Below are 62777 nucleotides of genomic sequence, written 5' to 3'. Positions count from 1 at the left end.
GAAGAAAAAAACCAGAGAAAATGTCCTCACTTTCCAAATCTGAACTCAAATCTCTCCTCACAAAGCTAAAAGTACAACACACACACACACACACACACACACACACACACACGTACACACCAGCATGCCAAACAAATGTAGGGCACTCATAATTTCCACCACAGCAAATGTTGAGTTTGGAGCATTATGGGAACTCTGCAGCGAGTGGTTGACACTCAATCGGAGCAATGCTGAGTTCACAGCTTCCCAAAACCACCAAATGGCTTCACACACACACACACACACACACACACACACACACACACACACACACACACACACACACACAGAGGCAGGTAGTGTGAGCCAACAGCATGTCCATCATTGCTGCAACACACAAACACACTCTTTGTCAGTGACTGTTAGTACTCAGCTGTGTTGCTGCTGATTCTTGTCATGTTTAAGACATAAAAAAACTCAAAGATTTCAATAATAATTTCTGTCTGATGGTTTTTTTTCCACAAAAAAAGTTTAATAATCTAGTTAGAAATTCTTAAAAGCGGACGTATTCTGCTTTTTGTGATTTTCTGTTATTTATATCCTGTTCTGATGTCGGATGTTAAACATGAGGTGAACATATGTAGAGATGCTGCCTGCAAGTCAAAATCCAGGGCTTCAACCTGAGCTCAACGCTTCGTTTGCGATGTTATTTTATTTTCCCGACAAAGTGACGTCAGGTCATCACGTGCCCATAAACGTGCGTCCGTTCTGTAGCCTTGGTTGCTAAGGTGGTTGCTAAGGTGTTGTCCACTCTCATATTTCAGATGTGAATCAGCTCCAACATGTACGGATGGATTTGAGAAGTTGATATTTGGAGTAAAGAAGGAGAAAAAGACGTGAAATCCTGCTGCTACAGTTTGTTTACGTAGTCTCCGGAGCCGGAGGAAGCTTCCTGAAAGTTGACCAATCAGAACAAACAAACAAACAGCTCCAAATATCTCCACATCTTGTTGTGTTGCCCGGTTTTTAGGGCCACTTCCTGTAAATTCTTCACAATGAATAGCTCCTGTTATTTAGTCATTTAAAGCAGCAAAGCAGGAAATGTTGGGTTTACATCAGCAGTAACTTAACACAACTCTGATACGGCTGTCTATCAGCCAGCCTGTGGAAAGCTGGCCAATCAGAACAGAGTGGGCTCATCAGGAGGGCGGGGCTTAAAGAGACAGGAGCTAAAACAGCCTGTTTCAGACAGAGGCTGAACTGAGGGGCTGCATAAAGGACCAGTAGAAGATAAATAAGGAGTTTTTAACTGCAAATCATGTAAAGATATTCCAGTAGAGCCCCAGAATATAAATATAGAGGCTGGAAATGTGCTGAATATGTGTCCTTTGCGGCTGTAACGTCGCTCCAGCGGTCGCTTCCTCCTCCGTGCTCAGACGCGCCACATCTCTGATTCCAACATCATATTACGAAACTAGTTTTTCTTCCAAATATAGAGTTTGGAGACTCTGCAGCTGGATGAAGGAGGATAATTTAATACAGGGAAGTCAGAGGAAAGTTTAATGTCATTCATACAGTTTATACGCAGGTACGTCCCACATTAGAAGCATAAAGACCGAGTTAAAAATGTTGTTTTATAGAAAAAAAGACAATTAATCAAGAGAATTATCTGCAGATTAATTGATAATTGAAATAATTGTTAGTCTTGACACATTTAGAGCGGATCTCTCGTTAATGAAATGAAAGCGTTTTGTGTTTTATTGATCATCAGACGAGCAGTTTCCTCTTCAGGAATCTAAATGAAGCTGCTGATAAACAGCGGCGGTTGTTTTTTGGGGTCTTTTGGGTCCGTCGGCCGCAGCTCAAAACACTCGTCCAAGTGACTGAATGCTGCTGGAGGGACGCCACACCCTGAGCATGATGGGTAATTTGTTACATTGAGGACTGAACCTTTTCAATGCGCTTGTCTCATTTCTGTCACCTCAGTCAGTCATTCATCCTCCTCCTCCTCCTCCTCCTCCTCCTCCTCCGGATCTTTTTCTTCCTGTTCCTCTGAAGAGTAGAGAAGAAGAGGATTTTGGGGATTAAGGGTAGATTACGAACACACACACACACACACACACACACACACACACACTGAGCTCTACCCCCTGCTGAGGCAGCCTGACTAGTGTTGAATGATGAGATTTGGCTGCTGAATGTGTGTTGATGTGACCCTGACTGAGCTGCTGTTAAAGCTGAATGGAGCTGAGTGACAGCGTGAGAGGACAAGATCTGGCTGCCGTGTGTGTGTGTGTGTGTGTGTGTGTGTGTGTGTGTGGTCTGTTATACTTTTGGGGACAAATTTCAGACTTAAGACCAGTTAATTGGGGACGACTTGTCCAACCGAGGACAAAAGCTGTTTCCCCAGTTGGGGAAAAAGCTGATTTTTGGGTCAGTGGTTAAGGTTAGGGTAAGTCTATGTAGTGTCCCCAAAAGTGACCATGATCTGATGTGTGTGTGTTAATGTGTGTGTGCGTCACTCTGCATGGTGCTAATGCTCTCCAGCAGTTTGGGGAGGAGACGCAGAGGATAAAGCTTGCAGCTTATTACCAACAAAAACTCAATTAGCATCTTCTCACAGGTGAAACATCTGACCTCGTCCACACTCAACTGGTTAAACTCGTATCTTTTTCTCTCCGTCCAGACTCGGACCACATTAAAACACCGACTGATTAAAACAGCATCTATTCTGTGACAGCATGTAGTTTATTACAGGCAGATTACAACAGTTTCAGCAGAGAGAGGTGGTAGATAGGTGCGTTTAAGAAGAATTTAGCACCTTTCTAGTCTTCTGACCACTCAAACCGCTTTACGCTACATGCCAGCATTCACACACTGAAGGCACAGCCTCTGGGAGCAATCTGGGGTTCAGTATCTTGCCCAAGCACACTTAGACATGCAGACTGGAGGAGCCAGGGATCGAACCGCTGACCTTCTGAGCCACAGCGGCCCACAGACACTAGGAGCACAACCGCAGTGCAGCGACCGGGATCCAGCTCCAGTTCTTTTGCCACTGACGGGAGTCTTCAGGAGTCTTCCTGCTCCGTTTTCCCCCCGTACGCACTACAACGCAAAGCAACACTCTGGAGGCCGCTTTGGAAAAGCTACATTTTTTGGGGGGAGAAAAATGTTGTTTTAGTCTGAGGCCAAAACAGATAGAAGAAGACGTGTTTAGGAATGTAGACATGACATGGTCTAAAACAGCATATCTCATCTGTCCTCTGCACATGCCCAGTAGGAGGAGATTAAACTATTTTGCTGTTTTAATTTGGACGCAGGTTGTTTTTGCATGAAAACAGTATTTTAGAAATTAGCCGGCTTAATGTAGACGTTGTCTTCACCTCTTTCAGACCTGTAGCTTGTTACACAATCAGACTTTAATCACCAAGTACACCTGTACAAGGAATTTGTTTTGGTTTTTTATGTTTTTGGTGCAGAACGATGCTTGTATGACTCTTTTTATACTTACTGATATTCATACTTGCCAGATTATTTCTTCCTTTTTTACCCTCTATACACAGAAAACTAAGAATTTCTTTGCACAGTTCACATGACAATAAATCTGTCAGTAGTTGTTTTTCTGTGTATTATGAGGGCAGCTAATCATTTAGTAATGAAACATATGGGATCCTGTGCTGATGAGGTGAAGAAGTCATAATGACAACAAAACAGCTTAGAGATAATTATGTTGTGATGATTTTAGCTGAGAGAGAGAATCTGTGTGACGTCGAAACAAAAAGAGAGAAGAGACACCAAAAGAGGCATAAAGGGAAAATAATAAAGACGGATGAGATGTGATTTATCTCCTTTTATCCTCCCTGACAGTCAGAGAGAGAGAGAGAGAGAGAGAGAGAGAGAGAGAGGGTGTGAATGTGTTGCTTTACCTCGCCGTCCGTCAGTCTGAGCAGCACAAAAGGCGACGACGACGATTCAACAGGCGACCTGCGGCTCTGATACTGATTAATGAACGCACACACACACTCTCGTTCCCATGCCGTCTGCCTGGTGATGAATATTAAACACATCTTTCATCCTCAGTTTGTCAGACTGACGCTGAACCTACTGCTGGTGGGAAACACCAGTTTGTGATTTGTTGGTGCCTTCGAGGATCAGTTCTGGTGGTTTCTATGCATGCTGGTAGTTCTTCTGTCCAGGTTTTAAGATATCTGGCAATGATATTTATAATTGAGGTAACTGGAGTTCAGTTTGTGCTGCTCACTGCCTTGAAAAAATAAATAAAAGACTCAAAATCTCTGAGAAATTATAACCAAGAACATAAATTCATATGAAAAGTAAAATAAAAAACTGACTTCTGAGAGGTGAAAAACACTGTGCTAGTGTAAAACTTTACAAAATGTTACTGTAAAATTACATTTTGAGTCATCTTCAGACCAGAAAATGACGTTCGCTTATTAAACTCCTTTCAACTGCAATTTTCGAATCAATCAAACTGCATTAGAGCTGCAACTAACAATTAGTTTCATTACTGATTAATCTGCTATTGTTTTCACTTAATGGACTGTTTAGTCTATGAATTGTCAAAAGCCTTCACTCAGGACTTAAATTGCTCCAAATGTACAAAAGATATCACAACACAGAATACAACTTTGAAATTTCAAAGGTTTGTGAATGTTTTAAAGTTTGAATGGGGTCTGTAGGATAAAGGATGTCCGAGCAGTTGAGTTTCAAAGTGACAAAAGTCCCGACCGAGTTGGATCGTTCCTCCAATAGACTGCCATTATAAATCTGGATGTTTAAAAATTAATACGAAATCGCTGGAATACGCTAGAAAACAGAAAAGTATTAGCACACATCTGCTGAATGAGCTGCACAGTTTGACATTTGAATGTTTTTTGTAGCACAAACAATGCAGCAGATGAAAAGGTAAAAAAAAAATGTACAGATTGTGGAACTAGAATATTTGTGTGTGTGAGTCCCAGCAAGAAGTGTTTACATCTGAAGATATCAACCAAAAATGGGTAGAAATTGAATAATGCATTCAGGAGATATGGTGGTGTTTTATTAATGGCCACTAGGTGGAGCTATTGGTGCCGTGCTTCAGTACGTCTTGCACATGCTAATATGCTAATGGTGAACTTGTGTACCAAGATTAATTTTATTAAAGACGACAGAATTATACAAATATCACGTTATATTGTTACTGTAGCGCCCCCTGTGGCTAGAATTGTTTCAAATATTAGACACTGTGCAGTGTCTTACATTCCCAAAGCTAGCTGCAATATAACTTAGCATTGAAGAATTATAGCCCATTAAGTGCATCAGGCCACGTCTTCAAACTCATAAGTCTTGTTCAGGGTCATCTAAATATGGTGTGTACCAAATTTGGTGAAGATTGGATGAAATATGTGCCAAAAGAAGCAAAACGTGTTATTACAGGCACAAATGGGCCTATATCAGTCGAATCGGCTTCATCCAAGGAGCCAACTGTACAAAAATGTTTCTTGTACACCTACACTTGTAGCAACCACACAATTATAATACAAGGACTAAGACATCATGTGCATATTTAAGATCCTTTTACAAGAATCTCATTTTAAAATGAGTCATCTCGAGACACTAAAAAAACGTTTTTAACCAATTCATGGTGCTAACGTTAGCTTAATTAGCTAGCTAAAGCTGATAGAATCCAACAGACACAAGTGTCATTTCAGGGACTAAAGTCAAAGGTCAATGAATAAAAATATTAAGCCTGCTTTTGTCTATATCTGTTAAAAATAGAGGACCCACTGATTTATCTTCCACTGTTATCATTATCAACTTCACATTAGATGTTCAAAAAGGTGTATCAAAGGAAGGCATAGACTGGCGGACAGTCAGTTCCAACATATTTCTGATTTTTGCACCACAGATTTTTAACCTCGCCTTGGAAATTGTTCAGCACTTTGATTTATTTGTGTTATTTTTAAATGTGCTTTGAAAAAAAAGCCACTTGACTTGAAATTCAGCCAATATTTTAGTTATTTGAACCTAAAGTTTGCCCTGGAACAACATGAAAACACTAACGCTTTCACTTAAACTAGAAAAAGTAAAATATTATGGTTGTAAAGAGTCATAGATATTCTAGAAAAAGTGTTATCTGCATAGAAAACTCTCCTTGAATCCACATTTAAAACAAACTGTTGTTACTGAGATCAGCGAAACAGATGTTTCTGTCTTGTTGATGCTTTGCTGTCAACACCTCTCGCTGATCTGCTTCCTGTGACAAAGGCGTGCTGGTTAACAAGGCAGAGGAGGAAATGACACATACAAACACATGCACACAATAAAATCACCAACAAAAGCTTTGGTAATAAAATATCTTTTAATCTCTTCAGTTAGTATCTACAAAATCACTTTCATACAGAAATCGTTTTACTATTTTAATGCATTTCATGTGATGTGAACATGTGAATCATCAACCCAAAAACATCTTTATGAGTATAGAAATACAGGAATCAAACTTCCATCATGAAAAAATAGAAAAGAAGGCAGAAGTGAGTTTCTTTACAACATCCTAGTTGGTTTTACTTCACATTCTGTGTCAGCTTAGGACGTTTAATTATAACATCTTTCAGATTCTTTATTAATTCAATCATCTGATTTAAAAATAGTGATGAGTTTCAAGTTTCGGAAATGGACGAAGAGAAAGAATGTGTAAGAAAACCATTAAAATAAAGTGGTGCTCCCTTTAGTAAAATCAATGCAATGATACAAAAAGCACACATCATTTCACAATAAGGCTTTATGTAGAGTACAGAGAATTAAAATGGCTTCTCCAGAGTCCTGAAAATCTGTCATGTCCTCAACAGACAATGAAACAGTTAATTAAGGTTTCTGACATTTTAAATAATGTTTTCAGTGGTTAAGTTGAGTTTAAAAACCTCTGAGCAAGGCACTTCTACTCTCAGACGCTCCAGTAGAAGACCCACAAAAACATCAAATCACAGAGTTTGACCAGTGTCCGTTCAACAACTTTAACTGGTTTTCTTCCAACTTAATGAATCTGAAGCTTGTTATTGTTTCTAGTAGTTGATTGAAGCCTGTTGAAATGAGAAATGTTCTCTGGTGTTCAACAAGGTTCAATACTTGGACCTTTGCTTTTTGGCCCGACAAGCAACATTTGAGTCCTGAGTGAAATATCTAAACTAGTGGATGGATTACCATGAACTTTGGCACAGACATTCATGTTCTTTAGCGTTAAAATAACAAAAGGAATACAAACTATTTTAGAAGAATTTCAACTGTTTTTCCTTTAACAAAAAATATGGACCATTAATGTTTCATTTTTTTTTGTTTTACATTACTAAAATGAAGAAAACATCTGCGGTGTTCCACAAGGCTCAATAGTTGGACTTTTGTGTTTTTTGCTCGACAAGCAACATTTGAGTCCTGAGTGCAACATCTCAACAACTACTGGATGGATTACCATGAACTTAGACATTCATGGTCTTTAGTGTTAAATAACATTAGGAGTACAAGCTTTTCTTGAATTTCAACTACTTTTCCTTTAACAAAAAATACGGACCATTAATGTTTTGTTTTTTGATTTACATCTGCTAAAAATTAAGAAAACATCTCTGGTGTTCCACAAGGCTCAATTCTTGTACCTTTGCTTTTTTCCCCAAAGATGAGCCTCATTTAGGTCCATGGTCCTTAGTGCTTTTCCTTCAACTTAAAAAATATGGAGCCTTAATGTTTCTGTTTTTTTTGTCATGAATTAATTAAAATGAAGGAAAAAAATCTGGTGTTCTACAAGGCTCAATTAATGGTTTCCAAATTAATCCAAGCTTTTCCCTGGATGGAAATCGCAGAGTTTGATCCGAGTTGGCTGAAGAACTTGAACTGCCTTTCCTTTGACTTAATGTTTCTGTTGTTTGTTTTAAAATCTACTAAAAATGAACAAAATCTCTGTTGTTCCACCAGGCTGAACTCTTGGACGTCTGCTTTGTCGTTAAACTTTCTTGTCGTTTCTTGTTACCCAGCATAATTTCCATCTTAATGTTTGTTTAACATTAACTGCTTATACTACTTTGAAGAAAAAACAAACAAAAAACATTTGATTAGGATGATGAAAATGTTGCAGATGAGGTCAGGAGGTTGGGACGGACATTAAACGGATGGATGAGGCTCATTAATGCTGATTCTGAAAGCTTGTTGTGTTTAGACCCAAATATTGACTGATGGAAAGTCTGATATTTAAAATGCATGCATGAGCGTCCAATATCACTAAAGCAAAAAAAAAAAATCCATTTTCATCAATATTCACTAATCAATTCATTAATTAATTTTAGATTAGATTAGATAACAGGAAATTAGATACAGGAACGGACAGAGCAGATTGTTCTTTCTGAGGAGGCTCAAGGTCCTTCAATGTGTGCACTAGGCTGATGTTCTACCAGTCTGTAGTGACCAGTGTTATCGTCTTTGCTGTGGTGCGCTGGGGTGGTGGCACAGGGACTTGTGGTGCCAACAAACTGGGCAAACTGGTGGGGATGGAACTGGACAGTGTGGAGGCAGTGACAGAGAAGTGGAGGAGGAGAGAGAAGCTAAAAACTATCATGGACAACCCGTCTCATCCTGTCTACGCCGAGCTGAGGCGGCTCAGGAGCACGTTTAGCCTCAGACTCATCCAGCCATGTACGTCTAAGTGCTGATGGGGCTCCTTTGTAACACCAGCCATCAGACTCCACAACACCACAGCACCCAGTACCCAGACACCAGTAACAGCTAAACTGTCACCAAGATATTGCACATGTATATACAAACAGATACTGCTATGAGTGTATGTACAGTATGTATATTTTTAGGAACAGCACCATGTGTGTATATACACACAATCTATTTTATTGTATCTATTACTCCTATTTTTATCTTTATTTATTACTTACTTTTTATCCCTGTGTCAAACTGAATTTCCCCTACAGGGGATCAATAAAGCTACATCTTATCTTATCTTGATTAACATCAACTATCTATAACTATCTATAACCTCTTGAGAGTCTAAACAGGAAGTTTGGAAATTGGATCTAAAGGACATTTCCATTGGAGGGAAGCATGTGTCGAGGCTCAAATTAATACTAAGCTACTGTAGCTTCAGTTCAACTGGATGATGCAGATTTATGTTTCTCCTGTTTAACTACATAAACACAATGACAATATTTCTTATATTTGTTTTAAATGTAAAGAATTTCAAGGTACTCTTCTTTGTTGTTTGTGTGTTCAAACAGCAGAGTTTCGGAAGGAGGTTATTAATATGATCTCAAAAAATCTCACTGTAAATATTCCTTTAGAAGTATTTTTAATTCACATATACCTATTTAATCTTATTTTGACAGCAAAAAGAGTATAGATTATATAGATGTGTATACTGCAAAAAAAAGCTACTTATAAGCCAAATATTGATGTCTACAGTGCGTTTATGAGGAAATCTGGAAACCACTGAATCTTTATTGGTGATGTTGGGAATCTCCTCATGAATTAAGTATTGGGTTTATGTTGAATGTAAACGTAATGGTATAACTAACAAGATATATTAGCCTTATACGGGGTAAAACTGAGGTACTGCTTTTAACTTCAGGTATATTTTGAATAAATCAATGTTGTTGACAATCTTTTTTTTAATAATTATTTAGATGTATGTGCAGAGAGAGAAAAGTCGGCAGAAAGTGAGAGAAACGAGAGGGAGGGGTTCTGATTTTTTACATGTTCTTCAAAAATATATATTGGGAATATTCATTGTGAGGGCTTCATGAAGTGCTTTGGGAAGATATCAAACTGTTATTTTTGGGTTGCATCGATATTTTGTTGAAAAAAACATTGTTCCAAGTGTTTCTCCAAATAATTAACGCACGTACTTCCTGTGAATAACAGTGTCTGAGTTTTTGGAAAGCAGCAACAAGCTGGACAGATTTCCACATTTCCATGCTAAGTGGTGACATCGCAGCTGACATCTTTCTTTAATTTGGTGTATTATGAAAACAGGAAACAATCAAAAATTTACAGCTTTGATTTTAACACCTAACTCTGCAGATCTGACCACTTCCATGTCATCTTTTCAATGCCACAGACAAGCTGATAGATTTTTAGGTTTTCCCCCAATGCCATTCCCCTTTTATTGGCCTGATTTATACTCATGCAACCCTGCTTTCAATTTACATCTGGAAGGATTTGTGTATCTTATTGTCATCTATTATGGTTTTACTGTGCTTTCGCAAAAGTCTTTGTATGTCTGTTTAGAAACCCAATGTTTATTTATTGTTTTACGCAGGCTGTCTCATGTGGTTCGTCTTCATGTTTGTGCTCATTCATTTAAAGGAATTCCTTTTTTTTTTTTTTGTTTCACATTTAAAACGCTTTGTCACAAACTCTGAATTCAAGTTTTCCAAACAGCCAAGGAGGTCAAGGGTGGCTTAACAACTTCGCTAGAACCCAAGAAAGTTCAAGTAAAAAGACTCCCAGGTGCCAGGAAAAAGTTGAATTCAAAGAGGAAAAAGAAGCAGATGAGATTTTTTTTTTTTTCTTCTTCACTGAAGATTTGGGGGAAAAGGATATGATTCAGAGGAGGTGGGCGAGCTGAGTTTTCAGCCACGACAGAAGCTGCAGCAAGGATCTGCTTCGGTCTGTTTGCAATTATGGATAAACAGCCTGGAAGCCAGAGAGCCGGTTTGGTGGAAGGAGATGCACATTCCTGCGGGGCGATGAACACCGGAGCCGGGTCGCTTCGAGGTGAACGCGCTGGAGGAACCAGGCGTCGCGCCCGCTCGACCTGAAGCCAGCGCGCATGTGTCTCCTCTGATATCCGAACAGGACATCTTGTTGCAGCAGTGTTTACCCCTCCGAGGGAAACCCGAACCTCCTTCTCAGGGGGGGAGGTCAGAGGTCGGGGATGGCGAAAGAGCAGCTCCCCTGAAGCTGGTGCAGAGAGCCGGTCCAGACTGAGAGGTTAAAGTTCACGTTTACCCCCCAAAATGTTCCCTACGTCGCCCTTTAGGACTCGGTCTGGATGCTACTTTGACTCAGACTTTGACTTTGTCTCAGACTCAACTTAAGCGGTTTTGCCTGCAAACATATAACTGGCAGTTTCTTGTAATCTCACCTCAGTGTCCATTTAGTAGCTACTTTTGGAGCTTTCAATCATATCACATGATCTTCATCAGTCATGGAATCGTAGGTGTTCAAATTTCTATTTTTTTCTGAGCCCTGTGTTTCTTTAAGCACTTCTTATCCACGTCTGCTTACAAAAGAGAGTCAAAGTTCATTCTTTAAAATCTCACCTCAAGGTCAGTTTAGTAGCTGTTCAAGACCTTTCAATCATATCACATGATCTTCATCAGCAGACACGGTCTGCCCGGTTGTCATGGAATCGTTGATGTTCAAATTTCTATTTTTTTCTGAGCTCGTCGGCTTACAAAAGAGACTCAAAGTTCGTTCTTGACTTTAGACACAGCGGTTAAAATCTCACCTCAAGGTCAGTTTAGTAGCTGTTCTAGAGCTTTCGATCTTATCTTATGATCTTCATCAGCAGATGGAGTTGTCACGGAGTCGTAAATGTTCGAATTTCCACCCACGTTGGCTTCAAAGTTCATTCTTGACTTGAGAAAAAGTAGTTAACAAAACAATCCGTTTACTAGCTGTTCTGGAGCTCTCAGTCATAAAACATGGTTTTCATCACCAGTGTTGATGCAAGCACAAAGATGAATGGTAATCCTCGAATTTTAAGTCAACATGAATGAAAAAAACCCAGAAAAAACTGGAAATTTGAACATCTACGACTCCACAGCAACACGGCAAACAAACTGACTTTGACAGAAACAGTTTTTGTTGTTTAAAGCAGCGATTGAAGCTACTAAATGTTTGCATTGTGGATAAAATCCTGAGATTCTGCTTGATGATGATTACAGGTTGCATATCTGTGATTTTGGGTTTTGTAAATAAAATAAACTTGACTTACTGCACGGAAAATAAAGTTTACTTATATGATGTAATCTTGTAGTCTTTGAGTTTCCCCAAAAAACTTTCATCGTGGATGTGAGTTTCACTCCTGAATGATTCATGAATGCTTCTTCTGTGTTTCTTTTGAGGTAAAATGTTTTTTTTAAAGTCTCTCGTGGGCGTTTTCTTCACTTTCACTTTCTTTTCTCTTTGTGAAGTGTTTTTATGTCTCCATTTCCCCTCTCTTCCTCTCTCTCTCTCTCTTAATCCACTAGTGATTTGAGGTCAGGTAGTCCTTTCAGCTTCAAGTCCAGCAACATCTGACCGTAGGCTTTACCCTGAAAACAACAAAAAGTACAACAACTTTACGTCATCACAGTTAAACGTGCATTCTTACAAGATGAACATGTGTGTTTGAAGTTACACGTTCAATGTGTTTGGAGCTTTATGGGTCTCTGAGTGTGAGGTGTGTGTGTGTGTGTATTAGCGCACTGTGAGAGCACTAAATGTGTGTGTGTGTGTGTTTCTTTGATGTGCTGTGGATTCCAGCGAGGCGGTAAAAAAACTTTACAGGAGCGTCTGAACAACGGAGGGAGAAGAAAAGAGGAGGAGGAGGAGGAGGAGGAGGAGGAGGGTGAAAGGCACAAGGGTATGAAGAGGAAAAAAAAGTTCTCACTGAGCTGTTAACGTGAAAACATTCACACTCATCGTAACGTTCCGATTTAGTCTTTTAACGAGAATGTACATTAGTCAGATTCTAGTAATCAGATTTTTTTGGTCAACAAAAACTTTTAATTTTGTTTTGATCAGTTTTTAATTTTTATTTTTTCCAAGTGTTTTGAGGTTGCAGTTGCTGTCATCTCTATACAGTTGCCATGGTTACAGGCGTTGGGTAGTGGACGTCCACATTACAGCGGATAAATTCATAAATCTTTTGATCACAACTCACAACTTGATCTGTGAGTAAGTCATAGACTGTATAAAAATATGGTCGTAGTTACTGTGACGTCAGCCGTTGGTTTCTGAAGAGCGGTTTTGAAGCTCAAAGTGAGCCGCTCTGGTTGTCGCCATCTTGGCTGTACGTGACTCTGCCTAACTCCCAGCCAATCAAAAAAAGGCAAAGAGGCGGGGCCGAATGGCTGAAACAAGCCACCTAGCGGCTGGCGGACCTGTCACTCAAAGCAGCCATGTCCTTCATTCAGTTGTCATGAAAGAGGAAATTAGCTACAGAGACCAAAACCGTTGTTTGTACCAGGCTGTAAACATGTTTCTTTCTGCTGTAAAGTTGGGCATTTTAACATGGGGGTCTATGGGATTGACTCGCTTTTGGAGCCTCAAGTGGTCGTTCAAGGAACTGCAGTTTTTGGCACTTCCACATTGACTTCATTTTTCAGCCTTGGATGTTGCGCTTGAAGTAAACACAACATAGTCACTCACTTTAGAGAGTTTTATCTTAACTTGTGCAATTTAAACGGATGTCTTATCATGTTATTTAAATTAAAATATACAAAAACACAACAGCACAGTTTTGGCGGTTATCAAAAATACTGACAGTATTATTCTCAGAGTCTCTGAACACACCAGATTTCTCCGCCTTCAACGTTGTATATTGTCCACAATTATTATATTCACCATCTGCTATTTTAGGTCATCATCCATTTTGATCCGCTAGCTGCTAGCGTTTCATCTGTGACTTCCTGTTACTTGACCGGATGTGAGTTGAGGGGTGATAAGATTCAGCTGCTTTACTTTAACTTCTATTTCATTTTATTTATTTTATTTTTTGGTTCTCCTGTTAATTTCATCCGCTGTTCGTCTGAATTTTGTTCATTCTGACCCGTGAATATATATTATTTTTTTACCGGAGCAGGACTAATGTTGATGAACATTTAAGTACAGTGTTTGCTTGTGGTAATTTACAATTTTTATGCACAAAATTATAAACATTCATCGTATGTTATTTGTAGTTTTACTGTACTTCCAACTCATTAGATTCTTCTTCAGCGTGGTGACTGAGAGAAGAGTTATTGATCCGCCAGCTAATGAACGGGGCATAAAAGAGGCAAAATAAACCGTCTAAACTTCACAAATCTGAGCTGCTGGATGCAGTTTTAGCTGTTTGAATGTTACTGGACAAAGACGGACAGATAGCAGAGAAGAGGTGACGAAAGACAGAAAACAGAAAGAGGAAGAAGCTCCAAAGTTAAGAAAGAGCGAAAGGTCAGAGTTGTGTGTGTTTGTATATGTGTATGTGTGTGTGTGTGTGTGTGTGTGTGTTAGTTACCTGGGGGTCGCTGCGTAGAGACGCCACCCCTCCCCCACCGAGTGAACTCTGCAGGACAAAGTTGAGGCTGTGGATCCCCGGCAGAGTGTACCTACGAACCACAAAAAAACCCCAAAATAAAACAAAACAAAAAAACACACTTGTAACCCATAGCAACACAAAACCTCCATACTTGTGAAACCACACAGATGAACAAATGTCTCTCTCTCACACACACACACACACACACACACACACACACACACACACACACACACACACACACACACACACACACACAGGCCTGCCAGCATAGCCTGGCACCATGTGCTGGTGCGGAGCTTTATTGTGCACACTTACACGTAAAATGTGTGTTTGTGTGTCATTTTTTTCCAGAAGTGTGTGTCAGTGTGTGTCAGTGTGTGTGTGTGTCATGGTTAACCACGCTCTGTCAGCATGTGTGTGTGTGTGTGCGTGTGTGTTTTTGCAAGTATGTGTTTGCAGTTGCACAGAAAAGAGAGGGGGAGGTTCAAATGTGATCATATGCAAAACCTGTGTGTGTGTGTGTTTCTGTCTGTAAGCAGTTAAATGTGTGTGTGTGTGTGTGTGTGTGTGTCTCCGGGCCTCCTGCAGGTTTAATGAGAGCTGGCGGTGCACTAATGAAGCGTCTGTGGCAGCAGGGAGGCGTTTCGGGGTGTGAGAGGAGACGCAGGTCAGCGAGCTTTACAGCCTCCACTTCTTCATTACGCTAATCGCTAACACGCCGCGCGCTGAGTCATGGCTCAGACATGTCCGCCTGGATGTACAGGAGGCAGCGACTTCACGTGTGTGGTAGCATTACCCAAAAACTCCTCCATCATACCTGCAGTTTAACACCTAAACCTCCTCAGCTGGTCGTCATGTCTGGTAGATTGTGCTTCTTGAAGTGAGATAATGTAACTGTTGCTCAACAGCGGCCATTGTGGCCACAGGTGGTAATTACAGGATATTAAACCATCGTTAGCGCGGGAGTAGGGTGCAGTTACTGGATTTGCCTTCAGCTGGTTGAAACTATTGGGACTGAAAGGGAGAAGATTCACTGCTGAACACGGTGACGAAAGACGACGACAGGAAACGTTTCCAGGAACGAGAGAAGCAAGTTTTTTTATATTCATACTAATGGATGCACGATATTGGATTTTTTGCCGATTTCCAACTCACTGTGGCCAATGCTGATACCGATATATGCACATATTTTTTTCCAGATGGCTGAGGAGACTATTATGTATGCAAACATAAACTGTACTAAATATGATCAAGAAAGACAATATATGAAGAATTTAGGAAGACTGGAGTTCAGGAGCTCAGCATTAAAAGAAGGTGGCGGTAATGCACCTAATACGCTGGTTGCCAACCGCCGTTATAAACCAAAAAGATTTTTTTTTTCTAAACAGAGTGGTACATCCTGTCAGCCGAGGTGTTACCTATCTGTGCAGCCGAACTTAGCAGCTCGTCGACGGACTGTTTCTCCCTGACGGTCCCGGTGCTTCCTCCGCAGGCTCCACTTTTCTCAAGCTGCCCGTCAGACCGTTTGGATCCACATGGAGAGCCGGGGCTAACGTTAGCTTAGAGGCTAGTGGAGCGATAGCCGCAGCATGACCGGAGGGAAGCACAGCCAGCTAGCCTCTGCTAGCCTCCCAGCTAACGTTAGCCCCGGTTCTCCATGTGGATCAACCCGACCACCGAGCCCCGGTTTGTTATTCAGGTTAAAGTGGGAAGAAGCAGCGGGTCTGACGGGCGGCTGAGTGAAGTGGAGCCTGCGGAGGAAGAACTGGGACCGTCAGGGTCAGGGTCTGTGGAGGGAAGCACAGTCAGGCGGCGGAGGAGAAGGTGACATATCAGCCTCTCATAATCGGCAGAATTCGCTGATGCTGATATTTCATTTTAGAGCTTTTATCAGCCGATACCGATGACGTGCCGATAATACCATGCATCCCTACTCATACGTCTTGTTTTACTTCTGTGATAAAACGCTGACATGTTAATCTCTGACATGCTGAAATGTAATCTAATCGTAGTCACAATATCCATCTTTTTGCTTTTTGCAAACTTGCCCCAAATTGCCCCTTAAAGCATGAGTAAAGTCTTTTGAATTGAACTGAATCTTTAGTTTGCTGCCATATCAGACCAAGTCAGACTGTAAAACCCAGAACTGCACATTTTTTATTAGCCATGCTAGCAGCGATGCAATGCCAGTCAGTCAGTCCACCATGTTGGTTCGGATTGAAATATTTCAACAACTATTGACTGGATCACTATGAAATTTTCTACATATGTTAATGGTTTCCAGACGATGTGTCCTATTGACTTTGGTGATCCTCTGACTTTTCTTCTAGCACCACGCATGGACGTATTGAGAGAGCTTGATACGACGCCGCCACTCAGCCTTACTGCCAAGTTTTCCTAGTGGCCGCTCACGGTATGGCAGCATTTCCCCCATTATAAAATGACGTCTATAAAACAAGACACATGAACTGTAAATAAGGTTAATCATTACTCTTCATATTATGAATTTTTAATCCATGAAGATTTAGCATGTTAGCATTTAGCTCAAAGAAAATGCTAACAAGATTTTTAGTCTTGTTTCTTCTTGCTTTGCATTCAAAAGTAGAATTATGCAAAGTAACGCTGTCTTTGCCTTTTTAGTCAAAATTTATCAAGGCCGTCACGTCTGAATAAGAGTTTATTGGAAGTGTTAACAGGCTGATCGGAGGTTCAGTGTTTACGTCGTGACCGGTCGTTCCAAACGCACAATGTGAGTGTATGAGTTGTACATTTTGGCCGCGCAGAAAGGGTCATTTCAAACGTGGCCTTTGAATCAGATTGAAACGTAGATAGTAGCAGTTTGGAATATAACTGCATGAGTATCTACATCGAGGGTAACTTGGCCTTTTGGTCTCAATATACGTCATTTTCCGCGAGTCCTCGTTTCCTAGAATCTTTATAATGGCGCTGGCATGTACAACGTTAGCATGAACCATAGATTAAAAATGGCTGCATTCATGGGAAATTCATCAGGTAGCCTCAAACAATCTCATTATGTTGACTTAGTCTAAAGTTAAGTCATAAAACTCACATTCCCTTAATATAAGTGTTAAAATCTGCCAGTTCACTGAAAATATTCTGATTAGTTAACTTGTTTCAAGAGTTTTCAAAAATATGTATAAAAATGAAAAGAAATAAGGTTTCTGGTCTCTGCACTATTTTTAATGTCAGTTGAATGTTGATGGGAGGAAACTGAAATATTCTTACTGCGCTTATTTGAAATGTCTTTTATGCAACCAGAGGACACTTTACATGAAGACAACGAGCCAAATAACGCTGACGAAGTGTTTTCTCGTACAGAGTTTCTGTCATCAGTCTTTCTGAAAAGCTGAAAAAATGTTTCTGAGGTTTTCTGTCCAAATTCTAAGACATAAACTGGTATTTACAACTGTACTGGACAGAAAAATATGAACAGCTCATCATTTTATATTTAGTCCAGCGCCCATTAATTCTTTGAGTAATTAACCATTTACCTTCTCAAAATAGATGTTGTTACCTTGCAGAAAGCTTCTCATTGTCTGTGAGGAGTTTTTTAAAAAATTTGTTTGGAGACAAACTGAACATCGAGTCCCTCCAGCTGTCAAAACTACAAACCCCCGGCTTCTATTATGTCTGCCCTGCTGTGTCATTACAGGGTTTTTTACCTCGGAGGAGGGTTATGATAGTCAGTAATGTTTATTATGGTGGTTTGTCTCGGTTTCTGTGGAAGTCGTGTTCCTGCTTTCTCTCAGTCAGTTGTGGTTTTCTTCATGGCTACAGTATAACGGTCTGAACCACAGCCGCCCTTCAGTGTCTTCAGCACTCTGTTAAATCTCTGTCAGTGCAGTATTTGTGAGGTTTGAAACATGGAGCCAGTAACATGGTTAAGATGTTTTAAATGGGATTTCAGTTGTTCCTCTAGTTAGCACGTATGTATGTACAAACCGAGGATAGAAATATAACAAACAGCTGTGAAACTTTATGCAATAAGGAAACAACTCTATAATGTATACAACCATAGGACAGAGCACAGATATAATATCTTCATTATTGATTAATCTATGTTTGTCAATGTATTGTTAAGTCTGTAAAATACCAAAAATAAGGACAAGAATTCTTGTTTTTTGGGGTTTTTTTGGATCGACTTGAGACTTGATTTGAACTTGCCCTAAAAACTTGGACTTCCTATTTAAAACACTTGAGGCTCGATCAACTTGGACTCATCCTCAAAAACTTCACTTGGACTTTCCATTTTAAGACTTTACATGGACTTGCCCTGAAAAAATTTGCTTCATCTTCCCATTTAAAGACTTGAGCCTTCACTTGGACTTGATCTCTAAAGACTTGAGTCTGGCCTGATGTGATTCATTGTCACATCAGTTCAGTTTGTAGCGTCTGAAGTGGAAAACTTTGACTCATCAGATTTACCTCTTTCTAAATGAAAAGACTGAGGTCAAATCAGTCCAGTATTTTGAATTCTTAACATTTTTTTTATGTTTATGTTTAAATAACCTAACAAGGATTAGCAAATTATCATGAAAAATGTTCTTAACCTGAGCAAGACAGTGGGAAAACTAGAAAATTATGGAACACTAATGCCTTAAAAGAGAATTACCAGAGAGAGAAAACCTTTTAAAAGTCTCTAAAGATGAACTCAGCGTTAATATATTAATGAAAAGGTGTAAAAACGATGAGTTGCAACTTGATGAGCTTGAAAGGTTAAAAGGACTTTGATTAAATATGTCAGATATGAAAAATATGATGGATTTAAACATAATGTGACCATGAAATTAAAAGGTTCAGTCAAAACTGACCTCACAGTCTGCAGAGGAGCTGCACTGATAACATGCTGAACAGATAAATACTGAGAAGAAGAAGAAGAAGAAGAAGAAGAAGAAGTAAACAAACACGGAGGAGCTTCATGTTGGATCTCTCCGGCTCGATCGTGACTAATATCTCCTCGGCGGCAGATTGTGCGTCTTGTTTTCAGCGTGTTCCCGCTCTGCTGTGTCTTGCTGGTGAAGGCCGACGTCTGACAGTGATTAAAACTAACCGCAGCCGCTAATCGCCGCCGCTGCGTGCCATGCTGCCTCTGTTGTGTTCCTGCTGAAAAAAAAACCCTCTGAGGAGCTGTGTGTGCGGAGGAGTTGACGAGCTTGTTCCTCTCAAATTGTCTAAAACAGAAGTGAGTTCACAGACATGTCCTCCCTCTTACACACACACACAAAAAAACTCTCATTCACATCTGTACACGTGTGGATTTGCACGAAACGCTTGATGAAAAATTACAAAAAGAGATGAAAATATATGTTGATTTCTGTATCTGCATTATTAGATTTGTTACACATGTAGACACACAGTCAATGATCCAATAACAAATCCATCAAACACTGAGATTCAATCAGCTGATTAGAATTTTATATTTTTACTTTTTAAAGGATAAGTTCACAATTTTTACACCTTTAACTGGGCAAAAATATATTCATTTGAGGGTTTATGTTTATGTTTGAACAGCTTTAGGCTCAAATAAGTTACTATAGAGCTCTAAAGATTAGTCAATTGATTGATTAGTTGCTGAATATTAAATCAATCACCAACAGTTTCGATAATCGATTAATTATTTTGAGTCGTTCTTCAAGAAAAATCAGATTTCAGCTTCTCAAATGTGATTATTTTCTGGTTTCTTTAGTTTTTAGTGTGGTGTGGTTTAGTGGTTGTTGACGTCATCTTGGACTTTGGGGAAACAGCGATCGACGTGTATCGACGACTAATCGATTAATCTATAAATTAACTGATGAGTTGCAGCGTTAAGTCGCTCTTTTCAAACAATGACATCGGCGACGCAGGAGAGTTTTTGTGTTTCCAGTTTTATATCAGAGGAAAAATGATATTAGAATCTGTTTCATGTGGTTTTATAGAGATAACGTAGTGTAACTGTCAGCTTCTCCAACACTTTACGTAACATTAACCAGGTTGTACGTTTTTTTTTTTAGGTGGTTCAGCGTTTTTTCACACCTGTAAGAAATAATATTTAGCAGTTTTCTTACCTGATAAAGAACATCACGTTAACTTAAAGTCTTGAGCAGAGAAACAATTGAAACGTTTTCAAATCTGATTATATGAGAAGAAGCGCCTCACTTCTGGGGACTGATGAAGGTTCAGATTTGCTCCTGATCCTCGTCTTACTCAGGACTTTTTGATCCCGGTTATAAAATGTAACCAATCTTCTATCTCGAAGGTATATTTCTTGCATCGCTCACCGTGTGACGGCGTTGTGCACCCCCGGCTGGATGAGGTGGGAGAAGTATTCCTGCACTTTAGAAGCAGTCAGGTGTTTCTTCAGGTAGGGATAGAAGAGAGGATGACGAGCGATCACTCCTGAACGAAGAGAGAGAGACACAAAACAGAGAGTGATAAGAGAGTTTGGTGTTTTTTCCCTTCAGCTATGTGAACTTCATGAACACCACCCAGTTATCCATCTTCTATTTACCATAAATAAACCAGAACGTTTATTTCTGTGTGAAGATTTTCCAATAACAGAGCGCTCAGGGCACTTTATTTTAAACCTGTCACCACTCTTTAATCCCTATTTATTAGAGAAGTTAAAGGAATATTTCAGATTTTTAAGCTCATTAGTCTTCTCGCTGAGAGTTAGATGAGAAGATTGACACCACTCTCATGTCTGTACGTTAAATGTGAAGCTACAGCTAGCATCTGGTTAGCATAGTTTAGCATAGAGGAAACAGTTAGCCTAGCTCTGTCTACCTAATGGACACGTTATATCTCGTTTGTTTAATCCGTGCAAAAAACCAAAGTGTAAAAACAACACGTTGTGGTTTTACAGGGTTACGTGGTGGACATTTTCTTGGCCGGGTCCAGTTGCCTGGCAACCAGTGGAGACAACAGGAAGTTACTGGTGCCAGCCAAAAAACAGTCCCCATGTTAAAACGCAACATGTTGTTATTACACTTCAGGTTTTTATATGAATAAAAGAAACAAGATACAACGTGCTAATTAGTTAGCTGTAGAGAGCCAGGCTAGCTGCTAAACTAAGCTAAGCTAAGCTAATCTGCTAGTGGCTGTAGCTTCATATTTAAACAGTCAGACATGTAAGTGCTATTGATCTTCTCATCTAACTTTCTGCCAGAAAGTGAACAAGTATTTTTTTTTTTTTAACAAAATATCGAGGTAATGTGCTTCGTTTTTACAGAACTTTGCTCTGCAACGTTCTGGTGTGAACGAAACCTCAGTGACGAGTTTAGGTTGAACCAGGATGGTGTTTTATAGGGATCGATTCAGTTCTTGATTCAGTTACATCAGATGAATACTGATATTGAGTCAGTTTATCCTGGGAAATTAAATTACTCGACATTCAACAAGTGAGCAGAACCGTTGTTGCCTTGAACATTACAGGCAAAACATTACCTGTTAAAAAAAAGAAAACATCTATGCACTAAGGATTGTTTTCTTGAGAAAATGCAAAAAGACTAAAACATGATACATCTAGATAATTTAGGCCTCATGTATAAAACAGTTGAGCAAGAATAGAAACATCATTGTGCACCTACAGAATCCAGTAGAATCTGCACACTGTTGAGTCCATGACTTCACATCTCAGATCAGTGTGTTCCTCTCGTAGATGTGATCTCTAGATCAGCTGACCGTCCTGAGTCACGACGGTCCCGTGAACCGCGGCGAGTCCACAGACTGAAACCGTCACGGTTTACAGGACTCTCACGACTCGAGACGGCTAACCTAGCGGCTAGCATCTACGCTACTCTTTAACTCAATATAACATTTTAAACATCACGCAGCTCTGACTGGATGATGATCTCTGGATTTAAAGGACCGATTGTGGATCGTTAATCGGAAAATCTATGTTTTTTTTTGTTCTTACCGATGTTAGCCGAGTCTCCTTTGTCTCCGCTCCTCGTGTAGGCCAGTTCCTCCAGTCTGTAGCTGTGTGGTCCACTGGGCAGGTCTGGACAGAGACCAGAAAACAACAACAACAACTGCTGTTTGTTTGGCTCGACTAACGGTGATAAAACACAGAGAATCAGGTTGTTTGATTCTCCTTCCAAATGCCTCCATTTCTCCTGCTGGGAACATTATTTCATTGTGTATCTTAATATATTATTTCTGTGTGTAAAAGGTTTTTCTATTCTGTTTATTTATTGTTCAGGAAGGGTAACATTTCTTTTTCTGTTTGTCCTTTTTCTTGGAATGTAAATCTACAGTGATTCATCACAAATTTAACTGTAAAAAAAAAGCCTGAATGTGATCACTCTCACCTGGAAAAACAAAAAAAACCCAGGAGACAGAAACACGTCAGAGTTTCATTTATTCCTCTGAATTACAGTAACTTCCAGCGATAAATATCAGTCACTGTAGTTCACTTAAGTCCCAGCGAGTGTGCGTGAGTGTCTCTCCTTTGTTGTGGCACCAGAGGGGAAAGATTATTATCCATTATTTCTGACTGTGTGGTAGGTAATCCATTAGTTATGCCTGCTTCCACACACACACACAGACAGACTTTGTTCATTTTTAACCTCCTTTTTTTTTTAAATGTTTGCTGAACAGATGCAACCGACCAAAAAGCTGAAATGTTTTTAAGTCTTTGTTTTAGGTATTTTATCTTTAAACTTAAGTGTTTAATGTTGCTCTGCTGCTTTTATGCTTTAGTGAGCAAAAAGGTGGACGATAAAGGGTCTGTTTTATTCTATTGATGCATGTTATCTCATGTTCAACTTCCACTTCTGGTGCAGACAGGAAGTTAAAAGATCATTCTGGCGATTTGCTGTATTTTTCTTCTTGTCAATAAATCTCATATTTGGATCTGAACCAACAATAAACTGGTCTATTGACGAGTATTGTGTGTGTGATGATATGTGACCGCTGCACTGGGTGAGACGTTGGATACTGTAGCGATCATGTTTGTGTTGCACGACATTTGGTGACAATAAGAGAAATACAGAAGAATCAGCAGCCTCATCCTTTTATAAAAGACAAAATTACACAGTCATAACGTCAATATCAGAGCTTAAGTCGGTCAATGATTTTGATTTTTCTTAAGTAGAAGCAGGTGAAATAAATATTAAAAGCAGCAGCTCCGTCTTTTCTTCTTCTCTCGCTTGAATGTTTTCATTCTCTTGGTTTTGGTTTTTTGTGTGATTGGAGAGGCCTTCCTGCTTTCAGCCCGGGGAATGTGAAGATAGCGGAGCCAGGAACATGTAGTTTCTATTGCCTCCGTCAGAAAGAACATCATTAACGCCGGGTTGAGAGTGTCTTAACGGCGTTTCAAGAGTGTGTTAAACCCTGCTGAATGTGTGTGTGTGTGTGTGTGTGTGTGTGTGTGTTGTCAGTGTTTTGTGCGTGTCATTCTTGTGCAGAGCCATGTGACGGAAGCGCTGGTGAAAAGGGTGAAAGGAGGAAAAGTGGCACAGTTTGTACTTTTTTAGGGATAAGAGACGCCACACACACACACACACACACGCACACACACACACACACACACACACACACACACGCACACACAAACTCTGCCTGCTGAAGCTCTCTTTCCTCACAACTTTTAACCAGTTTGTTCTTTATTTTTATTTTTCCTGGATGTGTGTTGGTTTTAAGTGGTTTAAGTATCTGGTGGTGCTGGTGGTTGTATGGAGGTAAATGGGACGAGGGGGTGCGTCGCCCTCTGCAGGCAAACATCAGTAACTGCACAGCAGCAGGTGGAAGAACTGAATGCAATAAAAATCATGAATTTATTCTGTTTCTCTACTCTGATGAACGACGGGGCCGGTGGAACGATCACCTTCACTAAAGGTTGGTTTTATATCAGTCACAGAAGGTTTCTGATTGGTTGCTGGTATGACAGCGCATCTCAAATGTATTTACATCACGATAGTGTAACTTTAAATCAGAGCTCAAGGTTTATAAACTACAGGTAACCATAGAAACTGTTCTGATGCTTCAGGCTCCATCAGCAGTAAAATCACTCAGGGAACCCTGGAGCCTCTTCAAAGACTATTTAAACCCCATAAAAAGGACCCCTGGAACCTCTTCAAGGACCATTCAAGCCCCATCAGTGATCCCTGGAGCTCCATCAACAACCCACAGAAATGCCTGGAGCTCCCTCAAGGACCATTAAAGCCTCTTCAGAGACCCCTGGAACCACCTCAAAGACTCCAGAAACCTCTTCATGGATGCTTAGATCTCCTTCCAGGACTCCTGGAACATCTTCATGACCCCTTAAATTTCCTACAGGACCTCTGGAACCTCCTGAAATACTCCTAGAAACCCCTTAAGTGTAATTTAAGCCTCTTCAGGGAGCCCTGGAGCCACTTCAAGGACTCTAAAATCCTCCTCTTGGACTCCTAGAACTCACTCAAGGTCCCCTGGAACCTCCACAGGGACCCTAGGAACCTCTGAAATGACCATTTGAAAATTTAAACTTATTTAAGCGCCCCTGAACCCACCTCAAGGACTCCAGAAACCTCTTCAAGGATGCTTAGATCTCCCTCCAGGACTCCTGAAGCGCCCTCAAGGACTCGAGAAACATCTTCATGACCCTTAAAAATTCCTACAGGACCCCTGGAACCTCCTGAAATACTCCTAAAAACCCCTTAAGGATCATTTAAGCCTCTTCAGGGAGCCCTGGAACCACTTCAAGGACTCTGAAATCCTCTTCTGTGACTCCTAAACCTCACTCATGGTCCCCTGAAACCACCACAGGGACCCTAGGAACCTCTACAATGACCATTTGACAATTTAAGCTTCTTTAAGGGCCCTGAACCCACCTCAAGGACTCCAGAAACCTCTTCAAGGATGCTTAGATCTCCCTCTAGGACTCCCGAAGCCCCCTCAAGGACTCCAGAAACATCTTCATGACCCCTAAAAAATTCCTAAAGGACCCCTGGAACCTCCTAAAATACTCCTAGAAACCCCTTAAGTGTCATTTAAGCCTCTTCAGGGACCCCTGGAACCACTTCAAGGACTCTGAAACCTCCACAGGGACCCTAGGAACCTCTACACTGACCATTTGACAATTTAAGCTTCTTTATGTGCCCCTGAACCCACCTCAAGGACTCCAGAAACCTCTTCAAGGATGTTTAGAACTCTCTGAAGTCCCTTCAAGGACCACTCAAACATTCTCAGATAATATTAAGAACCACTGAAGAGCTTCTGGAAACCTTTCAAGGCCCTATGAAGCCTCCTCAAGGACTTCGCCAACCTGCTCAGGGACTCTTAACGTGCTGCTTACCTCTGTCTGGGACATCCTCCGCTGAGGTGGGAGGGGCTTCCTGCTCAGGTGTGTCTGGTCCCGCCTCCGAGAACGACTCCACCAGCTCTCCAGCAATGTGAATATCCACCTGCAATGACGTCAGAAATACGTTTTTTATAGTATTTTGTGGTTCAAACTCAACCGACTGCTAGCTGATTGCAGCTTCCTTATTTTTGGTTCTTTGCACCAGTGCAGCCGTTGTGTTTTTATGAGTCCATAAAGGTTTTGGTTGCAAATCAAAAAAAAGTGTCAAATCTAGTCTAGTTGCATGTGAAACACACAGCCGCAGGTGGCTGGATATGATGAAGATAACAGGTTTTATCAGCTCAGCTCATTTCTGCAGGGACTGTATGATACTTCTGACCTTTTCCAGGATCGTGGGTGTGTTTCCCACAGCGACATCTGGATGACCTGCGCGTGACTCATCAAGTTCCTTCTTTGTTGAAATGTCTTGAAAACCCCCGAAATGTGACAACACAGTTTGTTTGTTTTTTTTTCTCAACTCTTGGTGCAAAATCAAACTCACCTTCAGCTCAGATTTGGGGTGTAAGAAGAAAAACGGCTTCAGGACCGGAGACCTTTAAACCACAAAGACAGAACATGTTATAAATATGAAGAAACATCCGGATGTTATTGTTTGTTTATTGTGACAGAAGATGATGCGTCCTGCTGTGCGTTTCTTCACCAGAAATGTGACGCTTTATTTAAGAATGTTTGATAAAAGCAGCATTTGTTGTGTGAGAGTAAATTAAACATTCAGCTCCCTGTGACGTCAGTTTGCATAAAAAAAAAAAAACAAAAGAGCTTAAGAGTCCTAACTGGAAATAAATCTTTTTTTCCACTCACACTCTGGGACGTCCGCCCACGATGCCGGTCAGTCCAGGAGCTGTGAGCGTGGAAAAAGTGACAGAACAAAAAGAGAGAGAGAGAAAGGTTCAGTTTTTTTTTTTTTTCCAGCGAGCAGAAATAATCCATGTGTGCAGGTGTAGCAGCAGCAGCAGCAGCAGCAGCAGCAGCAGCAGCAGCAGCAGCAGCTGATCCGAGAGTTCGGCGCAGCTTCCTGTCCTATTTTCAGTTTGACACCACGGACAACATGAGACAGCAGCAGCAGCAGCAGGAGTCACTCAGAGTTCACGTGTGTGTGTGTGTGTGTGTGTGGCTGAAGCTGAACTTGTCACCATAAACAAAAATCCAAATAAACCTCCTTATCTGCAGCAACACACAGGCTGACGGATACTCCCTCTTCAGTGAGTGTGTGTGTGTGTGTGTGTGTGTGTGTGTGTGCGCCTGACAAACGGGAGTAGATGTTTGTGTGAGCTGGACTGCATGTGCACATATTCAGTTTTTCCTACAGACTCCTTAAAGCGCTGAAGATCCACTTCATTTATGGATCCTGAAGGTTACAATTAGAGCTGCAAGGATTAGTCGATTAATCAATTAGTTGCCAACTATAAACGTAATCGACAAATATCTTGATGATTGAGCTTCTCAAATGTGAATATTTTCTGGTTTCTATGACAGTAAACTGAATATCTTTGCATTTTCTGACATTTTATGGACCAAACAACTAATCAATTAAATGAGAAAATAATTGACAGATTAGTAGGGCTGTAGTCAACCAAAGAAAATCCTGGTCGACTGAAATCGTACATAATCTTCAACTAATCGATTAGTCGCGGGGAGGTTGGATGTAACGGGACAGAGTGAACTCAGCAGCCACACTCTTCCGGTTATGCTAACCCATTGTTGCTAACTTTGGAGCTAACCCCCTTCACTTCTCCAGCACTTGGGGAAACAACAGACTTTTTAGCATTTATTAACTGACACACTGTAGTCTGTACTGTACATTTACTGCCAGACTAACAGCTTACTACTAACCTTTTCCTCTGCTCCGCTCGCATCCACCGTCATTTCTCTGCCACTCGCTCTTTACCGCTCGCTACGCAAACATACTACGCAATCACGTATTCCTTAACGGCGTTACGCTACCAGCAGTTTCCCAGGCAACGACACAGAGGTTGACTCAGGTACCGGAACAGCACTGCATAGAGACTCCCAAACGCTGTCGATTTCCGAATTAATGGATAATTGACGTTATTTTTGGCATTAAAAATATTTTCTTGGCCTGGCGGGGTTCTTGTGATAATAATAGGAGGAACACTGTTTCAGTAAACGCTCAGACTAACAACTTACCGCTAACCTTTTCTTCTGCTCCGCTCGCATCCACCGTCACTTTCCCGCCGCTCTTTCCCACTCGCTACGCAAACATACTAAGCACTGCCCTATTCCTAAACTGAGTTACACTACCGATATTTAGCGTTATTTTTGGCATTAAAAAATATCTTTTGGCCTGGCGGGGGTTCGTTGATATTGTTACAGGAGAAACACAGATTCAGTAAACGTTCAGTAAACGTTGAGTACCGTTGGACCCGGCAGTCTCCGTTAGGTTGGGCGAGTTCAAAGTTGTGAAAACAACGGGGGTGTTTTGAATACACCCCCGTTGTTTTCACAGGTAATTTGTTAGTCTGTTCCCCCCGCCGCAGGAAATAATGGATTAATCCTGGAAGGCTGTTGATGTCGCACTTTTCTTCTTATGAGAGTAACACGGAGATTATTCGACCAGAGAGCATATCGACCAACTAATCGAGCAGGACACTGGGAGACTGCAGCCCTACAGATTAGTTAATGATGAATATAATAACTAGTTGCAGCTGTAGTTTCAATTATACACACAATATTGTGGTTATTTTGGTCTGATGGTCCAGAGAGAAACATCTGGACAACTATGGGATTGAGAACATCAAGAAGACATGTCTATACAAACTAACGTCACCAAACTCTTCATGATGAAGTGACTCACTGACGTGTTTTTAATAGTTTCTGGATGACAACGGAGGTACAAGTTATATCAGGCTTTGTTACACACACAATACTTGTTAGTAGATCAGCTCATTGTTGGTTTGGATCCAAACATGAGAAGAAAAATATAGAAAATCATCATCATTTTGTCATTTTTTCCAGCATGAAAGCACTCTCTTTCTTTCTTCTTCTACTGAATCTACTGAAAAAACACTTTATATTAACTATTATATATGAGTGTTTAAAGAAAGAGTGTGTGTCGTACCTGCGCCGGTCCCTGCAGGAGCTACTTCTCTAGCGAAGAGTTCAAGAGCTTTCTTCTGTTTATGGTGGACGGCCATCCAGAGCACAGCCTCTCTAGAGCCCTGCACACACACATACATAACATATCAATCTGTTGTGTGTATCCACGTGGTGTTATTATTACTGAAACATACTTAAAACTGTTACTCAAAGTGTGTTTTAAAAAGTTTCCATGAACCTGTTTCACTTCCTGCTGCAGTAGAAGTTAAAGTAGAAGAAGAGGAAAAAACAAAAAAAAAAGGGGAAGATAGAAGAAGAAGGAGAGTGTGGGAGGTTGGAGGCGTGAAACAGGCTTAACTCCGACCCCGACCCGCTTCTGGCGGAGGAGAAACGAAGAAGAGAAACTGTGTCAAACTGGGAGAGAAAGAGAGTGATTGAGGTGAGGGAGAGTTTAGAGGCGTGAAACAGGGCTCGAGTGTGACCCCTGACCTGCTTTTAGTGTCAAAAGGGAGAAGAGACAGATGGACGGAGAGACAAAAAAAACACGTGAAAACTACAAAATGTCAAGCTCAAGAGCATCACACGCTGCCCTCAGAGTGTCCTCTAAATCTGGTTTCATTTAAAAAGATTTTTTTGTGCTTTTTCTGTCATTGAGTTTGTTTTCCTCAGTGGTTTCCAGGTATTCTCTGTATAAAAAGTAGTATAAAACCTTTTTGTGCCTTTGGTCGGTCGGAGCTGAAGACTACAAGTTTGGAAAGTTTGTCAATATTTGCATTTATTTATTAGTATTTATAGTTTTGTGATCTATCTTGTTAATTAGTTCCTGGCTTGAATTTGGAACAGCTTTGTCTGCTCTCATTTATAAATAAAGCTGTTTGAATATAAAATGTGCCGAATAAAAAAGAAAAAGTTCTGTTTTTTTTTAACTGCGGTGCGGCTGCTTCATATAAAGAGCTGAAGATGTTTCTACTGGAAAACGTTGAAGAGGATGCTGAAGAAGCAGGTCGGTAGGAAGGAGGAAGAGCGGGAAAAAAAAGGTGGAATTTATCAACAAAATAGCACCGAATGTGATAAAAATGCCTTAAAACTGAAGAAAAGAAAACAGCAGCTGCGACTTACTGGAATCAAACACCTGCTCAGGTAAGAACAGGCTGATTTAACCAGATGAAAAGGCGTCAAATCGTACAAAAAATAATTAACAACAGTGTTAATTTACTGCCGACATCACAGATTTAACAATGATGTAATGATGCAAAACTGTTTTTACTATCAGCAGCTGATCAACCGTCAATGTCACAAACAAAACAACAACAGATGAACTGAAATAAACGATTTAACTCAGAAAACGACGGTAAAGTTGTAGGACTTTTATAATATTTCCTCACATTCAGCCTTTGTCTCGCACCCTTCCAGTCACACAAGTGTCTTTACAGCAGTGAGATCTTATAACTCAACGGACAAAAAACTGTTTATAATTTTTTGGCAAATTCCACATAAATAAAATGAAACGGACCAATAGAAAACCAAACTTTACCTTATTTATAACTGATATTAACCTCTATTACAACTCTACAGTCCCAAAGACCCAAACAATATTTGAACCATATAAAATAATATCACTTAATTAACCCCTGTCCCTTTATTTATTTATTTATTTATTTATTTTCCAGTGTATTATTTTGCTTTCAGTGAATGTAAATGGGTTTTTTTAATGTCATAACTTTTTGTTCTTTAAACTTGTTTATGTTACTGTTGCATGAGTTTGACTGTTATCAATAAAGTTACTTCAACCAGTATTCCTTCAACACACACTCATCAAAAGCTTATTTACATCTGTCTTCTCAGTAAAATATCTCGTTAAGTTAAAAACCCAAAGTTAATAAAAGTAAATATCTTTCTGACGGGTGTTAACGTGTGTGTGTGTGTGTGTGTGTGTGTGTGTGTTACCTTGGCGTGAGCGTTGGCGCCGTAAGTGTCTTCAGCTCCCAGAACCTGGATGTTGACGGAGCTGAAATCTTCCAGATTCAACTGCTTAAATATGCGCTTCGTCCTACAAAACACAAACACAGCAGTTTATTATAAATCCATAAAGTTTAGACACCATCAGACAGAATCAAATCATCATTTTAGTTCATTTTTAAGCAAAAAAAAGTCAAATATTTATTGGTTGCAGCTTCTCAGATGTGAAGATTTAAAGCTTTTCTTTGTCACACATGATAATAAACTGAATTTCTTTGGGTTTCTGGTTGTAGATCAGACATGTGAGCATTTTTTATTAGTTTCTGATATTTTATAAGACAAGAATGAATCGACACCGTTTGATGACGCTGTCTGCGGTTCGTCGGGCCTTTTCTGCCGCTCTCGGTCCTCCGACCGGACACACCGCCGTCGCCCTGAAACCGTCCATGTAGGTGGCACAAACCTGGAGAGAAGAGAGGAAGACGAAGACGACGATGACATTCTGCATCATCCAACAGTCGCCTACATAAACCTCAGAAACAAACACGTGATTAATGAGAAATAAAATGATGAAAACTGGAGGAAAAAAACTTCACTGTTGAAATCCTGAAAATAAAAACATGCCGATGATGTCACTGACCTTGTAGTCATGTGATGGAGCGAAGCCTTTAACACCTTTGACCTTGACAGCACCTCCTTCTACGCCTGAAAACACACACACACACACACACACACACACACACACACACACACACACACACACACACACACATTTAAACCTCAAACATTTAGTCGATCATGACCAAGTTAAACATAAACTATTCTGATGATCGATTATACACGTATGACACAAAAAACACCAAAAAACTCTCAGGTTTCAGCTTCTCAAATGTGAGAATTTGCTGCATTTACTTGTCTTTTATTACAGAAAACTCAACATCTTTGAGTTTTGGGCTTTTGGTGGAACAAAAACAAGACATTTAAACGTCTGACATGTTTTTTTCATGACTTGATAAAGAAAAGAATCATTAGTTACTTACATTTAGTGCACAAATATCAACAAGTGTTTCTTATTGTATTTAACAGTGCAGCTGTCTCCACCAAAAGCATTTTTGACTAACTGGCTGTTATAAAGAGAGTGAATATTGGACTTTCATTCACCAGGTGGACAGAAACACGACTCCACATGAATGATAATGTTGCTCAGTAACTGCTGGATGTGGAAATAAACAACTGTTTGCTAACAAGTTCAACATATCAACTTAAAAAATAATGATGTTTCCTTCTGTCAGTGTGTTTAAAGATGATTTCTTGCAGGAAATATCTTTAAACACTGACATATTATGTTTTAAGTTGATATGTTGAACTTGTTGGCAAATAGTTGTTTATGTCCACATCCAGCAGTTGTTATAAAGTACCTGAACATCTTGAACCCGGGACATTTCAAACCCTGAACTGACCTCAGAACCAGGACAGTTTCTGTAGCTGCTCTGTGACATATGTGAGGAAACAGAGGAAGACGTTTTAGCCTTTGTCCCCCACTCTGCCCTCTCCTCAGTCTCTCTTTCTCACCCTGACAGCTGCCTCAATGTGCCGAAAACATCATGCAGCACTTTGTTCACCGCGGCTTGAGCCAGACTACAGACTCTCCACTGGTTCATCTCCAGTTCATGTTCCGGCTCCTTCATGGTAAAAAAAATAAATGGCGGGTCATGAAGTGGTCAAACAGGGCTGAGGAGTTCAACTGAGGCGCAATTTGACTGAAATATTTACATTTTTAGCAACGACAGAAGCTAAAAGTTCACAGCCTCCCCTTTTGCGTTCTGGTGCAGAGCTGATCCAGAACTCCCACACTGTAGATGAGCCAGCTTCAAACAGAGGCTGTACTGGAGCTCAAAGCTAACATCAGCATGCTAACACGCTCACAGGTATAATGTTTACCATATTCACCATGTTGGTTTAGAATGTTAGCATGCTAACACGCTCACAGGTATAATGTTTACCATATTCACCATGTTGGTTTAGAATGTTAGCATGCTAACATGCTCACAGGTATAATGTTAACCATATTCACCATGTTGGTTTAGAATGTTAGCATGCTAACACGCTCACAGGTATAATGTTAACCATATTCACCATGTTGGTTTAGAACGTTAGCATGCGAACATGCTCACAGGTATAATGGTTTACCATATTCACCATGTTGGTTTAGAATGTTAGCATGCTAACACGCTCACAGGTATAATGTTAACCATATTCACCATGTTGGTTTAGAATGTTAGCATGCTAACACGCTCACAGGTATAATGTTAACCATATTCACCATGTTGGTTTAGAATGTTAGCATGCTAACACGCTCACAGGTATAATGGTTTATCATAGTCACCATGTTGGTTTAGAATGTTAGCATGCTAACATTTGCTAATTAGCAATAAACAGAAAGTACAGCTGATGGGACTGTCAGTAAGTTTGCAGATATTTAGTCATAAACCAAAGTATTCCACAAAATGAAACTTAGATCTGATGAAGACGTCAGTAGGTTTCATCCTCTGGGGAACATGAATGTCTGTACAAAACTTCATCGCAATCCATCGAATAGTAGTTGAGATATTTCAGTCTGGATCAACACATTTTCTGACGTTTTCATCCATAGAGCCGTGCTGCTAGCATGGCTAAAAAACCATTTAACTTACATGAAAAACGTTATGAAATGATCTGATCACAGTCCAAATGTCTGAGAGTTTACTATTCATGCTTGTTCCATAACTTTCTTGCTTCTTTTGCTCTTGCTGACCCACTTTCAGGTTACATTTTCATCAGTAAAGCTGCCAGCAAACAGACGAGGAGGATGAACTCATTCCTTCTTCACAAAGATATACGTTCACGGTGGAGAACCGGGTCATGTCGGGGTCGTAGAAAAGAGTTAGCGGCCCCCGTTAAGTGTCGAACTCGAGGGAAATATTCAGGAATTTAAAGTGTATACATAACATATATCACTTGGCAGCGATGTGAGAGAACATGTTGTGCCTTTCTCAACAAATCAATTAATTAAGAGAAGAAGTGAATAAAGAAAAGTTGTTATCAGTGAAGAAGAGTTCAGCGGAGGATCAGGGAAGGTTCATTCTCTGATGACGGACACATGTTTAGCTTCAAGAACTAAATGAAAGTAAATCATTAATAGATGATAAAGAGTTTATTGGAGGTTCAGAGGAGGGTGAAGGGTTCATTCAGGGGTCAGAACGAAGATCCAGACGCGTTTGTTTACGGTTGCAAGTTGAGTGTTTAAAGGTTATAAAAACAGTCGACAGTTCAGCTTGTGGTCATGTCCTCACTGCTGACTGTGTGTGTGAGTGAGTGTGAGTGTGTGTGTGAGGTACCTGGCACTTCCTTGAGGACCACATGGCTGAAGTCACAGATGACGTCAGGCAGCAGGTATCGCCGCGGGTCACCGATCTCGTACACCAGCTGTTCGGCGACCGTGCCGAAGGAGACGAGGCCGCCGGTTTTGGGCGGTTTGGAGAGAACAAAGGAGCCGTCGCTGGAACACTCCACCACCGGGAAGCCGATGTTGTCCCTGTGAGGGGAAAGTTCACAGTTCAAGCACTTTGGTTTTTTTTAAAAAAAAACAAACCTGTTTAACCTGTTTAAGGATCCATTCACAGTAGCTGTTTCCATGCACATGTTTAGCTGCTAATCACATCAGAGCTACTGTAAGTCTTCAAATCTTATTAATGGAGCAATAATTTAAAAAATGACCACAAACACACTTATTAGAGGGGCTTAATTCAGAGGTTGAGGCCGGAATGACTCATTGAAAACAATGATTGACGCTGTATTTCTGGAGAGAAGTTGAGGCTTTTTGAATGGGAGTCAGTTGGAGCAGCTAGCAGTGACACTTTTAGATACTTCAGTCTTAAGACATGAGAGCTGCTGCTTGATTTTTATTCACGTTTTCAATTTATGCATAAAAAACCTGAGTGGAAATGACTAAAATTTGAAAGAAATCTCAAAACACTGCAATAAAGTTTTTACATTAAGCTGAGGCGGAAAATTCGGTGCATCGATAAAAGCAAAATGTGACAAAGTGCAAACGTAAATGATGACTTAAACGTCACTGAAGAGCTGAAAATTTAGTTTCAAGACCTGGAAATTAACTCGTTAACATCGTCAACATTCAGTGTTTCGGTTGCTTCTCACCAGTCGGGGACTTTATACCAGTCGGTGAAGATTCCTCCCGTACTCTGAGCTCCGCACTCGATCAGGTGACCTGCAAGACTGAAACAAGAGAAAAAAAAAAAAAACATGATTTATTTTCTTTAAGTTTTAACATTTGTTCAGAATTTCACACATATGTAAATATTATCGCCTCAGATATGAAGAACATTTAAATTTTGATCAACTGTCAAACAGAGCGACACAGATCTGAAGATGTTGGTTAAACTGGAACAAACTATAGAAGAGTTCAAAGTTAGATTTAGTTTTACAGTTTTGGTTAAACGTTTAGATTTTTATGAATTAAACACCTCATGTGCCATTCTGTCAAATTCCTACATTATATTTGAGTTTTTTCATACTTTATGTTTGTTTTTTGTTCTCCCTTCGGCTTTTATTGTTGCTCATTTTGAAGTTGTTGCTTCATGTGAAGGATTTTGTCACATGCACCACAAATAAAAATTAGTCAAATTATATTGCAACATGCAACTTTTACGCAACAGAGATTATTGTGAAATTCAAAAAGTCATGACTTTAACAAACGGATGAACCCAACAGTGTCTGACAGCAGCTGAAGAAGAAAAAACACCAAAATTAGTAGTTCGAGTTCAAAGGGCTTCACATCAATTTTCACTGACAAAAAATAGTTTTAAGCTAATTATTTTCACTAACATGGTGCATAAATTGTGACCTGACAAGAGACTGCAGATGCAACTTAGCTTTAAGCATCAAATGGTAACATTTCTAAATATGTTTTTACATGGTCTCTTGCAAATAAAGTGAATAAATAAATAAATGATAAATGAGGAGGAAGTGTAAGTGAGGGGGAGTGTGAATGGCATGTTTACTGTGTGTGTGTGTGTGTGTGTACCTCCCAGCTGCCAACAGATCATAGTCGTTCTTCTCCCATCCAAACTGCAAGAGATAAGAAACCCAGACAGATGTTACATTCCTGAAACTGTGTCTCATGCTGGACATTAAACACACACACACACACACACACACACACACACACACACACACACACACAGCTTATATTAATAAACAGACATCAAGGCTGCCACTTCATATTTAATCATCCCACACTTTGCAGTCAAAAATAATGTTGGCATGTTTTTTAGATGTATTGTTAATAGTTTTTAATATTAAAATGAAAAAAGGTGTTTGAAGAAATATCAGAAACACTCCTTTCCAGCTGAACCGGCTGGAGGGTCGTGTCGGTGTCTGTGTCTGATTGACAGCAGCTGGAGGGGCGTGTCGTTGTCTGTGTCTGATTGACAGCAGCTGGAGGGGCGTGTCGTTGTCTGTGTTTGATTGACAGCAGCTGGAGGGGCGTGTCGGTGTCTGTGTCTGATTGACAGCAGCTGGAGGGGCGTGTCGTTGTCTGTGTTTGATTGACAGCAGCTGGAGGATCGTGTCGGTGTCTGTGTTTGATTGACAGCAGTTGGAGGGTCGTGTTGGTGTCTGTGTTTGATTGACAGCAGTTGGAGGGTCGTGTCGGTGTCTGTGTTTGATTGACAGCAGTTGGAGGGGCGTGTCGGTGTCTGTGTTTGACTGACAGCAGCTGGAGGGTCATGTCGGTGTCTGTGTTTGATTGACAGCAGCTGGAGGGGCGTGTCGGTGTCTGTGTTTGATTGACAGCAGCTGGAGGGGCGTGCTGGTGTCTGTGCTTGATTGACAGCAGCTGGAGGGGCGTGTCGGTGTCTGTGTTTGATTGACAGCAGTTGGAGGATCGTGTCGGTGTCTGTGTTTGATTGACAGCAGTTGGAGGGTCGTGTCGGTGTCTGTGTTTGACCGTCAGCAGCTGGAGGGGCGTGTCGGTGTCTGTGTTTGACCGACAGCAGCTGGAGGGGCGTGCTGGTGTCTGTGTTTGATTGACAGCAGCTGGAGGGGCGTGTTGGTGTCTGTGTTTGACTGACAGCAGCTGGAGGGGCGTGCTGGTGTCTGTGCTTGATTGACAGCAGCTGGAGGGGCGTGTTGGTGTCTGTGTCTGATTGACAGTGTTTGATTTGCAGAATTTCAACAGATGATTGGAGATCAGATAGTTTCTCCAAATAATAAGCAGCAGCCCTCAGAGCCTCAACAGACAAACATTCATATCAAACGTACGGTGTGCATGAGTGGCCCCAGAGCCACAGCGCTGTCCACACAGCGTCCCGTTACCACGATATCCGCTCCGAGATCCAGACAACGCCGGATAGGAAGAGCCCTGCACACAGAGAGAGTTTCAGTTGAGTATATTGTGTTTCATAATATTATATTTTGATGTGCATGATTAGCTGCACTGAGCAGTGAGTCACAGCTCGGTCAGGTTGAGGCAGGAAGGACAAAACTGTTCTGGAGTAAATGACACACTGGTGCACTCATAGCTGTGTGTGTGTGTGATCATAGTAGTGTGGTTGTCAGCAGTAACAGAAATTCTACATCAGTGTTGCTCTGTATGTTTGGAAAGCTTTGGATCAGTCCAGCTCACCCTGTGGTCACCTGAGTAGATGGTACCTCCCAGTCAGGTGAGGCTGAGGAGTTAAAAGACCAGTTAATGGTCAACTGTAATGGAGTGGAAGAGAGTAGGTGGCAGCTTGCAGTGAGGCTGCAGATTTTATTAGTTTGTTGGAGGGGCGTGTCGGTGTCTGTGTTTGATTGACAGCAGCTGGAGGGGCGTGTCGGTGTCTGTGTTTGATTGACAGCAGCTGGAGGGGCGTGTCGGTGTCTGTGTTTGACTGACAGCAGCTGGAGGGTCGTGTCGGTGTCTGTGTTTGACTGACAGCAGCTGGAGGGTCGTGTCGGTGTCTGTGTTTGACTGACAGCAGCTGGAGGGGCGTGTCGGTGTCTGTGTTTGACTGACAGCAGCTGGAGGGTCGTGTCGGTGTCTGTGTTCGACTGACAGCAGCTGGAGGGGTGTGTCGGTGTTTTCTTTGCCTTAAGTTATTGGTTGAACTTCTAAGAGTTCATTTTTGCCTCTGTTTCATTAATATTTATATTAATAAATATCACTTTTTTGTGCACATACTGCAGCCTGCTGACCTGTTTTTTGTAACATCCCTTTAAAAGGTTTCCAGTGCCAATTACCATCTTCTGCTCTTTATATGAGGTGGCGACGCAACGTTTAGTATTTACAGACAGACAAGTTAGGAAACAGTAAAACAACTCTGTGTTGGAGTGTCCATACCCGAGATAAGCATTCATACTGTGGAGTGTTTTAGGCAACTGTTTTCTGCCGCTGTCGTCAGCCATCTTTACCTCAGAGAGGCTGTTTCTCTGAGAGGAGAGGAGACGAGAGAGGAGGAGAGGAAACAAGAGAGGAGAGGAGACGAGAGAGGAGGAGAGGAGACGAGAGAGGAGAGGAAACAAGAGAGGAGAGGAGACAAGAGAGGAGGATTATACTGACAGCTTAATGTTTGGAAATGTCTAAAATTAAAAAAAAAAAAAACAATGTGATGATGATGATGATGATGATGATGATGCCTTACATGGGGCATGAGGTCATCGCCAGTCACCACGGCAACCTTGAGGTCCAGCCCGGCCTTCTTGATAACTTCCTCTATGGCGGCAGCACACGCCAGAGGGTTCACTCCACCTGCGTTACTGACCACACGGATACCTGCGAGGGGGGGGGGGGGGCGTTTGCATTTAACTGTTGCTATGGAAACTGACACGTAAACATCTTTTTTTTTTAAAAAAACACTCACTCCAGTCATGTCTCACTCACCTTTCTTGTGAATGTCATGAATGAACGGAGCCAGAGCGACCTGGACAAAGTCTGGAGTGTAACCCAGATTCTACGAGACAACAGCAACAAAACAAGCTGCTCATAAAAGACCTAAAAAAACTGAACCTGCATCCATTTTCATATTTAATAAAGTAAAATAAACACGACACACTGAGCTCAGATTTTAATAATGCTTGTAGTGACCAAACTCTTCATGATGAAGGAACATGTGACCCAGTGCAGCGATGAGACTCACTGACGGGTTTTTATAAGATATATCAGCTTTGATACAAACACAACACTTGTTAGTAGATCAGTTCACTGTTGGTTTGGATCCAAACATGAGATTTGTCTTCACATTTTCTTGGAGGCCGAGGTGATGTCTTCTTCTTCTTCTGATATTTGTTTGTTTTGTCCAAACACGGTAAGAAATCTAATTCAACTGTCTTAATAACAGATGAATTCACAGAGAGCTTCTGTCTCTGAAAGAGACGACTGACTGAATATTCAGCGATTATTTGTTACCTTCATCATAACACATCCATCACTCTAACAGTTGTCCTCTGTACATTCATAACTCTATCTATCTATCTGCACCTGCGTCTCTATCTGCAGTGTTTTAAAAAGGTTGAAGTTGCGAATCACAGCTTCGCCTTCATTAACAATCTGGGAACCAACCGTTGACACAAAGTCTCACACTCTGCACTCAGCCAGAAGACAGTAAAGACCTGATATAAGACACATAATCAATAAAACATAAGAGTGTAAATATCCTTCACACGTGACAAAGACAAACATGGATACAGCTGCGATATAATCAGTCAAACTCCACTTTCCAAACATTTTAACACGGCCAGAGTGAAGAGAATAACAGTTTGACTCACAGGCATCTTGGTCTTGGCGGCGGTGAGCAGAGACATGGTGATCTCACTGAGGTAGTCAAACACCAGGAAGTCCAGCTTCCCGCTGTAGATCAGCTGAGGCACTGCACACACACACACACACACACACACACACACACAACTTTAAGTACATATTGCAACCAAAACTACTTTTATTTCAGATTTTATCATATATTTTTATACTGTGATAATTCTTTTGAAGTCAAAGGTCTCAGTTCTTCTTCCTCTGCTGGGAACAACAACCTGATGTTAAACGAGTCTTTGATTTATTTCTGATTTGTTCTCACACCAGAACATTTCAGCATATTTCTTGCTGGTTTTATTATTGTTAATATGTGTCATGATTGTTGTTTGTAACACCACAATGTGATATTTAGTTTTCACAATTTTAACAAATCCAAAGAAAAAAACTCTTTTTTTTCTCCTTATCAATGTATTGATATAACTAATTAAATATAGAGCTGCAACAATTAACCGATTAGTCGATCAACAGAAAATTAAATATTTTAAATCTCCTCTTTCTATTAAACTGACACAGAGATGTTGTGGTGAGGTGATAGTGCACAGCAGTCGCCACCAGAGGTCACCAGTAGGTCTCTACTGGTGGAAGATGGTGGGGAGAACAATGCCTCTGGCCTGTTCAGGAGTATTTTGGAGTATTTAGTCCTGGTGATAATGGTGAGCCAGCCGAGCTGTGTGCATCACTTACCTCGAGGTGGCTTCTTACATGTGAATATTTTCTGGGTTTTTTTTGGTCCTCTGTGACAGTAAACTGAATATTTGAACATTGAAATCATTTTCTGATATTTAATAACTAAATAACGAATCAGTTAATCAAAAAACTAATCCACAGATTAATCAATGATGAAAAGTAATCGTTAGTTGCAGCCCTAATCAAATATATACAAACATGAAAGTTTTCTGGTACAAACCTTTATTTTCTGTTTTCTTAAAGGAATTTGAAGTTTATGTAAAAATATTATTAAGTCTGTAATAATTGAATTTTTTTTCTAATTAATTTTAACCAACAATCCTGGTTGTTTATTCTTTGGTTCCACATTAACATTTAAATAACCATCATGGACGATTTAATTTTTCTTTGTATTGTATATTTTTATCTTGTATTCCTCTGTATAATCTGCGTGTTAAAGGACACGTTCACCGTTTTTCAAGTGTGTCTTAAAACAGCCGTTTTCAACCAGTGGCTCCATCTAGTGGGCCGCTGAGGCAGTGCTGCTACCAACTGGTTCAAATTTATTTTGGTTAATTACCAAGTTAATTAGAATTCACATAAATAAAAAAACTTCCAAATTAAAATGTGTATAATTTCAATGACCAGTTAGGTTTGAATATATAATCACAACACATCATCAGGTAGAGACGGACGTGTTTCGCCACTGTTAGCTAGCTAGCTAGCTAGCTTCCTCTGTGGATCCTGCTTCAGAAGACACGTCTCTATCAGCTGAGTTGGAAAAAGGAAACTGATGAAGCTTCACAAGTTGACCTTGTTTCATTCTGGATACTGGCTGCCGGTGAATATCCCTCTCTGTTGCCTTTCACCACCTGTTTATGTGAGTCAGGGGTTTCAATTGTGATTTCCACAAAATCAAAAGGCAAGGAATGAACTGAGAGCAGCTTTGAATGCTACTCTGCATGTCAGCCTCTCATCCATCACACACCGTGACGTCATCTCATTATTTCCCAGAAGCCCAGGTGTCTCACTGAGGGAGGGCAGAGTATTTATTACAGTTATTACAGCTGACAGTGACATAACACATATTTACAGCCCAGTTTTTGGTCATGTTATGTGTTTTTTTTTTACATTTATTTGGGCAGGTGGTCCTCAAAAATGTTTTAACAATGAGAAGTGGGCCTTAAATTACAAAAGGTTGAGAAGCCCTGTGTTAAAACAGCAGTCAGGTGTTCATATAAACGTCCTGTAATCATTCCTCCTGTTCATACTGGCTATTAAAAGATCCCCTTCAAATGTGCTTTCAATGTCAGTGATGGAGGCCAAAACCCACAGTGTGTCCACACAGTCATTTAAAAGTTGATGTGAAGCTTATATTCAGCTTCAGCAGTCTGAGTTAGTCATATCAAGTGGATATCTGACATATTTACAGTCTTTTTAGCAGACAGATAAGCTGTTGAACTGTGTATTTGCGGTGTATTCATCCTTAACGTACCTGAGACGGCGGTGTCCCCCCAGAACCCGGAGGCACAGCCGATCCGTACCGGTTTCGTCCCGGCAGAAGTCGCATAACACCTGGAGCTGGTTTTATTCATATGGTTTATAGTCGGTGACACATTAGCAGAAGAGCTAAAGTGCAAAAACCTCAAGTTCAAACGCAAACTGACGCACTTCTCTGCGCTCCTGCCGCGCGACAAACGCGTGACGGCTAACGGCGCGTTGCGGAGAAAACGTGGAAAACTAGACATCATTAATACTGTTTTTATTTAAAGTGGAAAAGTTTTTTTTTTTTTTTTTAAAGTGAGCTCTCTACTCTGACAACTTCAAGGTGCGCTGGTCCGTCCATAAAAACAGTCCGACAGGAAACACGTCACGGAAGAGCGAGTGCTGCCAGAACTCGCGAGAGGAACAAGCAACCATATAAATACAGACAGGTGACAAATTAAAGGAAAAACTGGTCCAGGTCTGAATGCTTGACCCCTACAATGAGGGGATCTGGTGGCTCTGTTATACTTTGGGGGGCATTTTGCTGGTTTGGGTCCACTTGTCACCTTAGAGGGAAGGGTCACTGCTAATCAATACAAAGTAGTTGTGAGTGATCAGCTTTATCCTATGATGAAACACGTCTATCCTGATGGGAGTGGTCCCAATTCACAGGACACGAGGGGTCACTGAATGGTTTGATGAGTATGAAGATGATGTGAATCATATGTTATGACCTTCACAGTCACCAGATCTCAACCCAGCTGAGCACCTATGGGAGATTTTGGACCGACGTGTTAGACAGCGCTCTCCACCACCATCATCAAAACACCAAATGAGGGAATATCTTTTTGAAGAATGGTGTTCATCCTTTCAGAAGAGTTCCAGAGACTGTTGAATCAATGGCAAGGCTGAAGAACTCCACTTACAGTCATGGTGAAACATCAACTTTTGACAGGAAATGAGGAAGGAAGTGTTATGTTTTTTCCCAAAATCACTAAGAAGTTGGCTTTTTGGATAGATTTTGGAGATAATTTTTTCAATAGGACAATAAAAGTGAATATGTATGATTTGAATGCTACATGGTGCCTAAATACACATTTAAATAATCAACAGAATTGTCATGTTTTTTTATCTTAACTGATGATCTTGTAACATACATTAGTTTTAACAGCTTCAGAAATAATTCACCTTTTTAAAAACATTAAACGTCGATACATATTTCCACATTTTTTCACTTCTAGTTTGGGTTATTTTTCTTCAGACTATACATGTCCACCTACATAAGCAAGTAAACTGAAGTAAAACTGAACTGTGGATTTGTCACATATAGTGTTACATGTGAAATTGTTGTTTTCACATTTCTCATGTAAAATACCTGAAAATCACATACTTACATTAAGTGAGTTGATCACATGTCGAGTGTTGTTCACGTGATCTGTTTTTTTATTTATGCCATATCACATGTGAAGATCTCAGAAAATGTGAAGATCTCAGAAAATATCTGAAATCACATTTGCTTACATCATGAGAATTAATAACATTAAATGTTGTTTCATGTGATATTACATGTGAAATAATATTTTTTTTATATGTGATTTCTGACATTTCGCAATATGATTTATAATATGGTTAACCACATGTGCCTACAAGTGAATTTATCACATGTGAAACAGATTTTTCTATATGGAAAAATTTAAAACACCATGTGAGAAAATGTTTGAATGTAAAATATCTGGAAGTCAAATGTTCTTACATTGTAAGAATAGATCACGTTAAATGTGGCTTCATGCGATATTACGTGTATAATAGTGTTTTTTATATGTGATCTCTTACATTTCACAATATGATTCACATTGTGATAAACAAAGTGAATTTATCAGGTATGACATACTGTTTCATATGTGACAAATTTAAATATGCCTTTTTGTATCATCATTATGATTATGATTATTATTATTATTATTATTGTTATGACATTTACAAGTCTTCCTCCTCAGGTTCTGCCTCAGCACAGTTCAGGTGATGGCAGTAAAGTGCAGGTTGATTCAGCCAAGAAAAAGGCCTTTATTACAGTTCTGGTCATACAGGTAGATCTGCAGTATGTTGTGTTTTTATCATTTGTTATTCTTGAAATTATTCAACATAGACCATCTAGTGTTCCAGAGGTGAATGATTGTCATTGAAGGTGTGTAGGTGTGTGTCCGTGCAGGTAATGATGGTGTTGAACTACCTGCCCATGGCGTTGACGGTGCCCCTGTGAGGTCAACTGTCAGGCCAAAATAAATGACTAATGATGAAAACATGATTGTTTTTGCATCATGCAAAGAGCCTACAGTGCTGCCTATTTTCCTCATACGCCGACAAAAACAACACAGAAACCAACAGTGATTCATCATTATTCTGACAGCACACCTGTTCACAGCAGACAAGTTATTGTTTGATACAGAAACACAGATATCAGAAACAAACACTGCACATAGGGTTGGCTTCTTTTACTTCTTGAATGCACAGACACAACACAGCTTTATCTATTACCAGTGATAGATAGGCCAATGACATGAATAAAGCATACAAAGGACTTACAATTGAGCCTTGTGGCGCACCACAAATGTAACATGCATTAGAAGAAGAAGCCTTGCTTAAAGTAGTAGACGTGCAAGGCAAGGCAGGTTCATTTGTACAGCACATTTCATACTCAAGGCAATTCGAGGTGTTACATAATGCATTAAAAACAAAGAAATGAAAACAGCACAAAAAACATTAAAATGCAAATTAAAAAGAACAGAAAATAGAAGAGAGAATAGAATAGAATATAGACATCTATTGATTGATTTGTTCAGTGTCCTTTCAGAGAGAATCTATGGGCCTCTAGTCCACTGGTGACAGAAGAAGGTAAACCAAACAAGGTCACCAAACTGCATCAAGGGATGCTGTTCTGTACTCACACACATTAATGGGGTGTTCATTAGTGGTTGTGTAACATGCAAAACAGTCCCGGTTCTGCTCATTTTCCATACATACATCAACCACAGTATATCTGTTCTGACAGGACACCTGTGTGTGGCAGTCAAGCAGGACACAAGCTCAACAACTTGGAAGAACAAAGAAAAGAAAATTCAACTGACGAGGTTAGTCTCTTATAATGCACTAAAACATTTATATTTATTTCTGGTATTTTAAACAATTATCTAGTATAATATGATGTATGATACCTTCATAGTTTAAAAGGTGACACTGAGTGAGTGTAATGTCTCTTAACTTCTGCTGGTTGGCCCATTTTTCTTGACTTCTTATGTTTTGTGTTTTTATCTAAACTATCTACTGTTTATCCAGCATGACTTCTCAATCAGTCATTTCTATTTACAAAGGGTGCGACTAATGATTATTTTCCTTAACCATTAATCTGTTGATGTTCTTGATAAATAAATTAGTTGTTTGGTGTATAAAATGTCAGAAAATTGTGAAAAACGTTGATCACTGTTTCCCCAAGCCCAAGATGACATCCTCAAATGTCTGGTTTACTCTCGACCAACAGTCCACAACCCAAAGATATTCAGTTTACTGCCATAGAGGACTAAAGAAACCAGAAAATGGTCCCATTTAAGAAGCTGGAATAAGATCATTTTTGTGCTTTTCTCAAAAATGACTCAAAGCCACTTCACTCTACCTTTCAACAAATGTGTTCAGAATTAATCTTTCAGGGTTCAAGACAACAACTTCTGTTGTTTGTTGGAGTAGTAAAGGGACATTTATGTCATGATTACAGTTCAGTTTGAAGTCAGGACCTGTTTTACATTACATGCCAGAGTATCTGCCTTTACCCAGTAGTGATCTACTACCATCGTTTTTTGAAAGGTATTGTAAGGCGAGGGATTGCTGTAGCACTAAAAACTGAGTTAGTGTCCTGCCATGGCTGGATAAATGTTATTGATAGCAGAAATTGTGAATTTATATCATGAAATTGTCAAAAAATTTGATTTGGATCATCATGGTGAGCAGTGTTCCAAAGTTGTGTTATTGACATGTTTTGTGTTGTTAGCCATGGGTACGCCTACATTCAGGAGTCACCTGATACTAGTTTTGCTCAGAATTGGAGGGTGTGTTGTGTGGTATTAGTTCATTAAACCATTGTAACTTTTGTGCAATACTGTTGGAAATATTGTCATCATCAACACAAGTGATAGAAAAGAAGATTTCCATTTCTTTTCTTATTATAAAGCAGGTCTAGGTGTCAAATAAATACAGTGAAAGTATCAAAGCGCTCAGTCCACTGAGAAATGCACACAGCATCATAATTGACCAGTGAGTTTTACCCAGAGCCCTGGTTTTTACCTAGTTACAGTAGGCTACAATCAGTTACCTGTGATTGGCCCGGACATGTGTCACTCAGAGAACTGCCAGCCAATCAGAAGAGAGAGGCATTGAACAGACACAAAACAGCCCAGATCAGGCTGAGTGAGACACAGGGGCTCCATCCATGGCTTGTACAGTTGTAACCAGGTGCTTTTTGACCATAACAACACAAAAATGTTTGTAAATTACCATGAAAATGAAAATATTAAACTGGGAAATGGGCATAATATGACCTCTTTAACTACTTTGCCTGTTCCAAATGCACTCAGTCAGCCAGATGTTTTCAGAAACTGACGAAGAAGACATTTCCCCTGTAACGTCAGTTACTGATCCAAGCTGGATCAAAGTCAGCCAGGATTAGCCGTACGTCCTCCTTTCTTACAAAAAGGACATGTTTTTTCCACTTACTGTGAATCCACCTATATCCATGAAGCATTCCTGAACCCTGAAGCTGAGTTTATATGAACTGGATGACATCTGCAGGAGCATGAAAGTTGTACAAAAAGGTCTGTTATTTTAAGGATCTCGGAGATAACACAGTGTTGTGCTCACAAGCCAAAACCTGAAGTATATCCACATATCTTAGTCCAAGCTCAAAATAAAACCTTATTAAGTCCAAGCGATCCACCGTGAGGTTGTACGCAGGACATGAATCTGGCATGAGGCTGAATTCTGTTAAATTGAGAGCATGAATTAGTTATTTTTTTCTCCATGGCCGCTCCCGGGTTCTGTACTCCCTAACTCTACTTTTTTATTCTTCTCGCTCTCTTCCACAGGTCATGTCTGTCAGCTCATCCTCCTCCCTCAATACCACCCTTGACCCCGCTCCCGTCTCATCCTCTAACTCCACTGACTATTTATTCTACTTAAGATGCCATGACTCCTTTGTCAGCAATGTCACCTACACCACCTACACCTTCATCAACTTCATCTTCCTCTTCCCATTCTACATCCTCATCCTCTACATGGGTTTCCAACAGTGGAGGCATCAGCGCTCTGTACCAGCAAGGACAGCAACAAGCCACTCTGACATCTTCACCTACCACATGGTCCTTTTGGAGATTTTTGGTGTTTTTGGATCAGTCAGCTATACTTTTGGCTACTACATCAATAGTGAGCATTTGTTAATATTGGGGGTGTATGTATTTGACATGACCTACTCTGGACAGACTCTGTTTCATTGCCTGACCTGTGCAGAGCGCTACCTGGCTGTTGTTCACCCCATCATCTACATGCATCTGCGAGAAACACGTGGGGTCCACATCAGAAACATCAGCATTGCGTGTGTTTGGCTGCTCTGCTTCGGATGGGTGGGGGTGACTGCATTGTACCTGCCTAATTCCCCTACAACCCCATTCCTCTCCTTCATGGGTGTCTGCCTAATTGTCATATTATTCTGCTGCATTTCTGTTCTCCATGTTCTGACTAATCCAGGGCCGGGGGAGGTGGGCAGGAACAAGGAGCTGGTTGCCCAATCAAAGCAGAGGGCTTTCCACATGATCAGGGCCATAGCAGGAGTGCTGCTGTTGAGGTTTGTCGGGCTTCTTGTTTGTTTCGGCTTGGAGAAATTTATGATCCTTGGTGAGGATGATTTGTGTTGGCTACTGGATACTGGGATCACACTGACTATTCCCAGCAGTCTGGTTCTGCCTCTGCTGTTTCTCCACAGGAAAGGAAAACTAGCATGTTGTAGGCGCAACACAGAGTCGGAATAAATAGCCAAGTGAGATTAGCGTTAATTACAGCAAATGAATAAAGAGGCACCTGCACAGACTTCAAATATATAATATTTTCTATCCAAGATCTTCAGGTCTTCAGGTCCACTTGTTATGACTAACTCAGACTGCTGAAGCCTCATATAGGCTTCAGATAAACTTTTAAATCCATTTTTGCAAAGGAAGGAGGACTGTGGATTTGGTCGTCCATTTACATCATAAGTGCATTATGAAGGGATCCTCTAGTGGTCAGTGCGGACAGGAGGAATGATTACAGCAAGAAAAATCTTTCTTAATGTTCATATGGGCACCTGATTTTTGTTTTAAGACAGACTTAGACAGTTGTGAACCTATCCTTTAACTATATCTTTCTATTGTTAGATGGTGGCTGAGAGTTAGCAGCTGGATCTTTGTGCTTCTCTGAAGTTGTGGTCCAAGACAAAGGGAGGCACATTTTTGTGTCTCTCATTCATATTCTTTCACATTTGCATAACACAATGAAATCTATATTACCTTCTAATTTCAAGCTGTATGGCACTTAATGTGGGGTTGCCAAATTCCATAAAATTGAGAGAATTTGTTGCTTAAAGAAAACCGAATCTTCTATAAATGTGTGATGTTTATTTATGCAAATTTCACTGCTGGTCTGTTTGTGCAGCTTGTTTGTATTCACCCCAAACAGCCGACTGTACAGACTGTAGCAAGCAATGTGACTATGTGTGTTGACTTAGTGAAATGTTTAAACATTTTCATTTTGCACTCACTTGTTGCCTTAATTTGTGCTGCCAAGACTAAATTTGCTAAGCTGGGTATTTTAGGTGGTTGCTAAGGTCTTGCTCTTGTGATGTTGGTACTGTAGCTGCTTGGATGGAGGTTTGCTTGCAGGTTGTGGTTGGTCACTGTGGTGTTGCTGGGTGATACTTTTGTCTTCATAATAACTTGTAAACATCATTTTACATGGAAGACATGACAGTTCCTTCGATTCCTCCTGAATTTTGATTTGAGATGCTCTTGGAATCATATTTGGGGTACTATCTGGGACATTTATATTTGAGATGATACATATTTATAGATGAGGTATTGTATATTTCTTTTTGCAGTGCTGTATATTTATGTTTTGAGGTGCTGTATATATTTATATTGGGCTGTCTGTGTATTTATGCAACTTCACTACTCAGAGAGGTCGACTCTACATTTTGTTCCTCATATCGTAAATTTAAAAACAGATTCTAACAAAAATAAAAAGCTTTGCAACTTTGCTGATTGTTAATTACATACCCTGAATATATTTAATGTATTTTTTTACTTATATTTATTTGTTTTGTGTGGTTTCTTGTTTGTGTTTCTTTCCTCTGGGTTCTTATAGACTTCATTGTGCTTCATTCGATAATGATTATTTGAAAACAAGTCCATATAAGTGGACTGTGGATTTATCACATAAGATGTTACATGTTAAATTGTTCTTTTTACATGTGATGTCTTACATTTTTCATATGAAATACCTGAAAATCCCATACTTACATTATATGATTTTATCACATGTAGAATGTTGTTGTGATAAACCACATGATCTTTTTTATTCCCATGTAATATTACATGTGAAATAGTGTTTTTTACACATGATGTCTTACATTTCACATGTGAAATATCTGAAAATTAGATAAGCTTGCATTATGTGACTTTATCACATGTAGAGTGTTGTTTGCATTGTGATAAACCATGTGTTACATGTGATATATTTGAAAGTCACATGTGAATTAGGAAATAGGATACAATGTGTTAAAGTTTGTGATGCACTGTCTAGTAACATGAAGGGCACAATGGGTGTTCCACAAGGGTCAGTGTTAGGTCCCCTATTATTTAGCCTATATATTAATGATCTCAGACTCTGCAGACACCATTGTGTACACACATGCAAAAACAGCTGAGTTAACTGCTGCTAAGCTAACAATTGCATTGGAAAGCATCACACATTGGCTTCATCAATCATGTCTGAGTCTAAATGTAAACAAGACAAAGTGTATACCATACCATTTCGTCACACAACATTTGGGCAGTCAGCATTCTCTGTAAAAGCCAAAACTCAGTGGAGTGCCCTACCTGATGATATGAAGAGCTGCAGTTCCATCAGTATGTTTAAAACCAAATTAAAAAGTCTGCTAAAAGCTACTCAGCTCTGTAACCACTGACTCTACATTTTATCTCATGGTCTTCTCATGAACACAAATAGTCTTGCTTTTAATTTGACAAGCCTACATTACTAATTCATAGTTGACATTGTGGGTGTATGTGATGTGCTATTGTGTATAGCTTTGTATTTTGTATTATGTGTCCTGTGTGTTTTTTGCTGTGTACTGTTTGTTATTGTGCTATTATATGTTTTAATTGTGACCTGCTGAAAGGACTGCAGATGAAAATAAAGTATAAGCTCACTCTGGTACAGTACATCAAATGGTAACATTTATGTTTAACACTTTACATGGTCCCAGTAAATATATAAGACAGATTGTAAATGCACCGTGCTAACCAGCCTACAGCTAGCACTATGGTCAGCTCCACCCCCTCACCCAAATATGGTCACTTCTGGCTACAAAAATCAAACATGGTCAAATCCAAGATGGCGATGGTCAAATCGTTAAACTTGAGGCTTCAAAGCGGCATTTCACAAACCAATGGCTGACGTCACGGTGACTACTTCCATATTTTTTTACGATCTATGGTTCTTACATTGTAAGGATCTCATCTTAAATGTTGCTTCATGCAATATTACATGTGTAATAGTGTTTTTTACGTGATTACATTACATTTAACAATTTGATTCAAATTGTGATAAACAAGGACAAATTTACAAATATGAAATAGTGATAAATTCACATATGCCTATTTGTATCATCATTATGATGATGATGATGATGATGATGATGATGATGACGATAATTAATGTTATCATTGTTATGACATTTACAAGTCTTCCTCCTCAGGTTCTGACTCAGCACAGTTCAGGTGATGGCAGTAAAGTGCAGGTTGATTCAGCCAAGAAAAACGCCTTTATTACAGTTCTGGTCATACAGGTAGATCTGCAGTATGTTGTATGTTTTTATCATCAGGCCTTTAATTGCTGCTAATTTACATCAACCAAAACAATCTGATTTATTGTTGAAATTATTCAGATCTCTTTCAACATAGACCATCTAGTGTTCCAGAGGTGAATGATTGTCATTGAAGGTGTGTAGGTGTGTGTCTGTGCAGGTAATGATGGTGTTGAACTACCTGCCCATGGCGTTGACGGTGCCCCTGTGAGGTCAACTGTCAGGCCAAAATAAATGGATAATGATGAAAACATGATTGTTTTTGCATCATGCAAAGAGCCTACAGTGCTGCCTATTTTCCTCACACGCCGACAAAAACAACACAGAAACCAACAGTGATTCATCATTATTCTGACAGCACACCTGTTCACAGCAGACAAGTTATTGTTTGATACAGAAACACAGATATCAGAAACAAACACTGCACACAGGGTTGGCTTCTTTTACTTTTTAAAAATGGATTTACGATTAATAACATTGAGATTAATTTGTATACACAATACATACATACATACATACATAATACAGAAGAAAGTAAAGATCTACAGCATACAATACATTTCTTTATCCATATTTCCATTTCATGGCTTGAAAGAGAAGAGAAAGATAAATCTTAATGCATGTTGCGTGTTTTTTCAAGTGTGAAGTCCTCTTTGGATGAGTCAGCTAAGTTATGTTCACGGTGCAGATATTATTGTCTTTTTATCATTGAAAAATGGTGCTTTTTCAATGTATTGTATTTCACTTTTACTTCTGGCACCATGGCACTCCAGTTTCAAGGATTCTTAAAAATCGATATTTTGTACTTTTGAGTATGTTATTTGTGTATTTCATGATAAATGTTTTTTTTACATTTTTGAGTCTCATTTACAGTTATTTTTAATTCTAACCTTCATGGCAGTTTTAATATTCCAACTTATTTTTTATTACAGACTTTGATGCATTTGGCATATACCTTTTACAGATTATAAATAGCGCATTACTCATTTCTTAAACCCTCTTAAAGACTCAAACAACTACCAGTTTCCAAATTACCTCTCCTCTTTGACATCTCAGCGAAAATAGTCTCATCTAAGTTATTCATGAATAATTATGACAGTGTAAAACTTCATTCTGGCTGTAAGTCCCAAGACAGCACAGACACTGACATCCTGCATGATTAACAATCTTCTTGTTGCTTCTGATGGAAGTGACTGCTCCATTCTCATACCCCCTTGACAAAACTCACCACAGCATTTTACTTAATCATCTTCAAATGTGTGCTGATGGCTCCGATACTCTGCCCTAAATTTAAAATTGTCCTTGTTTGTCTGCTGCTTTAAAAAAAGAAGTCATCTTCTGATGCTTATTCACTTGTGGTGTGCCACAAGGCTCAATTTTAGGTCCATCATAGTTTAGAATATAAATACTCTCTTTTGGGTACATTTGTGCATACATTTGTTTTCGCAAATATCCGTTGTTATGCAGACGACACCCAGCTTTATCTATTACCAGTGATAGATAGGTCAGTGACATGAATAAAGCATACAAAGGACTTACAATTGAGCCTTGTGGCGCACCACAAATGTAACATGCATTAGAAGAAGAAGCCTTGCTTAAAGTAGTAGACGTGCAAGGCAAGGCAGGTTCATTTGTACAGCACATTTCATACTCAAGGCAATTCGAGGTGTTACATAATGCATTAAAAACAAAGAAATGAAAACAGCACAAAAAACATTAAAATGCAAATTAAAAAGAACAGAAAATAGAAGAGAGTATAGAATAGAATATAGACATATATTAATTGATTTGTTCAGTGTCCTTTCAGAGAGAATCTATGGGCCTCTAGTCCACTGGTGACAGAGCAAGGTAAACCAAACAAGGTCACCAAACTGCATCAAGGGATGCTGTTCTGTACTCACACACATTAATGGGGTGTTCATTAGTGGTTGTGTAACATGCAAAACAGTCCCGGTTCTGCTCATTTTCCATACATACATCAACCACAGTATATCTGTTCTGACAGGACACCTGTGTGTGGCAGTCAAGCAGGACACAAGCTCATCAACTTGGAAGATCAAAGAAAAGAAAATTCAACTGACGAGGTTAGTCTCTTATAATGCACTAAAACATTTATATTTATTTCTGGTATTTTAAACAATTATCTAGTATAATATGATGTATGTGTATGATACCTTCATAGTTTAAAAGGTGACACTGAGTGAGTATAATGTCTCTTAACTTCTGCTGGTTGGCCCATTTTTCTTGACTTCTTATGTTTTGTATTTTTATCTAAACTATCTACTGTTTATCCACATGACTTCTCAATCAGTCATTTCTATTTACAAAGGGTGCGACTAATGATTATTTTCCTTAACCATTAATCTGTTGATGTTGTTCTTGATTAATAAATTAGTTGTTTGGTGTATAAAATGTCAAAAAATTGTGAAAAATGTTGATCACTGTTTCCCCAAGCCCAAGACGACATCCTCAAATGTCTGGTTTACTCTCGACCAACAGTCCACAACCCAAAGATATTCAGTTTACTGCCATAGAGGACTAAAGAAACCAGAAAATGGTCCCATTTAAGAAGCTGGAATAAGATCATTTTTGTGCTTTTCTCAAAAATGACTCAAAGCCACTTCACTCTACCTTTCAACAAATGTGTTCAGAATTAATCTTTCAGGGTTTGACACAACAACTTCTGCTGTTTGTTGGAGTAGTAAAGGGACATTTATGTCATGATTACAGTTCAGTTTGAAGTCAGGACCTGTTTTACATTACATGCCAGAGTATCTGCCTTTACCCAGTAGTGATCTACTACCATCGTTTTTTGAAAGGTATTGTAAGGCGAGGGATTGCTGTGGCACTAAAAACTGAGTTAGTATCCTGCCATGGCTGGATAAATGTTATTGATAGCAGAAATTGTGAATTTATATCATGAAATTGTCAAAAAGTTTGATTTGGATCATCATGGTGAGCAGTGCTCCAAAGTTGTGTTATTGACATGTTTTGTGTTGTTAGCCATGGGTACGCCTACATTCAGGAGTCACCTGATACTAGTTTTGCTCAGAATTGGAGGGTGTGTTGTGTGGTATTAGTTCATTAAACCATTGTAACTTTTGTGCAATACTGTTGGAAATATTGTCATCATCAACACAAGTGATAGAAAAGAAGATTTCCATTTCTTTTCTCATTATAAAGCAGGTCTAGGTGTCAAATAAATACAGTGAAAGTATCAAAGCGCTCAGTCCACTGAGAAATGCACACAGCATCATAATTGACCAGTGAGTTTTACCCAGAGCCCTGGTTTTTACCTAGTTACAGTAGGCTACAATCAGTTACCTGTGATTGGCCTGGACATGAGTCACTCAGAGAACTGCCAGCCAATCAGAAGAGAGAGGCATTGACCAGACACAAAACAGCCCAGACTGAGTGAGGCTGAGTGAGACACAGGGACTCCATCCATGGCTTGTACAGTTGTACAGGTGCTTTTTGACCATAACAACACACAAATGTTTGTATATTACCACGAAAATGAAAATATTAAACTGGGAAATGGGCATAATATGACCTCTTTAACTATTTTGCCTGTTCCAAATGCACTCAGTCAGCCAGACGTTTTCAGAAAGTGACGAAGAAGACATTTCCCCTGTAATGTCAGTTACTGATCCAAGCTGGATCAAAGTCAGCCAGGATTAGCCGTACGTCCTCCTTTCTTACAAAAAGGACATGTTATTGCACTTACTGTGCATCCACCTATATCCATGAAGCATTCCTGAACCTTGAAGCTGAGTTTTTATGAACTGGATGACATCTGCAGGAGCATGAAAGTTGTACAAAAGCTTGCAAACCAAAACCTGAAGTATATCTACATATCTTAGTCCAAGCTCAAAATAAAACCTTATTAAATCCAAGCGATCCACAGTGAGGCTGTACGCAGGACATGAAACTGGCATGAGGCTGAATTCTGTTAAATTGAGAGCATGAATTAGTTATTTTTTTCTCCATGGCCGCTCCCGGGTTCTGTACTCCCTAACTCTACTTTTTTATTCTTCTCGCTCTCTTCCACAGGTCATGTCTGTCAGCTCATCCTCCTCCCTCAATACCACCCTTGACCCCGCTCCCGTCTCATCCTCTAACTCCACTGACTATTTATTTTATTTAAAATGCCATGACTCCTTTGTCAGCCATGTCATCTACACCACCTACACCTTCATCAACTTCATCTTCCTCTTCCCATTCTACATCCTCATCCTCTACATGGGTTTCCAACAGTGGAGGCATCAACACTCTGTACCAGCAAGGACAGCAACAAGCCACTCTGACATCTTCACCTACCACATGGTCCTTTTGGAGATTTTTGGTGTTTTTGGATCAGTCAGCTATACTTTTGGCTACTACATCAATAGTGAGCATTTGTTAATATTGGGGATGTATGTATTTGACATTATCTTCCCTGGACAGACTCTGTTTCATTGCCTGACCTGTGCAGAGCGCTACCTGGCTGTTGTTCACCCCATCATCTACATGCATCTGCGAGAAACACGTGGGGTTCGGATCAGAAACATCAGCATTGCGTGTGTTTGGCTGCTCTGCTTCGGATGGGTGGGGGTGACTGTATTGTACCTGCCTAATTACCCCACAATCATATTCCTCTCCCTCATGGGTGTCTGCCTAATTGTCATATTATTCTGCTGCATTTCTGTTCTCCATGTTCTGACTCATCCAGGGCCGGGGGAGGTGGGTGGGAACAAGGAGCTGGTTGCCCAATCAAAGCAGAGGGCTTTCCACATGATCAGGGCCATAGCAGGAGTGCTGCTGTTGAGGTTTGTCGGGCTTCTTGTTTGTTTCGGCTTGGAGAAATTGGTGACCCTTGGTGAGGAGGATTTGTGTTGGCTAATAGATTTTGCGATCACACTGACTATTCCCAGCAGTCTGGTTCTGCCTCTGCTGTTTCTCCACAGGAAAGGAAAACTAGCATGTTGTAGGCGCAACACAGAGTCGGAATAAATAGCCAAGTGAGATTAACGTTAATTACAGCAAATGAATAAAGAGGCACCTGCACAGACTTCAAATATACATTATTTTCTATCCAAGATCTTCGTCAGGTCAAAATGTTTAAAAATAGCTAACACCCATATATTGATTGGTGATAATCAGATCACATGTTTGCCTCTGCTGCTATTTGTGTCTTTTGTTTAATGTCCATCATCATTCATTCACTAGCATTTTGCTTTCATCAATATACTCATCTTTGGGCAATATTTTGGGATTTTGTTGTCCATCACTTATATTGAGCGTTTTCATTTTGCACTCACTCGTTGCCTAAATTTGTGCCGCCGAGACTAAATTCGCTGAGCTGACTGTTTTAGGTGGTTGCTAGGGTGTTGCTAGGTGGCTCTTGTGATGTTGGTACTGTAGCTGTTTGGATGGAGGTTTTTTTTCCTGAGGGTTGTGGGTAGTTGCTGATACTTTTGTCTTCTATAATAACTTGTAAACATCATTTTACATGGATGACATGACAGTTCCTTCAATTCCTCCTGAATTTTGATTTGAGATACTCTTGGAAACATATTTGGGGTATTATATGAGCTATTTATATTTGAGATGATACATATTTATAGATGAGGTATTGTATATTCCTTTTTGCAGTGCTGTATATTGTATATATATATTAAACTTATATTTATTTGTTTTGTGTTTTCTTGTTTGTGTTTGTTTCCTCTGGGTTCTTATAGACTTCACTGAACAGATGTATGTTGTTCAATAATGCTTATTTGAAAAAATAAAAACACTGCAGGATGTTATGAGCTTTTTCTTTAACGACATTCTCACAAATTATACCGTTGCTTTGATGAGGTTATAAATATGATAGAGCTCTCCTCCTCCATTATGTCTTTATATTGCACAATTTATGTTGATCAAGGGAGGCTGCTCTGTCGTTGATCCTGTGCTGTCAGCGGGTAAATGGAAATAAAATTTCCCTGCAGCGTGAGGAAACTGACCAAAATTAAAGGAGTGACAGGAACATGCAAAAAAACCCATAACATATTTTCCAACCACACAAAGAAAACAAGACTCATCTATATATCCTCTGATATCTGTGGACGGCAGCTTGATCATCAGAGATCATCAGGAACAAACACAACTCGCAAGGTGATTATTTCCTCTACGGCTCCTTAATATGTTTCATGTTTTATATTTATGTTAAGACTAATAACTATCTGATGCTTAATGAGTAGTGAGGGATGATTGGTTGAACAGTCAGTGAAGTAGCATAAATCCAAATCTGAATTTTCATTTACCTTGTTCCTACTTGGCTTGACTGAAAGACGACAGCTTTCGGTCTTTTGATTGTTGTTGTGAGAATATTATTTCCTTTTTTGTGTGCTTTTCACTCACTTCAACCCCATTAGGGTTTATTTCGGATGCAGATTTATATCTCTAGGGGAGGGGAGATGATTTTAATCCACTACCAGTCTGTATGTGGCTCATTTGTCACCTTCACCCCAGTTACTGTATAATTACAGCTGCAATGAGTGACTGTTTTTCAGTGAACTCGCTGCTCCTCCTGTCATTTAAACCCCATCTGGAGCGATGTCCTTGCATTGCAGCTGGAATTATTACTGTGGTGAAGGTGAAAAATGAGCCACAGAGGGACGGACTGGATTAAAATCACTGAGCAACAGGTGACGTTAAAATCCCCACACCTCCCCTACAAACAGAATGGGGCTTAAGGTGTTTATTATGTTTAATTGCTGAAAAACGTCATTAATGAGCCAATGAGTTCAATTGGTTGGCTGTTTTTCTCTCTCTCCTCCACAGGTCCTCTTCATATCCACACATGTCTGTCAACCTCTCCTCCAACTCCTCCTCCCTCCATCCCCTCCACTTCAAGTGCTTCTGCTACTCTGATGTAAATATCACATTTGCTGCTCTCCAAGTCACCAACATCCTTCTCCTCCTCCCTCTCTCCATCCTCATCCTCTACCTGGGTTTCCACCAGCGGAGGGTGAAGACAGCGAGCCACTCCGACTTCTTCACCTACCACATGGTCGCCATGGAAATCATCGGCATTTTTGGATCTGGCGGTTTTTGTTGTGGCTTCTGCATGGACAGTCTGAGGGTGATGACGTTGGGGTTTTATGTGTGCGCCATCATCTTACCAGGACACTCACACTTGCACATCCTCACCTGTGTGGAGCGCTACCTGGCTGTTGTCCATCCAATCACCTACCTGGGGCTGAGAATGGAGGGTGGGGTCAGGATCAGAAACATCACCCTCGGGTGTGTTTGGCTGCTATGCTTTGGATGGGTCGGTTTAATAATCCTCTTCCGCCCAGAATTTCCCATCATCCCGTTTTTTTGCCTCTTTGCCGTCACTTTAATCGTCGTGTGTTTCTGCAGCCTCTCTGTGCTCTGCGCTCTCAGACAGCCAGGGCCTGGGGGAGTTGGTGGGGACAGCCAATCAAAGCAGAGAGCTTTTCACACCATCATAGCCATAATGGGAGTGCTGCTGTTTAAGTTTGGTGGGCTCCTGGTTTTCACTGGCATCAGTTTGGGGTCTAATCAGTGCATGTTCCTGACGTCAGCTTTCTGGCTCTGTGTGCCCAGCAGTCTGGTTCTGCCTCTGCTGTTTCTAAACAGAGCAGGAAAACTGACGTGTTGTAGGAACAAAACTAATTCAGGATGAAGTGTCAAGAAAACTGGATGAGATTAGAGAATATATGCTCACCGAGCACTTTATTAGGAACACCTGTGCAATCTAATGTGATCCAGTAAAACAGCTCTGCCATAAATTCTACTTTTATGAAGCTTATATATTTTCAGTTTTTGTTGACATTGTCAGAAAGTGATAATTCTACTTTATTATTCCTGAGGTGGTAGTGGGTGGTGGTGGTGTTTGCATGAAAGACTGGATCACTGTAGTGGCTTTAGCAATCAAATTTGAAAAAAAAGTTGAAACTTACTTACTTAATATGCTGGCAAACAGATAACCAAGCAATTACTAAATATCATGTTAGACATAGTATAACTATTAATGTTATTAATTAGGTAATTCATTTATTCATCTCATTTAGGAGGAGTGATGCATGTATTAAACTAAATGGTTTGGGCTTGAGGTTGGGTAGGGAATGGTTGTTGTGTTTTGATGATTTTGTTTGTTTTGTATATCAGTCTCTTTCTCTGTACATTATGGACTTATTAGCCATCTTATTTTCTATCTATGATATAAGACTGAGGTTCCAGATAAGGAGTGCAGATGTTGTCTTTCACACTCTGGGCACCATGGATATCTGTGTCAAATGTCATGGCAATCCGTCCAATGTTTGTTAAGATATTTCAGTCTGGAATGACCCACCAACTGACCAAATGCTGTGTTAACTGAAAATCATGAAGTTAATAAAGAACAACCTGCAGTATTTTGTGTGATCGTCCTTCTCCTGTGTCTACAAACTCACTGACTGCTGTTCACTGCTGTCTGGTCCAAATACAAAATGATGCTTATGTGTGTGTGTGTGTTGTTGATGATGAGGCATGAGTATGGGGTGTTTTGCATGTTTCAAAACAAATAAAGAAAAATATTCTTCCAACAGGAAGATTGGAGGTAAAGACATACTTCTATGACAGTAGATCACATTTCAATCTTTATTAGTGACAGTGTTGAAGTGTTGACATTCCCACAGACTTAATCGTACCTGTCCATTAAAGTGTTTGACAGGATTCAAATGACCTGTGAACTAGAACTGCAGCTTATTCAAATCAGACATGTGACCCAGAACACCTGTGTATGTGTGTACATGGATATGTTGTTTATAAGCTGCTAGTCTCTATTAAGGGTTCAATTTGTCATTGCAATTGTCTATTGTTTATTTGATTCACACACCAACTTTTACACCCCAGACAACAGGATTTCTTTGCAATATTTTGACTTTATTGAAAGTTTGATTTTATTAAAACTTTATTTGAAAATTAACAAGACTTTTACTCACAGAACGCCTGATGCCCAAAAATTGCAACAATTCACACCTTCTACTCACACCATCTGTTTCAATTTTGCAGTATGTGTTTGTAAAGTGCTTTGTGTGTCTTAAAAAAAAGTGCTATATAAATAAAAGCTTACTTACTTACTTACTTGACAGCTCTATAAAGGTTCAAATTGTACACAAACAAATGGGATCTATTCCACTAGAAGATAAATCTGATATTAATTCATACTCCCCTTTTATATCAGGTAGTTGTAGCTCTAATACAATCATCAAACTGATTCATTGTTGTGTTTACAGCCTGGTAGTTTACCTGCCCGGTGCAGAAACAGCAGAGGTAACACCAGACTGCTGGGCAGAGCGAACCAGTATGACCAAACCACCAGCTCACAACTATATGTGTTGGTAGGCACTGATGAAACATAGATCAAAAAGCTAACCAAGGTTGCCATAAACCTCAAAAACAGCACTCCCATTATAGCTGTGATGGTGTGGAAAGCCCTCAGCTTTGATTGGTCAACCCTCTCCCTGTTCCCCTTCACTTCCCCCGGCACAGAGCGAATCAGAACACAGAGAACAGAAAGGCTGCAGAAAATGACGAGAATAGTGCAGATGACCATGAACACAACAGTTGAAATGTCGATAAAGTTAGTGATGGGCACATGTGCTAGACCCTGCGATGCAATTAACAACAGCCAAACACACCCAGTACTGATGTTTCTGATCCTGACCACACCCGCCTGTCTTAGACCCATGTAGGTGATGGGGTGAACAACAGCCAGGTAGCGCTCCACACAGGTGAGGACGTGAAATACAGTCTGTCCAGTTGAAACGATGACAAAGATGTGAAGCCCAACCACCGATGCAACTGATTGATCCATGAAATTGCTGTAAATGAAGGTGAAACACCCAAAGATGCCAATCAGCTCCAGGGCAACCATGTTGTAGGTGAAGAAGTCACAGTGGCTCATGGTTGCTGAAGTGGAAACGGAGCGCTGTTTCCGCCATCGTTGGAGGCCCACAAAGAGGACGAGGATGAAGAGAGGGAGGCAGAAGAGGACATTGGTGCAGAGGAAGCCTGTCAATATGAAAAAAGTCATGCTGGACTCGGTGCAATCTTGAACTGGAGGATGGAGGGAGGAGTTGATGGACATGTCTGCTTGTATGGATGACTAAAGAGGAGGAGAAGAAGAGAGAGAAAGAATGAGCAGGTAAATATAAGAAAATATGTGAGAGAAAAAATATGTAGTTGCATCCTCTACTTTTATATGAATATTAATAGATATATGTAGTTATTAAATTAAAAAAGTGAATAACTTAAACATTAAAATATCAAAGTTATCATTTAAAGTAATCACAGCAGCCATCTACAAAGAAATCTGCAGTTTGACATATAAATCATCCTGGGGGAGCAAAGAGGACATACAAAATGTAAAATAATAAAATAATAATTAATGGAATATCTATCTCTAAATAAGCAAATTATATGTATTTATATAAGTTCTATAAAAGTGTCAAATAACTACACATATATTGATATATTAACTATATATAGCATTTATGTTTTGGGTGAGAAAGACAAAGATACAGAGGAAAATTATGAACAAATACTTGAAAAAAAAAAGTTGGATTAAATTATAAACCAAAACATATGCAGCTTCAGTTTGCTGTTGCAAAAGCATGACAGTGTTATGGATGTTATGTACTTTTTATACTTTGTTGTGTACTTTTTATGTTATTACACTTGTAGAGCAGCCAGGATATAAAGTCTATTAAACTGAAAAATACCTAAAAATTACAAATCTCTCATACTGTCTTATTTAAAGAAAGTTAATAAGGTCTTTTGTCTTTGAGGTTAATGTTATAAGTATATGTATCACTGATGAAATGACACCACATTTAAGTCATTATTCAGTTATGTGAACGTATTTGGTAATAATCATGGAACAGCATAAATGTTCCCATTTCTGTTTTTCAAATCCAAATTGATAAACTTTAAAAGTTATTAAAAAAGACTCACATTGTCGTCCATCATCATGCTTCTCCTGCGTCTCCAAAATCACTGACTGCTGCTCACTGCCAACTGATACAAATGTGTATTAATGCTGGTGAGTGTGAGGGTGTGTGCATTAATTCATGTGTCAGATTGACAGCAGGACTGTGGAGGTTTTTGCATGTTGCAAAACAAACTAATGATTTTGTGTGACTGCAAACTATAAATCACTGCAAGCAAATTTTCTTACACTAATAGCACCACAGACTGATTTAATGGCAGCCATGATGATCCTCTTTACATCTGTTAAATACACAAAAAGTTGTTGCAAACATTTCATGGGGATGTAATTGAATATGAATGCGAACACCATCCAAACTTGTTCAGTAATATTTGTCTTTCCTGTGTCGCCAGATCAACACAGTTTGCTACAAACATCCCACCACTTCTCAGAGCCATAACTCCATCAAATTGAAACAACCAGACATTATACAGGCAATCTTTATTTTCCCATTATTCTTCCAACAGGAAGATTGGAGGTAAAGACAGAAGATCAAATTTCAGACTTTATTAGTGACAGTGTTGAAGTGTTGACATTCCCACAGACTTAATCGTACCTGTCCATTAAAGTGTTTGACAGGATTCAAATGACCTGTGAACTAGAACTGCAGCTTATTTAAAACAGACATGTGACCCAGAACACCTGTGTGTGTATGTGTGTACATGGATATGTTGTTTATAAGCTGCTAGTCTCTATTAAGGGTTCAATTTGTCAATTAATTTGAACTTTGGAAGAAGAGTTTAGTTGTTGTTAAGACAAAAGTGTTTTTCCCCACTCTAAAGTGCAGTTACAATTTTATCTTTTAAAGAGGACATAATCTACACATTTCCAGGTCTGTATTTATATTCTTGGGCTCTACTGGAATATCTTTGCATGATTTACAATTAAAAACTCCTTATTTATGTTATACTGGCCCTTTATGCAGCCCCTCTGCAGATGACGTCATTAAAAGAGTGTCAGTCAAAGCTCAAATGATGGAAA

The 62777-nt window shown here is 39.9% G+C and overlaps 1 protein-coding gene across 1 annotated transcript; it reads right to left on the bottom strand.

Moving 5' to 3' along the window:
* Positions 1–6388: 6388 nt before the first annotated feature.
* lratb.1 (lecithin retinol acyltransferase b, tandem duplicate 1) lies at positions 6389–41969 on the bottom strand. Its single transcript, XM_042401697.1, has 20 exons — positions 41627–41969; positions 39423–39523; positions 38539–38608; positions 38300–38430; positions 37999–38087; positions 36939–37038; positions 35701–35744; positions 34815–34892; positions 33995–34191; positions 31258–31322; positions 30974–31080; positions 30606–30708; positions 28681–28780; positions 26403–26442; positions 26083–26134; positions 25536–25644; positions 22176–22259; positions 20539–20656; positions 14237–14327; positions 6389–12290 (listed from the first exon to the last, which is right to left on the bottom strand). Exons 1-20 carry the CDS (start codon positions 41880–41882, stop codon positions 12216–12218), a joined length of 2010 nt encoding a protein of 669 aa, XP_042257631.1. The 5' UTR covers positions 41883–41969; the 3' UTR covers positions 6389–12215.
* Between the last annotated feature and the right edge of the window lie 20808 nt (positions 41970–62777).

The sequence above is a fragment of the Thunnus maccoyii genome, chromosome 22 (assembly GCF_910596095.1).
Source record: "Thunnus maccoyii chromosome 22, fThuMac1.1, whole genome shotgun sequence".
In the NCBI taxonomy this organism is placed as follows: Eukaryota; Metazoa; Chordata; class Actinopteri; order Scombriformes; family Scombridae; genus Thunnus; species Thunnus maccoyii.
This window is presented reverse-complemented; position numbering and strand designations above follow the sequence as displayed.

Bases quoted from the DNA above. Each gene is read 5' to 3' on its own strand.
- lratb.1 (XM_042401697.1), bottom strand. From the start codon at position 41,882: ATGATGTCTAGTTTTCCACGTTTTCTCCGCAACGCGCCGTTAGCCGTC. The intron at 35,745-36,938 runs GTACGTTTGATA...TATCTCTTGCAG, and splicing joins TGGGGCCACTCATGCACACC to TTTGGATGGGAGAAGAACGA. The intron at 26,135-26,402 runs GTGAGTGGAAAA...TGTGGTTTAAAG, and splicing joins GTGGGCGGACGTCCCAGAGT to GTCTCCGGTCCTGAAGCCGT.